Source organism: Pogona vitticeps, chromosome 2 (assembly GCF_051106095.1).
Source record: "Pogona vitticeps strain Pit_001003342236 chromosome 2, PviZW2.1, whole genome shotgun sequence".
Classification (NCBI taxonomy): Eukaryota; Metazoa; Chordata; class Lepidosauria; order Squamata; family Agamidae; genus Pogona; species Pogona vitticeps.
Window position 1 is genome coordinate 168082921 of NC_135784.1, and position 72089 is coordinate 168155009.

Consider the following 72089-nt stretch of genomic DNA (forward strand, 5'->3'; position numbering starts at 1 on the left):
CTCTGGTTCTGCAATCAGATACCTAAACCACTGGGCCATCCAACCAGCTATAAGATACATTAATGGAGGATAAATCTACTAGTGGCCTTGATGCTAATATTTCCAGCTACCAGGTGGAGGCATGATGTTCTCAACTACCATGTGCTATGGAAGAGCAGTTTTAAAAGGTTCTTCCGCATTCCTATCTTGTTTGTTGCTAGAGGCATTAGATTTGCCGCAGTAGAAAGGGGAATACAGGACTGGGTGCCCCTTCGCTTCGATCCAGGTGGATTCTTTCATTATGTGAGATGCTAAGGATTAGTCACGAGACATCCTATTCACCCAAGGATAACTGTTAGTGATCAGGTCATGTAAGCATTTGACAAAAAAAGACAGATGCTTGTTTCACTGTTAAGCAAGTATTTATTTTATTTATCTTTTAATGTATTTATTGCACTTCAATATTAGACCAAAAAATAAACTCTCTTTCTCTCTGTCTCTTCCTTGTCAACATCTTTTGCGAGTCTTCAGGACTCCCAGCAGCAACAGCAAAACAGCAGCAAGTAAAATCCTCTCCATTTTTCCCTTTGCAGCAAATATACTCCAGTTCATGGAGGGAATTTCTTTGTAATAAACATACATATTTTTCTTCTTCCTCTAGATTTCTAAGAAAAGTGCAATGCTTGGTTTTTTTTTTTTTAATTTAAAAGCAGTGTTGAACAGCAGCAGCAACAGTAGCAAGAGTGTCCCTCCCACCTTGCAAAGAACACTAACAATATTCCCCACATCATGCACACAGGAGAGTGATCGAAACGTGCTATGAGAGCTCCTGTTAATGGGATGGAAAAACCTGATATGTACCAATGCAGAGAACAGGGCAGGGCTGACCACAGCCAAGTGGGAACACTGGGGAATCCTACTGGGGAGAAGAGGGAGCCCAGCACCCCCTCCTTTTGGGGTACATCTCTTCCAGGCTCTCCTTCCCTAAGGCTTGGCTCCTTCTTTTCAATCTCTATAGGGTCTGATATAGGAAACTTGAAAAACCAGTTCCTGGGATCTCTGGATCGACAGAGCCAAAGCCACACACAATCCTATGCTTCAACAAAAGCGTTTGGGATCAGATACACAATTCAGCAACCTGCAACTCCCAGCTTTTAATTTGTTCTGACTCTTTTAAAAAAAAAAAAAAAAGAATGGAAAAGAAGGTGTCTAGCCTTTTCGGGCAGGGAGAAAAATCTTGAAAATGTTGGGCTTTGCCTAGTGAAACTGGAGGCCCAAACTTAACAGGAAAGTGGCAGAGCTTTGTCCACTTCTTCAATGTTGTGCCACTGCCTAAGTATAACGGGAAGGGCCACTGAAACAGGACATCCTAAGAGAAAAATTAACTACTGCTCTTCCTCTACAGCATGTTATCTTCCCCTCCATAGCTCTTTCCCTCCAGGCACTGTTTTCTCAGCCGGTAACAGAAGGAATTGTTAGAGGACGGGGTGGGTTGGGTTGTGGTGGGGGTGGAAAAGAAAGGTGGGGGTAAGAGTAGAAAATGGGGGAGGGGTCAGCTGTTCCCCCACCCTAGCATACAGACCCATGTGCTTCTAAACTACACATGTAAACTTTACACAGGGGGTCTGCCACCATCGAGTGGCGACTCGTTGTCAGAAACCCAGGAACTGGCTAGGCAGAAGTTCCAAAGATCTGCAGGTGCACGTTTCCTTGTCCCTGCGTAGCTTTCTTGTGCCTCTCTAACCCCCGCCCCCGCCCCAACCAGGACTACCAGAAGCAGAATAAATTGTGCAGAAGGAACAAACACAACATTTGTTTCAATTCTGCAGAATCTACCCAGGTCACAGACTTAGGCATTTCATGGCACAAAAATCTGGTTGCTTTCTAAAAAATATTATTCTTATTAAAATTATTACTTAAAGTGCACAGAACACACAGCTGCAAGCAGAGCGAGTGGGGAAAGAGTTTGGCAGTACCCCTCCCCACGTTGCTTTCTGCCACCTGAGGAAGGCAGCCGTCTACTATTTATGGGGAGGCAGCAGTGAGCCCAAAGTCTAGCCTTACATTGGGGAATGTGGAATAGAGGTGGGGTTAAATATAACAAAGGCAGCTTGGAGACTGCCAGGACTCAGGGGGTTGATGCCCTGCCCTGGAAGGGGAGTGATAGCTAGAGTCCGGAAGGCTGGGTGTCAGAATTCAGGGACAGCATAATCACAGCTTCATCCTTCAGAAAGAAAAAAAGCACCACTGCCCAGTAAGGAACCAGTAAGATCAAGCAGAACCTGTATTAGGAGTGTTTGCTTTGCCTAGCCCTTTCTTCTCAATGGCTAATCCAAACTTTGCTTGTTTCTCTAAACCTTACTTGGCATAGAAGGGCACTGGATAATTCAAGGTGACGTGGACGCCCCCCCCCTCCAACTCTTGAAATGTCCAAATGAATTCCTGCTCTTTCCATTTGCTCCTTCTAATAAATTCCCTCCCCCCCTCGCCCTGTCCGCCTAGGATCACCACAGTTTTCCTTTGCTCACGGCCTCCCTTGTACGCCTTGGTCCCTCCTGGAAGAGCTGAGTTGCAACTCTACCTACCAACTGGTGGAAGCCCCTTGGAGTGTTTGCTTATTTGAAACATATACAAAATATACATCTAGCTAGCCAGCTATACTATATAGATACAGACACACCCACAGCAGACAAGACGAAAGAGCATAGTGGCCCCACTTGCTCGGTTGCAGGGGTGAAGTGGCAAACTGGCCCGACTTGGGCAGTTCTACCGTATGCAGAAAGATAACAGCTAACCTGCAACATCTGTAGTCTATAGCAAACATCTTAAGATAGCATAGCACCTAGCCCCATGTGCTCTGTCAGGAGACAGCAGCAAAGGAACGGAGGCTTAAAAAACCAAAAGAAAAGTCAGAGACGTAGTGCTAACGGTAGCATGCAAGTTAAGGAAGGAAGCTAAGGTTGCAATAACAGCTTGGATTTTCCTGTCCTTAAGAGCTACCAATCATTATTATTGTTATTATTATTATGTACAATGTGCCCACTGTCTTTATATATTGAACAAGACAACATCATTAAGGACAGAAAGATACACACATACGCGCACACATGCACACACCCACCCAGGCACACACCCACACATGTGTATGTATATATATATATACTGGAGAGATATATATACATATATCTATGTGCATGTAGAAACAACACAGTACAATGTTGTGTCCAATTCATTTGCTTGATCTCATCTAGCAAATAAATGATCTTCAATCCGCGCAGCGCAGCGGAGAGTGCTGTCTGGGAAACACAAATCCTCCCTTCTGTATCTAATCTCCTCCTTGCTAGGAAGGGATCTGCTCTAGCAGATCCCAGCTGCGATGGGCTACGGGCTCCCCGCCTTGCCGGATCCCTTCTGCTCTTCTTCTTTCATCATCGCTGGCTTCCTGTTCCTCTTTTACTTCTTCTTCCAAGAGCAAAATTTAGTCCCGATGCCTTAAATTTGCTGGATGATTGATTCTCATTTCTTTTCCCCATGAAACACTCATGGTTTTAGAAGATGGTCCAGGAGGAACTAAGGGTTGATCCGGAAGGCAAGGAGTTTCTCTGAATGTTGGTTGTTGAGGGTTCTCAGGTCTGGGAGACGGAGGAGGAGCTTGGGGAAAAGAGTGGAGTCGTCCGGGTGCTTCTTAGTTACTAGAGTTCTCAGGGCCCGGATTAAAGTCTCCTGGAGAAGTTCAACAGCATCCACATCAGAGATGCCAGAGCGATCTGAAAACCCAAGCAAACCTGTTAAAATTGAGAAGAACCAGAAAAAAAAAGGACTTTGCTCATGGGGGCTATTCCACAGAAAAAAGGAATTTGGACACGTGGGGAATTAAAGAAGAGCAAAGCTTACACTATTGCAAGAATCAAACATTATTGTGCAGATACAAAAGACAATTAAATACATTTTTTTAAAAAAATTCATTCTCAAGGTGACTGAAATTTTATATCAAGAGAAGCTGGGCTGTACAGCCTGTCTATATGATACTGTACAAAGTTAAGCAAATCTTTATGATTTAATTGTGGGTGCTTTCTTCTATGGTTTTTACTATTCTGCAAACCATTTATTCAGCTTCTTCTAGGAGTAAGAAGGGAAAGAGTAGAGAACTCTCAGTAACTCACAGATATTAAGCAAACCTTCTGAATATCTGAAATTTGATATTTTCCCACAGTATCAAATTCACTCTCATATGGACTTAAAATTTGTTGTTTTCTAAAAATGGGATTCTGAGCAAAGGGAATGTTGTGTCCTGTATCAGAATAACAGCATGAACACATTCCTACTGAATGGTTAATTTGTAAATGGAGAGGCCATTAAAAGCACAATCTGCCTGGGGGGGGGGGGGGGAGGGGTTCTGCTTCCTGATGCTTGGTGAAGTTTGGCTGTGGTAGCTCAGTCCTGAAGGGAATGCTCTCTGTATAAGTTCAGAGGCAATGAATGAGTTATAAATTAAAAACATATATATTCCTCCTTCTCTAAATAAAAACAACGAAAAAAGTCCATGAACACAAGTAGAACTACTGAGATAAAAATAAAACTAAAAAGAAGAAAAATAAAGATAAGGTAAATAGTGACTGCTGGAAATATGGGCACCCTTCGATCAGACCCCTTCTAATTCTTCCAGATGTTCCCAATCCGAGCCACGGCTTAATCTGAGATTTCTCTTGCCAGTGAGTGCTCCAAGAATTCTACGTTAAACATAACTCTTCAGGCAGGCTTCTAAGCAGTAAGTTATCTCAGAAATGCTAGTTTTTAGCTTACAGATTATTATTATTTTTTTAAAAAATGTTTTTGAAATGTTTTTAAACTTGATTTTTAATATTAATAATGCTAAATTGTTTTTTTAAAAAATATATTTGTGTGGTGTATTTGAATGTGTTGTTTTATCTGTTGTGAGCTGGCTTGGGCTCCCCTATGGGGAGAAAGGCAGCATATAAATAATGTAAATAAGTAAACAAACAAACAAACAGGGCTGGCTCTGGTGCTCTGAGGCACCAGCCAATTCCCCACATTTTCCCTCATTCCCAAAACTGCAGGGACAGGGAAAACTTTTAAAAAGAAAGGGCATAGAAGCTCCTACCCGGTATAGGATATATTTTACTCTCACCTCCCCATAATCCTTGTTTGCCCAGTTATACCAGCAGGATAAAGCCCACACTGACCTGCCGAGACAAGGACGACAGCCATGAAGAGGGCCATTTCCTGTGCATCTAAAGCCAGGGAGCTGAGTTTCTCGCTGAATTCAAACATGGCATCCAGCAGGGACCCCATGCCCATAGTTCGCAGGCTGCAGAGGGAGTACGTTTCCCCACTCAGGAAGGTCACCACTTTCTCTTTGGGGCTGAACAGGGAGGAGAAGCGCACCATCAACACCTGAGGAGGAGGAGGAGGAAAAGAAGAAGAGGGAAAGGATGAAGCATGACTAGTTTAAGCCAAAGCAGCACCACTGTGACCAAAGATCCAGCCAACGAAGAAAAGAGGAGGCAAGCTCCATACATGCCAAGCCAAGACTAAGCTAGCACAGAGTTCTCTCTCTCTCTCTCCCAAGTCAGGAGTGGGGAAGCTGTAGAAGTTTTCAAGGGCAGCTCCTATAATGCTTTACCACTGGCAACACTGGTTGGGGTGGAAGTCCAAAATATCTGAAGGGCCAAAGACAAGCGTTCTCCTGGTTGCCTGTGTGTGAGTCTCCCCACTGAGACTCTGCCAACATGGCTGGACCTCCTCCCATCGTGGTGCACATTTTGATTTTAAGGGGGGGGGATAGTCTTATTTTTGTGGAAGGAATGCAACCCCCCTTTACACACACACACACACACACACTCAGCCTCTGTCCTCACCAGTTGCCAGCCACTTCCCCCCAAATACTATTAACCTCTGGATGAATGCAACCTTGATCTGCAATCCAGTGCCATGAAAAACAGGGGTGCAGATTAGCTTGACCTGCACAAGCTGTTCCTTGCAGAGGAGCTGGGTCGCCAAACCAAATGCGTGCCCAGCCCTACCTGGGCGGAACATGCAGCGAGAGGAACTGACCTGGAAAGTGCCCGCTTTGAGAAGCATCACTTGGTCCTGCTGGCAGAGCGACTGGAAGCCTGGGATGCTCTTGGCAAACTCCACCACCTCCTTGACGGCTGGAGTGAAGCACTGTGAAAACTCTTCCCACACCTGCTGGCTGGTCTTGCCGTTGCTACAGTAGGGGGTGGCATTCAGAGGACAGGCCTGCGTGGAAGAATTAGAGAAGAGCAAGGGCAGGTGAGCTTGGTCGAATCATAGCCTTACTTAGAAGACCTGTTTTGGCAGATTATTCATCCTCCTGGTGGTCTATTCATTTACAGAACATCCCATTCCGCACCTCTCTGCAGAAAGAGTGACTTGCAAAAAACACACAATGTGTGTAGATGTAAGGGGGAGGATCTGCGCAGTCTTTCATTTGCTGTTCTCACACACATAGAACTACCGGTACTTTGTTATTTCTTCCTGACCCTGCCCCATTCTACTGAGGGTTACATCTGGGCAAAACATTCCACTTTTAATTTTTAAAAACTGTTTTAGCTGGTGGAAGTGTGTGTAAAGGAGGGTGGTGGTGGTGTTTCCTGGTCAGCCCTCTCCTCCCTCTTCCTTCACTCCAAATCCCTGTCTGGCCAGGTTGTATGGTTTGGAAACAGCCTTCATTATGTGCAAGGACCTGCTCTCAGGACACCTGCTTTTTACGCATGTGTTTGGAAAGTTGCCATAGAAAGTTTTAAAACAAGGCAAAAATCTCAAAGCACAGTTTAAAACTATTTAGAAAAACCATCTATTTCTAAACAATGTGTGTGTGGGGGGGGAACAAAACACACCCCAAACTGTTTGGGGACAAAACAGTTGCTCATTTTGGGGAAAAGCAATGTTCCTTGTGAGTGTGAGTTTGGACTTCCCACTTTACTAGGACCCAAACTGCTTGTACTGAGCCAGCTGGAGCGACGTTGTTCTAGGGGTAGCAGCTCCTGTTGACCCTCTATAAGCACACAGTGGACCTAAGTTGCACAGCTTCCTTAAAGCAAGCTGGCCAGCTATTGGGAAGTCCTGCCCTGTGACAGGAAGCAGGAATCGGTCATGCAAACAGCAGCAGAGTTAAAAGGGAGTGGAGGGAGCACTGGGCCAATGATGAGTGGGTAAAAATCTTGTTTGCACAGGCATAATGTAAAGTTACACCCAGGTAAAGGTGCTTGATGTTATACCCACATAGTCAATTGTGTGATCCTCACAACCATTGTTGCACAATGCACTGGTGGAAATGTTTTGTGGATAGCACTTCCACCTGGTACTTCTACAGTGACTGCAGGTGTAACATGGAGTTGCACCCACATACTTAAGTGACAGTGTTTTGCCCGCTGAGATTAACTTCAGAAATGCTTAGGAAGTACCGTATTTTTTTCCATGTACAGTAAAAGACGACTCAATGTATAAGACAACCCCCCACTTTTCTAAACTTTTCAAATTAGAAAATTTGACCACTGCTTTCCCCCTCCACTTCCTAAGCCCCACGAAAGCAGGATCAAAGGGCTGCGGAAGTAGAAAGCAGCGATCTTAGGAAGTGGAGGGGGAAAGCAGTGATCAAAGGGCTGCAGGATCTCAGCCCTTTGAACATGCAGCCCTTTCATGGCTGCTTTCCCCACTGCTTCATAAGCCACGGGGCTTATGAAATGGTAGGGAAAGCGGCCATGAAAGGGCTGCAGGATGAAAGAACTGTGATCCTGCACCCCTTTCATCGCTGGTTTCCCCTTCCACTTCCTAAGCACTATGGGGCTTAGGAAGTGGAGGGGGAAACCAGCGATCCAAGGGTTGCAGGATAAAGGGGCTGCGATCCTGCAGCCCTTCCATCCCTTCCCCCTTACTTCCGTGTATAAGATGACCCTCAATTTTATTCTAAAGATTTTAGATAAAAGTATTGTCTTATACATGGAAAAATACGGTATGTCTGAATCTTATCTTGGCAGCAGGATTATGTGGCAATAAGATGACTGTGTATTGTAAGAGAGGAAAGAGGATTGCATTACTTCAGACTGCAGTGACCAAACACATTTTTCACTGCATAAGAGAACAAAATCTCCCTGTAGGTATAGAAAACTAGTATAGCAGGAAAGGGACAGTTGGACTAGAATCTTTTGCCTGGATTAAAAAAAAAAGATAAGAAAGCCAGTAAAATGTTTCTTCCTCCATCTGCAATATTGCATGAAACATTTTAGTTACTGTCATCAGAGCTGGATAATTTTATTTTGTTTTATTCAAAGATCCAGCCAGAGGGTTTTTTTGGATGAGGAAGTGATAATCACACAGAGGGTACAGGATAACATTTGGATATCAAGGCAAGGACAGTGAAATATCAGAGACATGCAAAATAAAGTGTAGTGTGTATAAATGTCTCAGAATGATGTTGCCCTGACTCAAAATCAGGGAGTGGGGTATAGTATCTAAAAAGAAAGTTGCTATAACTTGGTTACCTGCAAGCCCTTGTTCATGCCTGTTTATGTATTAAATTTACCAGGAGCTGTGTGGACTTTTGACATGCTCACCAACATAACAGCTCAATGTTTAGGTCCCTGACTGTGCAGCCAGATGTTGGGAGTTCCGTTTTCCCACTGTGCCCCCTTGATAGGGGCTGGACTCGATAATCCATAGGATACCTTCCAGCTCTGCAGTTCTAAGATGATGATGATGATTAAATTCAGTGCTAGCCAAATGTTACTATCACTGCAGTGCACACCATTTTACAGCAGAGGGAGTTGAAGTGAACAAGATTGCTGTGCTTGATTTTTGTGATCTGCAGGCCTTCTCCAGCTGCAGTTCAATCAGCCCTTAGTTTCTAATGCAAGATGTGCTGGGCTTCAAGCGAACCCGGAACACAGGCAGCCACCGCCTTTCCCTGCACCAGCCCAGTGCTCCATATACTATCAGCCAGTGTTAGTCATGACCACTGCAGAACCATCATTTTATAGCAGAAGAAACACCGTGGTTTGGAAACCAGCGTTTCTCCCTTGAGGCCCTGCAGCAAAGTGAGCCGGACAGTTGTACCGCTACACGCTGCCTGTCAGTGTTGATGATATTGGGCTAAACAGATTAATGGTCTGATTCCAGTTTAAGGCAGCTTCCTATGCTTCCACAGAAGCCACATCATGTCCCTCCGAGGTTCCTATCCACAAGTGGACCACCAACTATCATGTCTCAAGATTAACCAACTCCCATTCCCTGGAAGGGGGTTGAGGAGCAGGGCTAGGTAGAGGAACCCAGTCCTCACTGCCTGTGGGGGGGGGAAGGGGAAGGATACTGCTTCTGAACCCAGAGATCATCCCATTCTTAGAAATTACAGTTCACGGCCCCTTGATCACCCACCTTCATGAATACATCTGATCCCTTTTTATAAATGGCCTGCAAGTTAGCAGCTAGAGTAACATCCCACAGCAAGGAATACTCCCTAAAATGACTAGGTACTTACAATGCCTCTGCTGGTTGTCCCCCGCCAGGGGCAGCCCCTCTGGGGATTTGCCTCAGGGTAGCCATATTCAAAGGCCGGGTAACGTCCAGCATTTTGCAGGTAGCTGGCCTGCTGGGCCTGGAAGATCTCGTTGCCAAAGCACCGGGGGCCGTTATCCACGTAGCTGGGTGGCGGCTCCTGGGGACTGTAGCTGGAGATGCGATGGTTGGTGGACTCGTACGGTTGCCCGTAGCTGTAAGAGCCGTTCAGCTGCTGTTCGTTGTAGTTGGTCGCCGGGCAGGCCTCGCCCCTCCTTGGGGAGCCCTCAGGCTTGCCCAGCCGGTCCTGCCCATTCACGAAGATGTCATGGTAAGCCCTGGAGATGGCGCTAATGGCCTCCTCTTCCTGGGCATTAGGACTGGGCGGGGCGTCCGCCTCTGGGCTCAGGCCAACGTCCATCGGGGCCTCGTTCAGGCTGTTCATGTAGCTCTGCATCTCGTCCAGCAGGCGCTGCTTCTCCCGCTTGGGAATGCGCCCAAAGCGCACAGCTGTGGCCAGGAGAAAACAGCAGGAAAAATGAGCGCCGCTAGGAAAGACTCCACAAGGCAACCTGTTAAGCCTCATCCGCCCCCAGAGGATTTCAGCCGGCCTCACTCACTCTTCCCATTGCTCCTTTTACTGTTGTAGAAGCAGCTGAAAGCCATTCTTACATGAAACCAGGCAGCAATGGGGCAGGTGAAGGAAGGAGGGCAGAGGCAATACCATCTCGCCTCTTTCAACCCCATTGCAAGTGTGACTAAAAGAGTGCAGATGAGACGAGGAGCAGTCAGATCAGGGACACTGTCTTATAGCGAAAAAAACATTTTTAGGAGGGTACCATGCTTGAGAGAGAGTGGCCCCAGCCCCTAGTAAGAAAGGACAGGGAAGGCCAGACCCAAGCCTGCAGCCAAATCCGCAACACCCCTACAAAGCCAAAATTAGCAACCACTTTCTCAGGCTTCTTCTGGGTACATCATCTATCATGTCCTCAAGGAGAGCTGTTATGGGCATTAATCAAAGAATGCTTGCTCGCTCTCCAGGCTTGAGTGGCTCCTCCCACACATACCTCTGCGGTTGCTTTGGAAATCCTGGCTCAGAAGTATAAATCAGCCCAACAGTTCCATTTATCAACGGAGGATTTGCTGACATACTCCCCCCTCTCCGGAGAGCAGCAGCAGCAACTCGTCAACTCTCTCTCTGCCTTAAGGCTGTCCACCGCAGGGTATCCATGACGGATAAAGCATAATAGGCCAGGTAAGAGCCTAGCTCTGTCCCAAACCCTCCTCCAAATTCCCAGCTGTTTAAGAGGACGCCATCAGGCTTACCATTCCTTTAGGGAGTGTATGTTACAGTGTAGGCAAGTCAAACTATTTTACATTTGGTTTTAGTCTGCATTGCTGCAGATGATTTTATCTAGCTTCTTTTATGATCCTCTTATTGCTCATTTTATTACGGTCTCGATTTGTACACTTCCCATAGAATTGCGGTTAGGGAGTTGTCTGAAAATAGAACCAGGCAAACAAACAAACAAAAAACCTCACTCTGCCAATGAGTTATTTAAAAATAATAATAAAACCACTGCGCTTCAAGGTACTTTAATGCTCCCAATTAATTCTAAGTCCCTCAAAGGAAAGACACAGGAAAGCCTGTTATCAACATATACCTATAACTCTGGATTGTCATACCAAGGAACGCACCACAGTTGCCATAAGACCTATCATCTACCTAAACCATGGTCTGTCGCTGCCCTAATGCTCACCATCTCTCGACATGCCCACCGCCAGGCACTTCTTGAAGCGGCAGTGCTGACAACGGTTACGGTTCATTCGCATGATCATGCAGTTTTCATTTTTCACACACATTTTGTAGTTAATGTTCTGTTGTATGCTGCGGCGGAAGAATCCCTGGTTAGGCAGAAACAGATCGAGATGGAGTTAGCAAACAGAAGCCAATACACACACACAAACAAATATGCAAACACATTCATGCTGATGCTGGATTTTTTTTAAAAAAACTCTGCTTTTAGAATCGGGTTTAAAATGAGAAAGCCTGACTGCCCTTTGTTTTCAAAGATGGGCTATACATTCCAAACTGCAAGCTGAGGAGGGGCTTGAAACCACCCCCTTCTCCCCCCAATAAGCCATTTGCAGACTGCAGTGGTCCCCAACTAAGAAGCTAACTTGGCCTCTACACACCATCAGCCATGTGACTTTTCGACTTTATTAACAGCATATAATTTTGGAACTACTCAGAAGAACTTGGGCACAGCCTTGAGGAAGATGATTTATCATTGAAAGTTTGTTGTTTGTTTTGTTTTATATTCTTAATATTTAAATAAAAGTATTACTTGTTCCTGCATTTACATTGATCAGGTGGTTTTTTACTGCTTCTTCATACTCTTGAAAGGATATACTGTACATCCCTTTCTAAAAATTTGGTTGAAGGCATCATAATTACTGTATTTTTCCGTGTATAAAATGACACTTTTTCCTTAAATAATTTGAGAAAAAATTGAGGTCATTTTATACACGGAAGGCAGGTCTTTACCACTGCCTTTTGCGAAGGCACGAGGCTTTAGCAAAAAAGGAAGGGGAGGCATTGCTCCCTTCCTTTTGCTAAGCTCCGTGGCCTTATCAAAAGGCAAGGAAAAGCAGCAGTCATTTTGACAGCCGCTTTCCTTGCCTTTTGCCAAGGCACAGGGCTCAGCAGAAAGGGAGCCCTTTGATCCCTGCTTTTTCTAATTTGGGGGTTTAAAAAGGTGGGGTTGTCTTATACTTTGGGTTGTCTTATAAACGGAAAAATATGGTACTTCTACAAACGTAAGACGAGTTTGCTCTCCCCTGAGGTCTTGAGGTCCAGCTGAAATTTCAGCTAATACAACAGGCACCAATTACTTTTTGTCAGAAAATAACGTACTGTATAGTAGGAAGCCCTGCTTTTCATTCTCTAGTCTATATATGACTGTACTGGCAGGACAGCTCATTATCTTGATCACTTTTGGTGTCATTTGATTTACGGTGTACACAAGTGCTTTGACATTTTTTCAGAGCTGACCTGCTCCTTTTTGGCACAGTGCTATGGGCTTCTGGGGGTTTCTGATGCAATTTGGAGTGCTCTGGATTATCCTGTTCTGTAGCCTGTGTGGATGGTTAGTTCACATTAGAACAGAGCAGTGTGTGGTGTTATCTGAGGTGACAACCTTGTGATGTATTTGGTGGGTGGTGACACTGAAAAGAAAAATGGAGAATCTCCCTTCTCTATTTTCATCTACTCTACCATTTAAAATTTTTTTAGAATTTTTTTGATGCAGCACTATTCTAGATAAACGAGAGACATTGGTGGTATTATGTGTACAATGCTAGATAGATGCATCGCTGTTTCACTGCATCACTTCATTTAACCAGAAAAAGTGAAGAATGTTACTGTGCCCCACTGAATGATAAGCAGAGGAAAAAACAGGGAAGGGGGCAGAAAGGGGAGTGTCATTAACTGAAGTGGTGATAAATTAGGGTGATCCAAAGACCTGTCTGCACCCTTCTTGTGGGAGAAAAAAACTCTGATCAGTGTGAATGGAAGGATCGCTCAAATGACAGATAAAACAGATAAGAAGATAAGAACTAAGATAAGAAGAAGTGAATATAAGAACTTTTTAACCGGGAACCAGACCACTCCAGCCTCCCCATCCGGACAGGCTGGTCCTATGTTTATGACACTCACAATCTTGCAGTTCTTTGCTAGAAGGCGTATCAACGGTACAGCACTGCTGCATTCAGTGTAAATTAGGTGACAGGTAGAAAATGCATCAAGACTGAATATTTCTGAGGCGCAGAAGCCAAGTAATTAATGCTGGCTTAACACAGGAGAAGACTACTTTTGCAGCATCCAGAAACATATGCAAAAAGCACTCAAGAATCAGAGGTTAACGTCGCCGCCATGCTTTTAATTCACTTTCCGAATGAAGAATTTGATGTCAGGTGCCAAATTCAGTGCCCTAAGCACCTCAGCTTTGAGATATACCAGTATATATTTTAAACAAACAGTTTCTAGTCCTCATTATTCTTGATTTAAAACAAACAAGCAAGGGTGGGGGAGAGGGGCAGGCCTCACCTTACATCCTTCACAAGCATGGACGCCGTAGTGAAAGCCTGAGGCGATGTCACCGCAAACCTTGCAGAGCAGCACCATCCCGCCAGTCTCTGTGGAGGGAGGGCAAAAATGTGGGTTAATCCTCTTGCCAGGCCCACTGCCCTCCTTGCACACTAGTCAAAAAGCTTACAGCAGCCTTCCCCAAACAAGGCAGCCACCTTCTCCATGTGCAAAACTACAATTTAGGCCAGTGTTGGCTGGGGATTATAGGAGCTAAACGCAGGGAAGGTTTAACTAAAAGCTTGGGACTCACGGAAGCTGAGGACTATATTCCAACAGGATCAAAGTTTTGCTAGCAGTGGCTTTGGCAAAATAAACTAATTCCCCTGCCCCCTGCCAATATATTTTAAATGAAAGCAAACGCTCTACTGGCTAAGGCTAATGGGAGCTGCTGTCCCAACAACACCTAGAAGGCCACACATTGTGTGCCTCTGTCTTAAATAAAACAATAAAAGAAATAAACACCAGAGGGGGGGGGAGAGACAAAAATGGATTTGGCTTGTCAAAGGCCGCACAGAAAGCCTGTTTGTGGCTGAGGTGAAATCCTGGCTTCACAGCAGGCAATCCTTCACCCAGACAGTAACCCACTGTTCCCCCATGATGTTTGCTTTTGCAACAAATGGAAGGAAGGACGGGAAGGTTTTCCTTTCTCTCTTCCACTCTGCTTCTGGCCCTCTTTTATAGTGATCAGGGGAAAGCTGCTTGGAGTGGAATTACGATTTCCGGAATCCCAGCACTCTCTTGTGGGCGGTGGGATTCTGGAACTTTTCCTACTTCTGTTCTTTTGCCTCTGTTTGCTGCCCGAGTTCCACTGAACAGAGAAGAGAGCAGAAAGAGGGGCAACTTACTTGTGAAGGTGCCAGTGGCTCCATTCTGTTTGGCCGCAGAGACTCTGCTCGGTGCTGGGGGGGACTGGCCCTTGCTGGGATAGCGAATACCTTCAGGGAACTGGAAGGCGACCTTGGGCGAGGAAGGGGAGCTGGCCCGTGGTGGCTTGATGGCCCCAATCTCAGTAAGGGTCAGTTCTTCCAATGAGGATGGCAGTGAGTGTTGAGGTGAAGGCACCAAGTATCCAGTGGGAGGGCTGCCCGGAGTAGGGCTGGAGCCAGCTGTTGAACCCACGTAAAGGATCACACCGCCTGGAAGAGAAGAAGGTGTAAGAGGGAAGATGAACATAAGAACCCAGTGAAAAAAAAAACTGGGCAGCCCTCCTGGTTGGCCACAGCACCATAGAGTCAATTAAAATAACACCAAGTGCACAAATATTTCCAATGGTCTCCGCTGTAATTTGGCTGTGGCAAAAGAAAATGGTTTGGGTCAGTGAGGAGGAAGCAGAGACTAAAGGGAACAGGAAATAGCCAACTGCCCTCTCCAGTTGGAAATGGTCCACGCATGCACAGTGTTTCCCGAAAAACCTCCCAGGAAGGTGATTCTGCAAATTTACCCAGGCGGCAGGTTTCTTTCCTAGATCATCTTTTGACAAAGATAAGCGTGCTATCTTGTGTAAGCAGCAAGCAGCACGCTTTTGCTTTGCTTTTGTGTGAAAAGCAAGCGTGAAAAACTCCCACAGTTCAAAGGAACCCACAAATCCAATACAGAAAATTGCAGAGAGATGTCCTATGAGATGCATAAATAAACAAGTACGCAAAGAGATCTCTCCTGAGCAAATCAACAATACAGGAATTATGAACATTTAAAAAAACTTAAACTGAAGCTCAATTCTGTCAAAGTCTTTATGAGAAGAATGTATGCCATTAACACACTAATTTTCTTTGTGAAACATTTGTTAAAATGCATGAAAAGTTGTAAGAGAAAGAGATGCGTTGTCGATGTTGTTCTAATTTCCAGGACTCCCGCTAAGGCTAAATTGTACTTCCAGCATTTCTCCAGTACTGTATTTCTCTTTCTGAGATTTAAAGCATGCATTTGTCATCCGAGTAGATAATGGGAGCAATCATTTCCCCTTTCCATCCAACTTTTGTGTCAATTTTGTGACCTGCCAAACTTTGCGAATTGAGGTCAGAGAAGAGGGAGATGGGGAAATGTTGCCACCAACAGACTCACTGCCCTTGGAAGCCGCTGTCCATCTTTGCCCCTTACACTCACATAGAGACCTGCAAGACCGTTCTGCCAGGGTGTTGATCATCACAACAGCTGCATCCCTAGGGGAAAAGCCAGCACGACCCGGCCAAAGGCATGCAACCTCTGTGCAGCTTCACAATAAAGCCAGGGGAAACAGCAGGGACTGTGGCCGGAGAGACACGTGCTGGAGAAAACTAGGGCAAACGGATGGCACAAATACACAGGCACAAAGCCTGAGTGGTCATCTGAAATCCATTCCAGGAGGTGGCGGTAGCCTTGCAATTCAACAAGCACACACACCCCTCCCCGGATGCCACTGCAAATGCCAAACCAGAAATCCTTTGGGGTCAGGAGAGAGCTTCTCAGGCAACACACAGCAGACTTCCCCCCAGGATACATTCAGACAAAAAGAGAGAGAGAGAGAAAGAGTTGTGCTCGGTTAATTACCTCTTCATATTTTTATATAACTGTTAGCCCATAAGGTCATAGCAGGTCCTGAACTCAGAACAGAGGATTTACCAGGAGGGGGGCTTGGGCTGCACATTCAAGCTTCACCAAAACAAATAAAAAAAGCAAAGGGAGACCACAGAAGGAACTTTTTCACAAAAATAGGCCAAGTTGGGTGACACTGGGTGGTAAAAGGCTTTTGGGTCAAGCTTGCCTGCCAGTTTCGGGCCATGACAATCTCACTGTGACCTGCTTCTCTTGCTGACGATAATGGAAGCCGGACAGAGTATTGGCAGGACTTAGGAAAATTAACCTTTTTGGTTACATTCCCAGGGGCTCCACCCACACCCACCCTGGGAGCAAGGCCACTGGCTGAGAGATTGTGGGAGTTGTAGTCCAAAATGGAACACTGCCCAGCCCTGGGTGGTTTTCCATTTGGCACAGACAATCCTCCGGGGGCTCAGGCAAAAAGCAAAAAAAGGGGGGAGGAGGGTGAAAAGTGCGGGGGCCCTTTGATTTCATCTGCTCCTTGATTCTTCCTTACTTGGTGATGCCAGATCCTCAACCCAGGTCTTGTGTACACAGAGCTGGCTCTGTACAGTATTCCTGAGCTAAAGTCCCTTCCTGAAGGACTATTCTCAGTCTTAAATATCTCCTCCACGTTTCTGATCTCCCCTAGTTGGACACTGCCACATCCTTTAACTGCCCCCGTATGTGCCTCCGACCCTCCGAGAAAGGAATGTGCTGTACCATGTGAAATTTTGGAAATATTGGACTGCACTGGAGCAGAGTAGGAGTCACCCTCCCGCCTCCCCATACGGCACTTTTTCCCCCCTTGTATGGCTGAACTTGCACACCACATTCACATCCGCATGTGACCTACATCAGAAAGAGAGATGTACTTTCCAAGCAAACATCTCTGCACTCTTGTTCTCTCTGTCTTTCAGTGACAGAATGAGTTTAATTTGCCGCAAGGACCAATCATCGTCACTCAGCTCTGTCCTGCAAAAACCCCTGGCTTGGAAAAACATGTGCCCAAAATAAACCTGCCTTGCTTTTATATTTTTGTGGACACTGCTAGGCTTTAAGACAGGCAACAACAGCTTGTTCCAGCTGAAAGCACTGCCAGCCTTAAAACCAACTTTGGCCCTGGGAAAGCCGTTTGTATCCAAGCGAGGAACAAGTTTCAAATCTTTTGCCAGGCAAGGCCATCTGACTTAAAGGGGTGCTCTGGGGATTCGTGCTCTGGAACAAACAACATTTGATCTTTGGCCTAGAATCAAAGGGAGTGCAAACTTTTGCACCGTTGGCTCTTCCAAAGCAAGAAAACAACTTCCCAAACAATTGAGAAACGAAGGTTGCACACTTTAGCTCCTGTCCTCAGCAAGCAGTTCAAGAAGGCATGCATAGGGGCGGCTTATATACTTCCACGTGTCAGCTTTTGATTGTAATGCACAGTCCCTTTCTGACAAACGTAAACACCTGTCCTCAACAGTGTGAGACCACTACACATAGTCAAGATGCTGGTCCAACAGGACAAGCATCTCCTCCCCCCATCACTAACCAGCACTTCTGGCATATGATCTGAAGGAGAGGTGCGTATGCTCTGTTCTCCTGTAACAGTACACTGTAAATCCCACCACATTCACATGACATAGCTCAGCAGCAGAACGCCTAGTTTGCATTCAGGAGCTGGAAATCTGATCTCAACACATCCAACAAAAGGACAATCTTTAGCAAGGCTGGGACTGGATTCTTTTGGCAAAGACCCAATTATTGGGAGGGGGGAGGGGAGGGGAGGGAGAGAGGGAAATCCTTACTGGAATCCACAATCACAGCCAGCAGGATGATTGTGGGATTTTGTACACCCTAAACAATAAGGCCTTGGAGAGCAGCTGGCAGCCAGGCCAGTCAAGACTTGGCTAGACTGAAGATCACGCAAAGGGTAGAAATAGCTCTCCTAGATCTCAGGATGATGTGCAATAGATGGTAAGTGATGTCCAACTACTGACTGTTTTAATACAGAAGTAAAAAAAGCGGTTCCTCCCACTTCTGTAATTATACTATAATTATACTGCTGATATGACGGAAGCCTGAGGTTACCATGAGTACATTTATTTCCACGTAGATGTGCTGTGAGCTTCATTCAATTCTGGTGTTCACAATAACTCTTTGGGCTCAGAATTCTTTCATTCTCAATATTCTGTCTTTGCACAAGGCCTGGTTGGCAGACCTAAAAATTTATGATGGTGATGATCATTATGTTTTGTGGGCATGTGTTTTGTGACAAGGCTCGTCTCTCGGGGTCTCGATCCTCCCGGGGTCCTCCCTGTAACGTGACCGCAGAAACTGTCTTTGGACAAAACACTGGCTCTATGGCTTGGAGATGGGGATGAGCAACGTGCCCTAGAGTCGGACATAACTGGACTAAATGTCAAGGGGAACCTAAGCAGAGATCATGGGGATGGAAGCTGAATCATGCCCTAGCTACTTTCAAGGAATCTTTTAAATTGAAAACATATAAAATGAGATTGCTAGTATATTGCCTCTTAGCATAAATTTCATTTAATTATTCCCCCCCACAAAAAACCCATAAAATATCTGAGGTCAAAGTCAAGAACTTAAGTCCCATTGGAGCTAAAGAGGGAACTGAGTACAGTACATGCTACGGAAATCAATGGTGCTTCCATCATCCTGGCTATCTGTGTATAAAACAGAAGTATTTTGCAATTTGGGTCAGCACAGAATTTATCTACAGCCTGTCAGGAGTGTTTACGGATGTCGAGGAGATTTATATTTCCATCCCTAACCTCTGTACAGTATTTGGATGCAATCCTCAGAGCAGCACACTCTCTTTGGAAAGAATGAAAGGGCACAGGTCTGTCCTCCACTTGCTGGGTGCCACATAATCCTCAACAATAACTCTGTGAAGAGCCTCAGGAAGACTGAGGAGAACGGCCCCAAGTCACCCAATGGTCAGAGACTGGGGACTTGAAGTTGGGTCTCCCTACTGACCTCACTGTATTAAACGTCAAAACAAAATCCCAAATTCATCAGCCCGTCCCAACATTCCTCGGCAGTTCTGAAGAGCGCCTCTGACAACAAACAAAAAAAAAACACCCCGAAGCAACTTTGCTTTCAACCTTCTGCGTGAAGGTTTTCCCGCCACCACGGCCCTGCCCGCCAAAACGATTGCTGAGGCTTAACCTGTCCTTTTTTTTTTTTTTTTTTTTAACGAAAGGGCAGGAGAAGTCTGGGTGGCCCCGGGCGGAAAAATACCCAGAACGATCCCATTGTTGTTGAGGGGAATCTGTGCCAAGCAGCACCAGCTCTCGCGCTCGCTCTCTCTCTTTTTTGTGTGTGCGGTTGTTTTGTTATTTTTAGCGCCTGCCAATAGCTGGAGGAGAAAAGATCGAGGCGGGGGGGGGGAAGGAGGAGGAGGAGGAGGAGGAAGCGGGCGGTGGAAGACGAGCGCTCCGGTTCCCAGCAGCTCCGCTTCGCCTCCAATCGGGTCAACGCCTCACGTGTCCGCCTCTAGCTGCGAGTGTCAGGAACAAGCAACGTGCTGGAGCCCAGCCAAAGCGGGCTAGGGAGACACCTGACTCGCCGCTCACATGGCCCGCGCGGCACAGATAATCGTTCCGACGGCAGGCCGCGGCGCTTGCACGCGAACGGGCCGGGCCAGGCGAGGCACGGCACGGCACTGCATGTCTGCATGCATGCCTGCAACCGCGGAGGGGGGGTGGGGTGGGGAGAGGGAGATAAGCGAGAGATGCGGTCAGGGGAATGTGGGGGGGGGGAAGCGAGGGAGGAGAGAGAGCTCGGTTGAAATTCAGTCAGGTTAGCCTGTTGCAAAAAAGGGAGCCACTATCGCTGCCAGCCTTGGAAGATTTTGGAACCATAAGACCACTAACTAAATAAATAAAAATAGGATACATCTCTGAGCATGTGCAGAGTGGCCGCCGCTTGGGCAACGAACACGCTGTTTTCTCACAAGCATCAACCTGTATGTTCCCTCGCCCCATCTGCCTTCCAGTCAATATTACTCTGAACATGCTGGTCAGATTTCAAAGATAAGCAGGGTCGGCCCTGATGATTAGAATTAGAGGGAGGACCATAGAAGAACGTGAGGACGGGCGAGGAAAGAGTATTGCGCCCGAAACTCTGGAGAGCGCCCTTGCTGCCAGTCAGAATTAATCCTGGGCTAGAAGTACCAAGGAGCTGACTCCAAATAAGGCTACTTTGCATGTAGGTGCCTAGTCAGGAAACACCTGTTTGGGGCTTCCAGGAATCCTTATATTAAAAGAGGAAAGGCTCCAGGTTGCTTACACCTGTCTGTTTATCTTCCTTAAGTGCTTAAGGTCTTGGTTGTAATTACTCAAAACAGGAGAGGCTCTGCATACGAACAAGGGGTGTGTTCTTGCTTGTTCAAAAGCCAAGGGCAGTTCCACACCTTCAGCCAAGTGACAAAAAGCTTGGTTAAACTGGGTAAGTTGTGTGATGTGTCTCAACAGCACCTTTTCACATCTTAATGAAACCCAGGAAAGGGGGCTTTCCTTGTCTGCCAAAGCTTTGTTTGCGGCTCTGTTAGATGCCAACGCTAAAGGCACTTCAGCTCTAATGCCGGACTGTCTCCATCAATAGGGATTGATCCTGAGTGCATGCAAACCACAGGCCATCCTCTTTCCCCTGTGGAGCATAACTGTATGAAACACATTTGCTGTGTTCACAGGTTACAGCTACTTTCAGCAGATGCATTCGTTTGTTGTTTAGTCGTTAAGTCATGCCTGGCTCTTTGTGGCCCCATGCCTCCTTTAGAAACAGGTATATGCTACACTCAAAAAACTTAAATATGTAAAGCAACTTAAATTTTGCTTTGAAATTAGGTGGCCACATGAAATGGAGGACAGGGCTCCTGTACCTTTCATAGCTGGGTAACCAAGGAAACTTCAGCAGGGCTAGCCTGTACGACAAGCTACCCCTACAGAAGTTTTCAACTTCTTCACAACTAAAAATGGAACCGGAGCCCCCTGACCTCCATTTCATGTGGCCACCCTAATCTCAATACTTAGCAGCAATTATTTTAAGTGGGCACTGGAGGCGGGACACATAACTAAATCTGGACAGCATGTCTGCTTCCCTTTGACTGTAGCTATGGAAGTCTTACTGATTCGGGGTGGGTGGTGGGTGGGAAGACTTTGTAGCACAATCAAACATGGAAAATCACTGAGAACAAGATGGTTTGCGAGTACTTGTCACATTGCTACACTGGAAGAGGTGCCCGTTTGTAGAATATATGTCGGCTAAAGTCTGTGGAAGTGTAGACTTCCAAAGCTTCATAACTTCAAGGCTGGTGGGGAAATGGCTTGCTTTCAAATACCACCCAAGACTGATTGTCTCATACAAGGAAAAGAGTGAAAAAGGTAGGATGTCATATACTGTACATGTATCTCAAAATAGCTAAGCTAAACTACAGACCTGCCAGCTCCTGGATTTCAGGACTCTTGAAGCTGGGTATGAAAGCATTGTTTCTCTAAGTCCCTCCTTCAGATTCCCTCCCCCCCAAATGGGGACCACAGTGTTAATGGGACAGTAAAACCATAGTCTTGGTGTCTTGTCAATCCATGACCTCCTCTGCAACATATCATAGCCTCTACCTCATTTTGTGCCTTATACTCTATTAAGTCTTGGCTTCTGGCATTATGTGGGGCAGGAATTGTTTCCTTCTCTATAAAGGCTGGTACCTCATTAAACATGGAGCATTTTACGTTTGTTTGTTGTTGTTTTTTCACCCCAGCCAATGATTTGCCAAACTGCATTCACTGCCTCTGTTTTCTTTCATGTAAAACATAAGCTTTCAAACTAAAGTTCAGAGAAACCCGGTCTTGCAGATCAGGAGGAGTTCCTCAGAGGGGTCAGACCACATGTTAAAATATTGATTATGTAGTGTGCAATTCCCTTTCTTGCCTTTCTTTACTCTAAAATAAACACAGGGGCCTCAATCCATAGGGGGGAACCCTTGCATGTAGGAAAAGAGGTATTTTTAATCCTCCCTTTGCTAGCCATTCCATCCATTCCCTTTTCTCTGCAGTTTCCCAGGAAAAAAGAGCAAGACACTTCCCTGGGGCAGTTCAGAGCAGCTATGGCTGGGCAGCTGCTCACCAATTAGTGCTCTTCTCCTGTAAGGTGCATTTGCAGGGGAAGTGCTGATTAGAGCATATTCATCGTTTAAGCAGGAGTAATTAGGCCTCAGTTAGGGTGTGCCGCACATGACACAGGCGAAATGTGTGCACCATCTCTGTGACAGAGACTCCTCAACAAATTAGTTGATATGGAAAGCACTTCCTGAAGCTACATTGGAAATCACTGGTTTAAAACATGGTTGAACCGTGCTATGCAGCCGCGATACCCCAAGTGAAAGCAGCAAGACAAGTGTGTGGCGCACCTTGGTTGAAGCAGGAGGGAGGGACTTGGATTCCGCTGGGAGGTGCCGCCTGCCTCAGCAGTTCATACAAACAAAACCACACCAAAGCAGAGTAAAATGATCAACTGGCACTGCCTCCTGCCCTGAATTCAACTTGTGAGCTGTTTTACAGAACCTGCAAACTTCCTCTGATTAACTTCCAGAATCATTCAGCCAACATGGCTGGCGGTCCAAAATGTAACATTTTAAAGGTCTTTTTTCAAAAGTTTGCTTAGTTGTCTTTATCACCTACAATTAAGGCTCCTACAATTTCAGGGTGGCAGGTTGCCATCAGTTTGTTTGTTTGTTTGTTTGCAGCTATATGGAAACGTGCTCATTTTAGCTTAATCTACCATTTTCTCGCTGTATGTTGGGCCCCCTCCCCTCAAGTCCCTTGACACTGTCTTGCCCCCAGAACTTCCACAAATCACAGAGGTAGTCCTGTAATTTTCTTCCCCCACCCTTTGTCATTATGATTACAAAGCTCTTTCCAGAGTCCTTTTGCGGTTTTGCAAGCCAGCAGAATTAAATTATTGTAGTGATAAGGATCTAAAGCTGGGTGTCTACAAATGCAGGGTGATCATGAAATGATCTTTTCGATGCAAAGAGAAGGATGCATGCACAAGAAGCATGCAACAACAATAAACAAATCAGTAGAAGGATTGGACACCTATGGGTGTCAGATCCATTGGTTCTAATGAGAGATGGGAATCCCTGGGGGGGGGGAACCACCAGAAAAATTATAGGAAAATGTGTATTTCCCATTTTTTTTCCAAATCTGTTTTTTATTTGCGGAGAAACTGAAAAAATACGGAGTGTGGAATATGTTCTTTTACAATGGTAAACAATATTTCTATGACATGGTATTCAAACTATATAACATAAAGACCTTAGTGAAAGAAATTTTCTGTATTTAAGTTCTCTGGAGTTAACTTCTCAGTGAAAGGCAAGAGTTTTTTCCATGGTAAAAGAAGTTCTGAAAGCTTGAAAAAGGGACCTTAGTTCAGCAGCATAACATAAACTTTGCATGTAGTCCCAGGGTCCCATCCTTGTTATCTTCAGTTTCTCTTGTGTTTTTTTAAGGTAACATAGAAGAGGTGAAGACAAAAGCTCTCTCTCTCTCTCTGCCTCAGATGCTGTAGAGAGCCACTACCAGTAAGAGCAGAGGTGATACTGGCTGAAATGGATTTAAAAGCCTCACCAGGTGTAGGGCAGCATCAACAGCTTCCAATAAAGCAGCCTGAGCAGCTTGGATAACTTTTTTTTTCTTTGCTAGATTGCAATCTTAGTTGCTAGCACAGCAATCTTTACCCAATTTTAAAGCACTTCAGCTTACATTAGCATCCTTCCCTCCCAATCCTGCATATGCTGTGGGATGCTGGAAATTATCACTGATTGCAAAGGCTGGGCCGCAACAATCTCAATCACCTCACAATACTTGCAGTTTCCAGGATCCGTGGGTGGGTTAGGGAAGGGGCAAAGGCAGTGTGTGCTGTAAGGGAGTAGTGATGGTGGGGACATGGCCCTCCAGATGTTTTAACTACAACTCCCACCATCCGTCACATCATTTGCACTCCAACATCTGGAGCAACACATCTTCCCCTATTTTTGGTGAAAGGACTTTTAAAAAAAAAGGATGATGCCAAAACAGTTCGGAGCCTCTTTCATGCCATGTATGGAGAGGGAAGAGGTCACCTCCATGTGTTTAGATTCTTTACATAGGGCAAAAGGTAGAGCAGTGCCATTTTATAATCAAAGGTGATAGCCCAAGGTAAGTCTTCCATCCACGCTGCCTGCTTGGGAAATGTAGAAACGCTTTTTTTCCTGTCGTTCATACCATTGCTTATTTGCTACATTGGGTAAGGAAGCTGAGGACCAGGGAGGTAAATTAATGTTGTATATCAGTGGCAGAGAGGTGGTAACACGAATCACCTCTCCTATACTTTCACGGGGACCAGCACCTTCCTTTGCCCCTCCACAACCCTCCCATGAGAATCTTCAGTTGGGACCTTTATCTTATGGCAGCCAGATTCACACAATTTCCAGCAGCAAAAGCAGTCACCTCCGCCCCGTTCCCACCACCACCACCACCACCAAGCTTCCCCTGAAGTGGCATTGGGGTGACTGCATTGTATGCTGCCTCATCCATCAGCACTGTCACAGCATCCATGCTGCTGACACTGCAGTTGGTTTCTCTCTGCAGCAGGGCAGGCGGAGGCTGGAAGGAGAGGCTGCCTCATCGTGGCCACACCGGCGATCCTCGAACCTCTCACAAGCGGGGAGTGGCTTTCAGGCGTGCCACTCGACATGCGGTTTGCAGGAGCCTTGAAAAGAACTGCTGCTGTCTGCATTTCCCAGGCACTGCTGCTGAAATCAATCCCAAAGCGCCCTCCAGAACCACTGAGACGAAGACAGCTCCTGGCATTGCTTGTACCTGGTGACCTGAATTCACCTGACAAAGGCAAATTCAGCAACTCTTCCTTGGCTCTCTTGCGCATGTTTATAAGGCACCCTGCTGCCTTTGAAGAAGTCAATAGCTGGGGGGGGGGGGAGTCCTGATGTACTGTATTTCTGAATCTAGGCCAGGAAGCTGCTGCCCTCCCACGCAAACCTCCCCACCTTTTTTTTTGTTAAGCGGTAAAGCCTTATTTTCCCTCTCTCTGTGCAGATGCTAGCAGTGACCCTATTTCCAGCAAGCTTTCCAGAATCACTGTGAAGCTGACCTTCACATAAGTTTCTTCTACTCTCTGTCCATTGATCTAACCAAAAATTGCAGCTAAAGATTTTTTTTTTGGGGGGGGGGGGAGAGAGAAAAGAAGTGTACATTCAGATTTGGCTTTCATAGCCAGTCAATAGGAAAGGCAGCCCCAGACAGCTGCTACGAAGGAAATGCCAAGTTCCAAATTTAAAGTTCTAAGTGCAAACTTAAAAGTTCTCAAGCTGTGTTCATACATTCCGTCGACAGAATGAAACAGTACCATGTTTTCCTTTTGTGGGCTGGGATTAGCAACTATTTGTAACCCACATTTCTCCCAAGTAAAAATTGAGAATTAAAATGCCCTATCACAGAAGGATGAGCTTGATGGCAGGCAGGATTAAAAATGGTGGACAGATAGATCAGATGGAAACTTAGACTACTAAAATGGGGAGAACGTTCACAATGTATGTATTTTGTGTATTGTCATAGACAATATTGAGCTAATTCTTGGGCCACAGCTGACTATGATGTCATTATAATATAAAAATCATATCCATCTCTTCTTCTCATAGTATGCTTCACATGTTTGGATCTGCTCCCAGAAAAGGGTATTCCCTTTCCTGTAAAAGTAGGTTCCATGTTTATTAATACCGTGTTTCCCCAAAAATAAGACAGGGTCTTATATTAATTTTTGCTCCAAATAACGCATTAGGGCTTATTTTCAGGGGATTTTTTTTTTCATGTACAACAATCTACATTTATTCAAACAGTCCTGTCATCTTCTTCTGGTTGCTGCACAATGGTGGAGGGCGGGGTTTCACTTAAATGGGGCTTATTTGGGGGGTAAGGCTTATATTACGAACACCTTGAAAAATCATATGAGGGCTTATTTTCAGGTTAGGTCTTATTTTAGGGCAAAGAGAGTAATTAATTAATTAATTAATTAATACATAGCAAAGGGTCTTAAATGCAAAGCGTTCTACATCTGTACTCTCTCAAACGACATCCACCCATTCTGCCTTTGCTGAGATACCATGGGGTTTTCTCTACTAAAGACAAGCTTCTTGGCATGGGTGGTGCAAGAGGGCACAGCAGCAAATAGTGACCCCCTCTAACTCATTCCAGAAAGGCACTGAGTACCTAAAGTCAAGCAAGTAAGTTTAGCAAAGAGGGCACAACAGCCCACAGGCAGTGCTCCTTCTCCTCAGCAGTAAATATAAATGATAACCAAGTATGTAACCAACCATTTGTTGTATTTTTAAGGCACCCAAATCCTCACTTTGCCTAAAGGAAGAGTCGGCCCTAACTCTTTGTACCAAATGAAGCTTTACACATCCTGCCTCATGGCCATCACCTGTGATGCACCTGCTGTAAACCTTCAGATCTCTCCATGTGGGTCCTGACAAAAACACCTACCAACCCCACGAGGACATATAGATTACCTTTTACAAGCCACTTGGCAAGCCCTTTGCATGGAATCACAGGAACCCCTTTCAAAGCAAATGTTGAAGAGATGAATCTTCTCTACAACCTGGGAGAGGAAGAAAAGGGATGAAGAAACCCACCTATGTTGGGCCAAACTTGTAATTTGTGCTTTTCCACTCGCAAAGCAAAAACTCAGCATGGAAGTTCCTGTATTGAGCATCCTTGCTCGTCCTCATTTAGTTGTGAGTCAACCATGTACGAACAGAACCAGCCCAAAGAAATCGGTCCCCAATACTGCTTCCCCCAATCCCTGCTTTAGAAGCATCATCTCGCGGCTCAAGGTGATGTTTGCCTAAATGGGGAGAGGGGGAGGCGTTATTGATGCCTCCCCTGCAACATGAGAATGTGCCAATAAATAAGATTACCCAGAAACGGTGCACGAGTATAGCTAAGGGTCTTAGCTGAAGCCTGCCAGGAGACACTAGCTACTCGTGCAGGCTTTAATCTGCCTGCACGTTCCTTCATCAGTGGAACAGGGCGGGAGGGGCTGGAGAGGAAAGAGCAGCTCTGTTTTGGGGCTTTAAGTAGGTTAAACAAATCAGAGTGTATCCGTGGGCTTGCTGGAACTGCAGCAGCGGCACTCTCGGAATAAGCAAAGAGCCTGGGAAATGATGATGCTCCATGTGATCGCCCAGATAGGTTTGCTTCACTGAGAGCCGGCAGGCAGTGTCGGGATGGGTGGGAACAGGATGGGTGCAGGCACAGAACAGAAACAGGGCCAACCCCCCCCCCCCTTTCCCGATGACACATTTAGAAATATCTAGGTTCCCAGGGGATTAGAGGATTGTTTTATTCCAAAGGTTAGAAAAGAGTTTCAAAAAACAAGGATTGCCTCCACTCAGTTCACAGCTGGGAAAAGGTCCTTATTTGGACTCAACATCCCCGAACGTGCCAGCCTGGCTCTGGCATTCTGGGAGTTGTAGCCCAAACAAGAAGAAAAACTTCTCCAGCTCTGCCCCAGATCTGCCCAATGTTGTGTTGATTTGCAACAGTAACTCTTAATTCTGGAAATGCTAAAGGGATACCGTCCTTGAACTGCTTAAAAAAAAAAAGCAAACGAATTGCAAGCTTTTGTGGGTAAAATCTCAGTCCCTCAGTCTGGGCACCACCCTTTCCTTCATGAATAGTGCAGAAAAGTGCAGGTAAGAATCCCAAATGTTCATGGCAGATGTCCATGACAAGTCTGCTTGTATGAGGTGAATTCAGCGGTAAATTCCTTCTTCATTCTGGGGCATTCCAGAATTATGAGTTACAAATGAATCTGTTTTATACTGAGGGTGCCGTCAAGACGATTACTGTATTTAGATCACATTTTGGATCTGACAGCATGGTTTGGTTGGCTCTATTAGCCAGCAACCAGACAAATGTAGTGTTTTTGGGGGATATAGTACCCTTTACTGGCAGTGTCCCTTCAGGGTTTTAGAGGAGTATCTTCCTCAGCCCTGTCCAGCGATGTTAGGGATTACATGTCTGTGTCCTTCCACATGTACATAATGCATTCTACCTTGGCCCATGATATGAAGTCATGAGAACAAGACCCCCCCTGATATAAACATGAAATCAAATTGATCACAGGCACTGGGAAGAGCAGAAACACTTCTGGTTTGAAGTGGGCTATGGCTAATCTCTTTTCTGACTAGCCCCGTGACACACTATGTGGAATTTCAACCCACAGCTCATCACAAGTTCACTGGCAAACTCAGCTTGTGGTAAACCATCCGCGCAACCAGTGCATTTGAATCAGGGTGACTTGTTTTGTGGTCGTCCTTGATTCCATTCACCTGATCTCAGAACGAGTTTAAAAACGGGCCAAATGTATTGGCCCTTTAGTGTGGTTTACACTGAGGGAGAGATGTAAGCCCTGAGAGGCTTGTGGTCCAGGTTTTGACCTCTTTGAGCGTACAAATGTAATATGCAGTTTGACTCTCAAAGAGTAGTAAGCCCAGAGCTAAACATTTCATGTGAGCCTCTATAAGAAAATCCTGACAGCTGCTGCTTTTTCAAGGCCAACGTTAGGGATTTCCAAAGTCTTCAGAACTGGGTGGGCCACAACTAGCGTGCATGGCCAATGGCAAGGATGATGGGAGTTGCGATCCGACAACAGCTGGTGGGCCAGACATTCCCTAGTTGTGATCTACACAAAGCAGACTCAGGAGGCAGTGATTTGCAATGAAGATACAGCAGGGATATTTAACCTTTTCCCTGCTACTGCTTTTGTGATAAAAAAAAAATCCCCCTGAACTACTTATGCCTCCTCCCTGTTGGCAAGACAGAGAAAAGGAAAGGGAGGAGAGGTTTGAAGCAGAAAGCACACAATGCAAGAGAAAGCTTGTGCAGTGTTTGTCCTGCTCTTCTCCATGGCGTATTTTTCCTTTCCCAAAGCTACTCTACTTAAAGGAAGCACCCTTTAGAGTTGTACAAAACATCCCCTGAAAACAAGCCCTAATGCATTTTTGGGAGCAAAATTTAATATAAGACCCTGTCTTGTTTTCGGGGAAACACGGTACATCCAGTCTGTAGATGTATATTGTTAGCTCTAACGAATGTGCCCAACATTTGAGTCACTGAAGTTACTCAGTCTCATCTAATCTTAGATCTGCAGAGCCTGGGGAATTTGCTTTTTTGAATGGCAACTTCCAGAATTCCAGCATGGCCCTTCTTGACAGGGGCTGGCCTGGATGAGCCACAGGGTCCCTACCAGCTCCGCAGTTCTAAGATTATTGTTGCATTTGTAAACCCTGATGAGACACTCCGTAGGAGGCCCCTCACTGCTTCTGTGCCAGGTTTGAGAAGCAGAGTTTTGAACTCCTGGCAACCTTAAACCTTTGTCAGGCAATGCCTTTTGTTCAACAGGTAACAGGGATCAAAAGGGAAAGCCTGCTTACCCATCATCACTCCCTTTCCTGACATCACCACCACCACCACCATCCAAAGGAAGGTATTCTGATGCCGGAATGCTGCCTGGCAAAGATCAAGAAGGGCAGAATCTGCCCTGCAATCAAAGCATCTCTGAGTCTTGTTTTTTGCTCCTAGGCCAGCATATCTGACTTGCTGCTGCAATGTATCTTAGCTTTGATCTCAGCCTCTCTGGCACCTGAGAAAGTGCCACAGACAACGCCTTCAGACAGCAAAGTAGGTCAAAGTCACTGCAACAAGAGAAAGGGCAGGAAGGGGGTTGCACCGCAGTTTTTGAGTAGGCGGGGGGAGTTCTGTTCTTCTCTTTCTGCAGAAGAAACTACCCATTCTTTAGCTCCACAACTTGCTTTCTCATTTTTGTTTGAGACAGACAGAAGGTTGCCTGCCTTTCCTCCACGGTTTTGCCCCTCCGCTTCTCATTTTTAATCTATCATTGCAGACTGATCTAATGACTGGCTGATATAAATACGTGCAATAAGATTTGGGGGCTAACACCAAAAAACATGTATGGCAGCTGACCCTATTTATCACAGACATGCCCTATTTCCAGATGCCAGTTATGATACCACACTTCAGGGCAGTGTTTAGGGTGTTCCCCCCAAATCTTTTTTTTTTTGTGCAGGTCTGCGCTAGAATTGGTCCGCTTCAATCCGGGGTGCCATAAGGGTAGGACATTGAGAATGATGTCTAGGGCCCCCAAATTTAGCAAAGCACATTTTGAACTAAACGAGGCAATACAGAATGCCATCTATAAGGGAGAACCTTGGTTAAATACTATTCTGTGCTGGATATAAAATTCCCAGACTGTGCCCCCATTCTAGCCTCATCTAATCAGCGTCCAGGTACTAAGTAATGAGAATGTGACAGAGAAATGGGAAGGAAAGAGATGAGATAGCAGGAACAGCTGCTTGTAGAGGTTCACCAAATGCAACTGCATTACTATCTTCTTCCCACATCCCAATCCGCAATTCCTCTTCCTGGTCATAAAAACCGCTGGATGTCCTTTGAGCTGCAGTTGTTCCTCTGTTCACCCTGAGAGGTGTTTTGAGGTTAAACACTCCTAACTTTAAAACTGTGACAATAACAATACATTCTTTCTCAGGCAAGGCAGGACAGGCGGACGGCTGGCTTAATAGTTCCCTGCATACAGTAAATGGAGAAAAAGAGGGGGAGCCTCAGTTTGGATGTGTGGTGTGGGAACAGGCATGAAAAATCCCAGAGTTTGGCAAATGTTACTTTTTTGTTGGAAGGTGTGACCTAATCATTGAAGAGGGAAAGAGAAAGACACAAATACCTCTAGAATTAGTCTAGTTTAAGAGTAATTCCTTTTCTCTCTCTGTGACCTTTAGTTTTTGTGACAGGGGCTAGAGTGGAGGCCCAATGCCAGCTAGGACATCTGGGAGTTGTAGTCCAATAACAAATGGGGCTCCACGTTTGGGAACCACTGGACTGGAGGGCTTTCTCTGTGCCCCCAGCAAACTACAGTTCTTAGGGCCCTCTGAAGGCTTGCCATGACAGTGACCGGCCAAGACCAGAGCATGTCTGTAGCAGACAGGAAAAAGAACACACACTGCGACTTCTTTCCTTTCCTGCTATTTGTCTATAAAAATTTTGATCCTACCCATACCCTCCTGATTAAGCAACCATGTTATGCTAATCTGTAGTACAGGAAGCAGGTACTGTAATGGGTTCATAGAACAATGCCACTGTAAGGCTCCTGCTGCAAGAGAGGCATCACTCTAGAGACACAGAAGGACAAGTTCCAGGGAGCAGCGATCGGCTGGAGCTCTCCGACCCATGCTTGGCTCTTTTATTTGTAACACTAGCTTCTTCTTCCTATGTTGCAAGTGTTTATTTACTATTTTTCCCCCAGTACTAGCTGCTGGAGAACAAGAGTGAGAGGGAGCTTGCCCTCTGTTGTCCTGTTCGTGGGGCTCCCTATGGCTGCCCTGCAAACAGAGTGCAGGACAAGGTCAATAGGCTGTTGGCCTGACCCAGCATGGCTCTTCCAGTGCTCTGCCTCTGGGAGGCATAAGCTTCTTCCACCAGTGCTGAACCACGGCAAGTACCAGTGTTTGGGCAACCGCATGCAGTCCTTGCCTTTGTGCTAGCAGACCCCTTGCTTTTCATGCTCCTGATGCTCAGAGATCACATCTGTGTTTCACAAAGACCAGCCCTTAAGAAGGGGAAAGGAAATGCAGAGTAAGTTCCACCTCCGCTCCTTGAGTGGGATCAGGCTCACTAGATCCCTGGAACCCTGGGTAAACACGAACAGGAACAAAGATTTTTGGGTAGACTGCAAGGGACGTACAGACAACGAAGTGGATTGCCCTTGTTTTCCCACTCATTTCTTGTACAAAAGGAACTGTTTAGAATTGGTAGCAATTTTCAACTGGAGTTATACGTAAGGGTACCAGATAGGTACATGCAATACTTATTCCTTACACTGATCATTTTATCAGTTAACATGTCTAGCTAGTCATTCTTCCAGTGAGCTTAACACAGCATACATGGGCAATGTGGCAGTCCTTCTCATCACTTGGTCCTCTTAACAATCCTATAAGGTAGGCCAGAAGCTGGAACAGGAATGAGCCTGACTGGAGTCATCCAGTGAGTTTCATGGCTCAGTGGTGAAATGATCCTTGCCCTATCAAGCCCCAGTCTGAGATTCTGACCCACTACATGGCACTAGCTGGCAACAGAGTAATGCAAGAAGCCTAATATTTATAACATCACACAGCATGAGAGGAAACTTGTTATGGATGGTCAAGTTGCTTCTGACTTAGGGCAACCTTAACAGGGTGGTCTGTCAAGGGATGTGAGACATTTAAGGAGTGGTTTATCATGACCTTCCCCCAGCACCCAGCGAGTCTCCATGGTAAAGCAGGGACTGAAACTCACATCTCCTGGTTCCTTGTTCAACATACCATCCACTAAGGTACACTGGCTCAGGAGATGGATGGCTTTTGTTCTCCAAATGCCTTCTTCAATGCAAACAGAGAGAGTGCCGGAGCTTCACCAACTACTGTAGTGCCTCGGCTCACCCTAATCACTGCAGTACCAGCACCAACTGTAATATTAGTCAACCATAGGGGAAAAAAAGCATTTCATTCAAAGGAGTGTTGGAAACTTAGATCCCTCTACATCCTTGTCCACATATATTCTGTAATTCACAGAGAAGCCAAATTATATCTGCAAACAAAAATAAGACACACTTTCAAAAAATATTTACTGCACAAGTATACAATATTTGCTGCCTTTCACTAGCTGGAGCCAACTAGCAGCTTCGTGTGCATGTATTATCCTGAGCACGCAGGGTGATCAGGAGTCTATGGGCAAAGGGCCAGACACCGGCTAATTTCCATCACAAGTGCTGTGTACAGAGACCACTGATGATTGCAACCTGGATATCTCTAAGTGGACAAGGATGTGCAAACACAGCAGTAGGTCACTGGCAGTCTGCCTACAATAACACAGTGTAACGAGACAGGTTTTCAAACACTAGTAAAATGCAAAAGATTTAAAAAAACAAACAACCTACAAAGCTTTGGACACACGTAGGGCATATCTACCACATCCAGAATCTGATTCAGAGCCCCATGACTCAAGTGAGTGTCTCCATTAATTGCAGTGGCAGTTCTGTACACACAAACGCTGTAAAGTACACAGAAGCTTGGCCACAAAGGGGAGCATGAAGAAAGACTAAAAGAACTGGGCATGTTTAATGTTGAAAGAAAAGAAGACTTGAGAGCAGATATGACAACACTTTTCAAATACTTGAAAGGCTGTCATACAGAGGAGTGGCAGGATCTGTTCTCGATCATCCCCAAGTGCAGGACATGCAACAATGGGCTCAAGTTATAAGAAGCCACATTTCAGTTCAATATCAAGAAAAATGTCCTAACTGTTAAAGCAATACAACAATGGAACCAAATACTTCCGGGGTGGTGAGTGCTCCAACATTGGAGGCATTCAGGAGAAATGTAGACAATCACCTGGCAGATATCTTTTGATCTGGATACCTGTGTTGAGCAGGGGGTTGGACTCATTGGCATTATAGGCCCCTTCCAACTTCATGATTCTATGATAATCTGTATCTGTAATAGTCTGTTATACTGTTTCAGCCCACCCCTCCCTCCAAAAAGTTGATCCACTTCTACTAACCATCTTTGTTAGTATTAAAGAGAAAGGAAAGTCAAAAGTACTAAACAGGACTGCAATTTACAGCCACAGAAAGCAGCAAATGAGGAAGAGGCAAGGATGTGGGGTGTCTTGACTCACTTTCCCATGTGTTTTGCCCTGTCTAGCAGATCCATCTGGTTGCCAGCTGCCACACCAAAGCTTTTCATGTTTGTCTTGACATACACTCTGTTGTGCCTCTCAAGAAAGCGACTCCAAACTAAGGAGGACAAGGCAGGAGGCAACCTGGCAGACCTCTCCATTCCCAGCGACCTGCTCTCTTTCCCTGGCAGGGGGCAGAGCTGTCAATTTTTCCAGTAGTGCTAACATACCTCATGCTGCTTGTCAGAGCATAGGCGGCTGATTGATTTCGGGAAGGTTCGAAGCATACAAGCCTGCAGGGAATTGCGCAAAGAGATACAAAAGAGAAGCCAGACTCTATATGCTTAAGCTTCTATGTATAAACACCACAAACTAACTCTGTGTCTGTGTGTGCATGCCACTACATGACACTTGGAAATCAAGCAGCGATAGACAAAAAACTACCTGTTATCTTCTGCACCTTTAAATTACACCACAGCTTCTGTAAATAAAATGATCATCATCAGCTTTTACCCTGGACAACTGGAATACATAAGATGAGTTTTGCAAGATCTGAGATGCTAAATAAAAATCAGAGGTTCCATGCAAGAGCTCTGTTCCTCTGCAACTGAACAAACGATGCCATATTTTGCTCTTAGTTTGGTTGGTCAGAGAAGAGGCTCCTTCCATGGTCTTGTAGCATTCCCTCTTCTTTGCTGTAGCAATACCGCCCGGTATACCACACACATAAAGGAGAAATAGATGAGAAAAAAGAGGTACCGGTATTTGGGGAATGAGTGGGGAATATTCACAGCTGTCTTTCCTTTGCTCATTCAAAGCTTCTGCTTTGGTTTAGCGGCTCACTTCTTGCAAAGCTTATCTTGCTTATTCCAAATTTCAGTGACCTCGTTTGAAAAACTTAAGTGAAGTACAGTAATAAATAGCAGTTTATGTATCTTGCAGCAGTTTCTTGCTGGCAACTATCAAGATTCTGCTTGGATCTTCAGGTGCACAGTAAGCCAGGAGGCATTTAAAAATCCAAGCAGGGAACCATTAATTAGTACTGAAAAGCTGAAGTGAGTTATGCTGCCTGCCTTCCAAATTTCTAAGTGTACAACAGGATTTTGGCTCCTACGTTAAGTTGCCAAGGAAATGAGAGGAGCAAAACCAAATCAGGTGATCTCTAAAAGTCCAAATAAATATTAGCTTTCTGGGATCCTTACAACAATCCAGAAAGTGAGGAGGTATTATCCTCAACATCCTATTTCAAATGAGAGAGAGGTGAGGCCACGGCAGAGATTAGATCTGAACTCAGGGCTTTGTGATTCATAGGTGGGTCTTCCAAGCACTAAGGCGCATCCCTCCTATTTCCAGTGTTTTAGGCTCAGCAGCCTGCAATGGTGGAAAACAGCATAGGAGCCCCACCCCAAGCCAGCCAAAGTCGAATGGGATCCAGGCAACATGCCTTGAACTTCACATGAACCAGAGGAGAAGGGAAACTTCAGCCTTCGAAATGGAATACCTCTCAGACTGTTGGGTAAGCGAGGCGCTTCTATCCCCGCTGGCCAGCGTTCAAAAAAGCACAGCTGGGAGCGGCATGCAGGGGCCTCCTCCTCCTCCTCCTCAGCCTCTGAGTCACCTGGCAACCTCCTTCAACCACCGATTAGCTGGAAAGTAAACCCACAGGTATGTGCCATCCTCATCGTAAGAGCCGCAGCGCTCATGGCAGAGAATGCACCGTCAGGTTAGCATCATGCAAGAAATGTTCACGTGCAGACATGCCCGGGATGATCTCAGCAAGGAACCTGACAGGGATGTCACTCCCATCAGAAGGATTAGCAAGATGGAAGCGGGTCCATGTGGCCAGCAGAAGGCGTGAGCCAAAGTCTGGCAGCAGGGATAACCTTGAATGCCTTTTAGTGGGAATGACTGACTGGTGGGCTACAGGTGACAATGGCCAACTCTCCAAGCAAAAGAAAGGCTTTTTTAAAAACGGTATTAAAAGCAGGATGAAGGTTGCCCATAATCATAAAGCTGGAGGAATATATTCACACTGTAAGAAGAAATACAGATCCTTACCTTTTTAACGGTTCACCAATCTTTGAGTTTTCTACGTAAACCCACCGAAAGCTATGCCTGTGTGCATTTAATTAACTGGCAAGTTGATATGATTTAAAGTAGGCACTTATAGCCCACCTTTCTAAGCACTGGTGCCAATTTGAGTTTCTTAACAAAAACAAAACAAAAACTTTAAAACCCATTATAATGATACAATCTGAAAATATGGCAAAGCACTCTATTCTGTCCAGTAACTGTGACGTTTTTCCTCTAGGGATGGGTGGCCTTCCAGGTGTATTTATCACCAGTGCCAGCCAGCATACCCAACAGTGAAGGATTATGGGAGTTGTAGTTCTGTAACATCTGAAAGGCTGCTTATTCCCAACCAGCCTAACCACCACTCTGATGGTGCCAGTTTTATTACAGGATCTACTCACTCACCAGGAGGCCATTTTGGGTGGCTAACGTATACCAGCTTAGTGACTGGAGAACAGGGTGCCCCAAACGGCATGGAAACAGGCAATCAGCTTTCATTCAGCCCACAGCAAGTATTGCTCCAAGACTGGTCCCCAGAGAACACCAGCATCTCCAGGGGTACCAATACTGAGTCGCATCCCTTCTGCTGCACACATTCAAACACTACTTTAGGCATCAGAGAAGACTTTCATATTGCTATCATTAGAATTTAAATGCCATGTCAACACACAAAAACACAACAGTGATGTCTCTGAGGCACAGCACTACATCAGGGTGCAAAGCCAAGGTATGGTCGTGCATTATCACCTGAGGGTGACCAAGAGAGACACAAGTTCGTGGTGAGGCCAGAATATAGCTGCTGCAGGAGAGACCTGTTTCTGCCCTCTGTGCCGCTATGATTGAAATGGCATAGCATCTCCTTCTCCAAACATCTGGATGACAGCTTGGGGCCCTGAAGTCTGACAGTGGAATCATGACAGGAATTTGCACATGGTTGTTGCATGATCTTTCATACTGCCTTCAAACCCCAGAATGGTGGCATCTGTTAATCAGAGCTCAGGGAAACCATTAAAAAAAAAAAAAAACCCACAGCTGCAGCATGCTGGCTGGGGGATTCTGGAAGCTGTAGTCCGAGCAGCTTTGCTGTTCTAGGCTTTGCTTCTAATAGTACCATTCCATTATGAAAAGGACACATAATGATGATCTTATCGCTTCAAAGGTTAAAGGGGTAATAGACATTAAAATTTCATGTACTATAGTTACCTATGTGGGAATCTGTAATTGTATGTAAATGCAAGAAACACTGTTTAGTTATCCTTCTAAGAAGATAAGAGCAAGGATTGGTTGCTCAACTGACCCTCACGATAGCCCTGCAAGGTAGGCTGGGGGGGTAAACAGAGTGTAACTTTCACAACACTACTGTATTTTATTTCTTTCATTATTTTTATTCCTTTCATGCTGGTCCAGCTCTTAGCTGAGATCATGCCCAGGTTCTCAACTACACCAGGGAATTTTTTTTGGGGGGGGGGATTAAACAGGAAGCTTATGGTCTATGCTACAGAAGCTTTCCCCCCTACACTATACTCCAAAAGCTTCTTACAGATGCTTTAGCAAGAAAAAGAAAAACTCCAGGAACCCAAGCTTGGCACCTCCCTCCAGTCAGGATCACAGGGTCCCCTTGTGAGCCTAAGGCCTCCCACGCAAGTTCTCTTTTATGTCCCAAAGATTTGTTGCCGCCCTGAGAAATCTTTGCTCTGTTGTGGTTGATCTCCTTACATGGAAATATGGATCATACGCCACAGTCAGGTTTGTATGTGATCTGCACTGAGCAATCCTCAAATGAAGAAAAAGTAAACAAATGAAGGTAGAATGAATAAATAAAATTCTACAGAAGATGAGGTAATTTAAAACCTGGGCCAGGAAAGCTCATCATCATCATCATCATCACAGTCATCATCATTAGCATGTGCCATCAAGGCAATCTGACATATGGGAACCCTTTCCCCAGATATGTGCAGTCCTCAGAAACGGTGAGTATTCCCTTCTGGGGGTGCCCTGGGACTGTGCAGCTTACTCAAAGCTACACAGGCGGAATCTTCTGGGATGCTCAGTGGGGGATCTCAACTCCTGACATCTGGCTCCACAGCCAGACGCCCAACCCACTGAGCTATCCAGTCACATTCAGTCGTCTTAACTAAGACATTAAGAATACAATCTAGGACTTCCTTGATGGAATGCATTTTTGCTATGTTATAGGTGCAGAACTGCATTTATTTCACTGCTGCATCACACAACACATACCCATCTATTTGCGTTGGCATAGCTGCAGGTCCCCGAAATCCCACCTCTTGGTCTCTGGGAATCTTGTCTAGATTCCCTGCCCCCCTCCCGGGTTCTAATATTTCCACAAACATTGCCCATTAACCATCAAGCCAATCTTCATTGCCCGTAAACTTGACTTTAAACCAACCAAACAGCAGATGCTCTCAGAAAGCTGAGCTGTGTGCTGGGTATCATTTTTCTGCACTTGTGTGTGATGCAGCGGTGAAATAGATGCAGCTCTGCACCTATAACACAGCAGAGCAAAGGAATTCCATCAAGGAAGTCCTAGGTTGTATCCTATCTTTACCCTCGGAATGTCCATCTCTCACATTTTGAAAGGTGGCTCTCTGCACTGACTCCCCCCTCCTGGACCAACCTGAGCACAGTGGCTTGGCTGTTCCCATAAGTGCCCCTTTGATTTTCTGCATGCTCACTCAAACGCCCAAGTTCCACATAGGAAATCAGTCCCTATCATCTTCTCCCACACTCCACAACACCATGCAACCTATTGGGATCTCCTGACCCCACCTAACCTCACAGTCATGCTTCCCTCCCCCCCAAAAAACACACTACATTCGTTTTCTTTTGTACCAGTTACATGAGGACAGAACAAAATTATGCCCATTTTCCATGATCATCTCAAATCCTGCTGTTGTTTACTGGTGTGTACAAATCCAGAGGCATCCCTGTGATTCAAGCCCTGTATCTATCTATCAAAAACTCATTGTGACCCTGCTCAATTCCAAAACAGTAATAGTTATTTTAAGCATTCCCGGCTGCACCCAGTTTGCCTGGGAAAATATCTGCAGCCTCGCCTAACGATATGCAAAATTTCACCCACATTTTCACCTCTCTTCCCTGGCACGTTCATGCATACATTTCAAGCTGGCTTTGTCAACTTAAAGAGAGTGTACCAGCATCAAAAGAAACCACCTCTGAATATTTCTTCTCCTTCATTCTTTTACTCCTCATGCAAAGGACCAGCAATCACTGCCTCCTTCTCAAATCCGGTCCAAAACCAGGAACGTATGCTTGGAGGAGAATACCAACCCTCTAAAAATAACGCAAGAGGGATTTCTTTCTGTTTTCTTTTGACTTTGGGGAGGGGAGGGTAAAGGAATGAATGAATTAAATCTCTAGACTTTTGCACGCCTCCCGGGGATGGGATCTATAGCAGAAGCAATCGGAGAGGAAGGGAGGGGAGGAATCCATCCTAGCTGGAGCATAAGGGAAGAAGCTGAGACGAAAGGCGAAAATGAATGGCTGGGGGGGGGACGGGAGGGACCCGGCTATGATCAATAGGAGGCAATGCAAAGAAATTTCGAAATCACTGCGAGCTCCCTGACCGCATCTCCCTTCCTTCCTTCCTCTCCCCCCCCCCGCCTTTCGTTCCCCTTTTCGCGCCCATCATGCCTTCCCGTCCAGAGACCCGAGGCATCTCCGATCAAGGTAAAATCCTACAGTGAAGGAAACCCGAAAGAGCGGCGCTTACCCGAATTGTTATCCATGCTGACTCTTTTTGCTCGAGTCGCCTTGCTTCCGTTGTGAACGTCACCCGCTGCTCAGGTTGCAAAGGGACCCCCCTATCCGAGGCTGGCGCGTTTGCTAGCCTCTGTGTGTGTATGTATGTATGTATGCGTACGTGTGTGGTGTGTGTGTGCTCGTACGCTCGTATATAAATGAAGAGCTTGCGCTCCCTTCTAAAACAAGCCAAAAATCAAGAAAGCCAAAGGACCGTTCTGGAGCACGGAGGGAACTCCCTGCGGCTTTCCCCCTTCGCGCTCTCTCTCTCTCTCTCGCTTTCTCTGGGCTTGCTCGCCTGCTGGTGTGCGCGCCCGCTCGCCCCAGAGCCGTGCAAAAACGGGTTTGAGGTTCCAGCAGGCAGCGAGTTGTTGCAATCGACGGCGACTTCCACGTGCTTTCGAGCAAAAAAAAAAAAGAGGCTCGGGCCAAAGAAGAGCGGGAGATTTCCCCCTCGCCCCCCACACACACTCCCTCCTTCCTTCCCTTGATTGGTGTGCGTGTGTCAGATCTCTCCGTGGGTGAGGGCTTGCTGCTCCTGCCGCCGCCGCCGCCGCCGCTTTTTTGCTGGTTCAACTCGGGGGGGATTAGCCGCTCCTGTTCGCTAGCCAGGAGGGAGCGCGGGGGAGCTGCTCGGCGCTGGCATGCCTCCGCGGCTGGCTCATGTGTAGCCTGCATGTGACAGAATCAAAGGCATGCCCCACTGACACACATTTCAGGCAGCCTGGCCGATGACATCAGCGCCGCGGCCGCACACGGGCGAGAGAGGCGGGGAACGAGGGCGGGCCCGGCGAGAGCGAGCGAGCGAGCGAGGGAAGCGGGCCTTCTGCCGGGCGGGCTTTGCCATATTGCAGCGTCGAGCGGGAGGAGGAAGGAGAGAGAGAAAGAGAGAGAGAGACATAAAGCCCCCTCCCTCCCTTCACCAGTATCAAACCCCCCCCTCCGCCGCCGCCTTTGGCACGGTCCCACGTGGGATATAGGCGGGCGGCAACTTCCCAGGCTATTGTCAACAGAGGAAAGCGCGCTCGCGCCCTCCATCTGCGTTCCCGAGCCCGGGCGGCTCGACAGCTCAGGGATCCCGTAGCATTGGGGCCGCTCCTCAGCAGAAACCTCTTCTACGATTCCACCCCCCACATACACACACACACACCCGTATCAATTCGGGGTTGCCGCAGCTTTTCCCCCCGCCCACCTACTGGCTTGTAGGTGAGGAGCCCAGGGATTCTGTCCTCTTTCTCTCCCGCCTTTTGGGCAGCGCCATGGCAAGGAAAGCTACACTTGTTGAACAGCTGCCTCAGAGGCCCGTCTTTAGGGTTAATGCGAGAGGAAGCACTTTTCTCCATTGCAACACTTCGGTCTGTGGACACGACCCAGCTAAGGAGTGTGGCCTGCTACTGATTTCAAAGGGCCCCAGAAGCCATGCAGCTAAAAAGAGCTTAACTTGAGCTGGATCGTGGCCACTTTAGTCTCAATCAAATCTTGGCGCTGGCAAAAGGAAGCCAAGTTTTTTGTCCATCTGGCATTTTTTGCCAATTGTTGTTTAGTCGTTAATTCGTGTCCGACACTTCGTGACCCCATGGACCAGAGCACGCCAGGCCCTCCGTCTTCCACTGGCTCCCGGAGTTGAGTCAAATTCATGTTGGTAGCTTCGATGACACTGTCCAGCCATCTCGTCACCTGTCGTCCCCTTCTCCTGCCTTCACACTTTCTTAACATCAGTGTCTTTTCCAGAGAATCTTCTCTTCTCATGAGATGGTCAAAGTATTGGAGCCTCAGCTTCAGGATCTGTCCTTCCAGTGAGCACTCAGGGTTGATTTCTTTCAGAATGGATAGGTTTGTTCTCCGTGCAGTCCAGGGGACTCTCAAGAGCCTCCTCACGCACCACAATTCAAAAGCATCAATTCTTCAGTGGTCAGCTTTTATGGTCCAGCTCTCACTTCCATACATCACTACTGGAGAAACCATAACTGGAAAAACCATAACTTTGACTATAACTTTGTCGGCAAGGTGATGTCTCTGCTTTTTAAAATGCTGTCTAGGTTTGTCAGTGCTTTCCTCCCAAGAAGCAAGTGTCTTTTAATTTCATGGCTGCTGTCTCTCTATCTGCAGTGATCATGGAGCCCAAGAAAGTAAAATCTGCCACTGCCTCCATATCTTCCCCTTCTATTTGCCAGAAGGTGATGGGACCAGTGGTCATGATCTTGGGGGGGGGGGGTTATGTTGAGCTTCAGACCATTTTTGGCACTCTGCTCTTTCACCCTCATTAATTTTATTTATTGATTGATTTGATTTGATTTGATTTGATTTGTACCCCGCCTATCTGGACTACCAGATCACTCTAGGCGGCTTCCAATACAAAATAAAGCTATAAAATACAATAAAAATACAAAAATGTGCATAATCATCGAATAACAAGGTTCTTTAATTCCCCCTCACTTTCTGCCATCAGAGTGGTATCATCTGCATATCTGAGGTTGCTGATATTTCTTCCGGCAGTCTTAATTCCGGCTTGGGATTTCTCCAGTCCAGCCTTTCGCCTGATGTATTCTGCATAGACGGTAAATATGTAGGGAGACAATATACAGCCTTGTCGTACTCCTTTCCCAATTTTGAACCAATCAGTTTTCCATATCCAGTTCTAACTGGCTTCCTGTCCCACATATAGATTTCTCAGTAGATAGATAAGGTGGTCAGGCACTCCCATTTCTTTAAGAACTTGCCATAGTTTGTTGTGGTCAGCACAGTCAAAGGCTTTGGTGGTAGTCAATGAAGCAGAAGTAGATGGTTTTGGTTTTCTCCATAAGCCCGCCCGGCAGAAGAAACCAAGTTTGGCGGCGGACGAGATTGGCAACTACAGGCCCGTCGCCAATGTTTCTTTCCTAAGTAAGGTGGTGGAGAGGGTGGTGGCTGACCAGCTTCAGGCGCACCTGGATGAAACAGATGCCCTGGATCCATTTCAGTCGGGCTTCAGGCCGCGCCACGGTACAGAAACAGCATTGGTCGCCCTGTGTGATGACCTATTGAGGGAGGCTGACAGGGGCAAAGTGTCCCTGCTGGTCCTCCTCGACATCTCAGCGGCCTTTGATACCATCGACCATGGTATCCTCCTGGGGAGGCTCTCCGAGCTGGGTATAGGGGGCCTTGCATTGGCCTGGCTCCGCTCCTTCTTGGAGGACCGCCCCCAGAGAGTGCAGCTTGGGGAGAGCGTCTCGGCCCCATGGAATCTCAATTGTGGGGTTCCGCAGGGGTTGATTGTCTCCCCAATGCTGTTTAACATCTATATGAGGCTGCTGGGTGGGGTCATCAGGGGGTGTGTAGCCCGGTGTCATCAGTACGCTGATGATACCCAGCTCTACATCTCCTTTCCACCAACCGCAGATGATGCCGTTCTGTCCCTTCAGCGCTGCCTGGGGACCGTATTGCAATGGATGCAGGAGAACGGGCTGAGGCTGAACCCGGACAAGATGGAGGTACAGTCGGGGGCTTGGGAAACTCCCTCTCCTTTGGGGGGGTGACCCTGCCAAGGATGGGGTCCGCAGCTTGGGGATCCATCTCGACCCGGCGCTCACTATGGAATCCCAGGTGGCATCGGTGGTCCGAACCGCCTTTTACCACCTCAGGCAGGTAGCCCAGCTGCGGCCCTATCTTGATGTTGGGGCGCTCACCACTTCGGTGCATGCGCTCGTAATCTCAAGATTAGACTACTGTAATGCGCTCTACGTGGGGCTGCCTTTGAGGTTGCTGCGGAAACTTCAGATGGTGCAGAACGCGGCAGCCAGACTCCTTAGTGGGGTGAAGAAATTCCAACACATCTCACCCACTCTGGCCGCTTTGCACTGGCTGCCCATCCGATTCCGCATCGACTTCAAAGTGTTGATGCTCACATACAAAGCCCTAAACGGCTTAGGGCCTCGATATCTGGTGGAACGCCTTCTGCCACCAAGATCTACCCGTATCACTCGTGCGAGCCAGGAGGTGAGGCTGAGGAGCCTAACGCCGAGGGAGGCCCGGAAGGAAAAGACAAGAAATCGGGCCTTCTCGGCAGTGGCTCCTCGCCTCTGGAACAACCTTCCTCCTGATATTCGCGCGGCTCCCTCGCTGGGTATTTTCAAAAAACAACTAAAAACATTGCTGTTCCGGCAGGCCTTCCCCCCCCAGCCAATTTCTGATTCCTCTCTTTTTTCCCTCCTTGCATTCGATCTAATTGTTGAATATGTTTTTATATAAGTTGCCTTAGCTATTGTTTTATCCCTGTTGTAAGCCGCCTAGAGTGGTCCGTTGATCAGATAGGCGGGATATAAATAAAATAAATAAAATAAAATAAAATAAAATAAAATAAAATAAATAAATAATAATAATAATAATAATAATAATAATAATAATAATAATAATAATAATAATAATAATAATAATAATAATAATAATAATAATAATAATAATAATAATAATAATAATAATAATAATCCAGTGCATGTTAGCAATTTGGTCTGTAATTCCTCTTCCCATTCGAAATCTAGCTTGTACTTCTGGGAGTTCTTGGTCCACATACTGCTGAAGCCTACCTTGTAGGATTTTGAGCATAACCTTGCTAGCGTGTGAAATGACGCGGGTGGCAACTTCCCAGGCTATTGTCAACAGAGGAATGTCCTCCCTCTTTTTTTTTTTTTTTTTTTGGCCAATAGGTACATGTAATAACATCTGCATATACAGGCTGCTTGTTTTTATGCCTGCTGCAGTTAACTTCCAGACAGAAAGAGGATTAGTTAGGTTGCATTTATACACTCATTTCTCTGGGAAGAAACTCCATTAAATGTTTGGATAGCTAGGTGGTTTACTACCGTAGTCAATGTTAAATTAAGATTTGGGAGATCCAGTCTCAAGTCTTCAGTGAATCCCCAGTAAACTGACTGGGCAGGCCTAATCTACCTCACAGGGATGATGTGAAAGAGGAAGAGTGTCACATACTATATGCTGGCTTGAGCTCACTGGAAGAAAGACAGACTTTTTAAAAATGTAATTAATGTGCAATGTACAGTATACAATTTCAGCCTTCAGCAAGCTTGGTTTTATCAAGTTGGGAGTTCAAAGACTGAAATAATTTATGCAATTTGTATTTTTCCATTTCTCAAGAGCTCAGGGTAGGTAACAACAGGCACATAATGAAACATGCACTTAGATGCATCCATTCGGACTTAATGCAACCCTTTCCGGTACAGTATTTTCAAGGCACAGAGTACCCAGAAGCGGTTTGCTATCCCCTTCTACTGGGGCACGTTTGGGACTGTGCAGCTTGGCCAAGGCTACACAGGCTGTCTCTTCTCCACAGAGGCACAGTGGGGATGGAGCTCTCATACCTGCGTAGCTCACTGATCTATTCAGCCATCATTCAGATACATTACAGAAGATGAAACTGCCCTGCCCTTGCTGGTTCTTGGTGTGTCAATGCCAAGAGGCTTGCGAAGTGCTTCCACGACGTATCCCTCATGGAGGCCTTTGTTAAGGGAAGAGAGATTCAGAACCAGGCCATTTTCAGTTGTCCCAATTCCTGTGAATGCTTTATTTTGGGAGCTGAATGTAGAGCACAAAGACTGCAGTTCACATAAATCCCAGGGGAATAAAATACATTTCTTTTTCTTACCCCTCCACCCCCAAACACAAGAACCTAAAAGCAGTCCACCTCAGTCAAGCCAAAGGGCTGTCTTCGGTGTCATCACCCTGTTTCTGGCGGAGGCCTGCTTGTGAACACACCTGCTTTTGTTCTCTGGCCACTGGTGCCCAGTGGCACAGATGACCTCTTAAGGTGCAGAGTCATGACTAACAGCTCAACAGATCTATACACGCCTTTGGATGCTTCCAGATGAGGCTCTCACTATGCTACTCCCTTCACAGGGCATCCAGACATTATCATCTTCCACTGATAACCCCTAACACACTTTTATCTTTTCTCTCATTAAGCAGAGAAAGAGCTCCCATTTCTTTTGACCTTCAGCCCTTCATGTGGAAACATCCTCTCTTTCATTCCCAGCCATTGTTCACATCCTAATGCTCAAACACAATACATGTTCTCTTTAAACGAAGAAACCGTTCGTTGTTTCCCCTCACCTCCTTTTTTCCCCTCCTCACCTACGGATGGAATAGTTAAAACTAAGAAATGTGTGCAAGCCGGGAGTTTATCCGCCACCAGGGCGCAGAGAAAGGCCCTGCTCAATATGAAACTGGGACAGCAGCTATTAATAGGACTACATTTGTACTTTGAGAAACTGGGACAGTGCAGTGCACCATTAACATACTGCCAAGACAAAAGTTTAAAGAGAGAGACAGAAGGTGGCATCTGGGGCTATTGCCCACAGTGGGGGAGTTGGACGCTGGCCATTCATTTCCGTTGCCCAAGTCCAATCCTCCTTAAAGATCTTCTGCACGAGAAACAAAGCATCAGATTGTGTGTCGGGCACTGACACAGTGCACGGGAACATTTGGTCCAGAGTTGTGCCAGAGGAGCATCAATCATCAGCAGTGCAGGAGAAAAAGCCTCTACATGGCCCAGTAGAAGAACATTAAAGGGCTTAGCCGATAAGGCCATACAATAGCTGGGGAAGCAGGAATGGTCCTATGGTAGGGATAATGAAACCTCAGTACTTCAAACATTTTGCCCTGGAACTCCCACCAGTCTCAGCAAGACCGAAAACTGCGGATTCTGTGAAGTGGTAGCCCAAAATATTTGGCAGGGTTGTGGCTCAATACTCAAAAGTTTCTTCTTTAAATACTGGATCAAATTATGCCATCTTTCAATCAGTTTCTATTATGGGCAACAATTCTGTTTCTGCACTATGTGTGATGAGAGCATCCAGTCATTCCCGTGGTAAAACTCAGCAAAATTACGGGGTCTTCACAGAAAACTATGCTGGCTAGATAGCTCAGTGAGTTAGGTATCTGGCTGCGGAGTCAGAGATGAGGAGTTCAATTCCCCACTGTGCCTCCAGGGAAAATAGCCAGCCCATGTGTGTGGCCTTAGATAAACTGCACAGTCCCAGGATGCCCCCAGAAGAAGAGAATGATAAACCACATCTGATTACTTTCTACCTGGAAAAAATACCGGAGAGGGTTGCTATAAGTCAGAATTGATTTGATGGCTCATGATTATTATCCCAGAAGCCTCTGTTGTTGTTGTTTCTCTGCAGAAGTTGTTGGTCTGAGTGAATCTCCTTTCAACCAAGAGCCGTCGCTTAAAGAACAGAGAGAAATTTCTTTTTATACTTTCTTGTTTGTCCCTCTAGCTAGCCCAATATAATGTCCTCTGTTGACTGCCCTCTTGGGTCTCACCAGACAGCTTTCTTTTTGTGTGCTCTCTGTGTCGAAGAGACTTAAACATATGAAAAGAAAACCTGGGCGTGTGCCGTATAAATTTATTAGCTTTATATTTCACTTTCCTCTAGTAGTGGAAGATAGCGTATTTAGTTCTCTTCTCCAATTTATCCCCATAAGAATCCTGTGAGGTAAGTCAGGTTGAGAAAGCTTGACAGGCTCAGGATTAACCAGGGAGTTTCATGACTGAATGTGGATCCCCCAAATCCCAATGCAGCAATCTGAGGGTTCCTCGGTGACTCAATCATACTTTTATAAATAAGCTCCCCAAAGCCTGTAAAAGCTAACCATGCCACTAGTTTTAATTCTGAAGCGATCTGCAATTTGGAAACCTGGCCTACAGAAGCTTGCATGTTGTTCCAAAAGTCACACCAAAGGGATGCCAACTCTTTAGGCTTCGCCTGGTTGCCTCACCTTTTGATGGCAAGGCTGTTCCCACAACCCAGCATGGTCTCTATCCCCAGTGTTACTTGTTTCAGTCAGCCTGCAGTTCATCGCCCACAAAGGAATTCTGGCTTCTTGGAAGAAAACTCATTGCTTGGAAGACTCCCAGGAAAGAAAAGATTTAAATGTTAATAAGGTTAACCTCATGTGAACCAAGTCCCTTTGCTGGGTGTCTGTTGCTGGGTGCAGAAAGGCAATGTGAAGACATGTGGTCCAGAAATCCTGTGCTTACTCTGTCTTCTCCCTGCTCTCTCGCCAGGTGACCCAGATTTGTGCACGTAACTATTACTTGTTCTGAACACACTAACATTGAAGAATCATCAAGTCCTTTTGGATATAAACAAAAGGGATGAGGTATTTGTGACCTGGCTCCGTAAATGTGCAAAACCAAACTAAACCAAACCGGACAGAGTAAGGGCCTCCTCCGATGTTCTGCTACAGGCAAATGTTAAGATGAATATTGACATTTTATTGCAGAAGAGGGGGAACTATCTATGACTCCCCTTCATTTGCCAAAAAAGTCAAAGCTGCAAGAAACTTTTCTCGCCCATACCTGCCGGAGGGAGGGAGGGGAGAAAGTCCTCTTCCTTTCCAACTGGCTAAACTGACAAAGCCTGATAGGAACTGGAATCCAGTAATGGGGGTGTGTGAATGTGCATTTACAGGCTCCCTGGTCTTGAAATGCAGAGATGGAAGAGCCACCCTATCATCAGGATCCTGCCCTCCCAAATCATGGTGTTCAAACAGGAGTCAAAGTTAACGGCTGTGCTTAGCTGATGTTCTTGTCTGTCGTATTTATGGCTCAGCTCTTGAACGTTATGAATGTAATTACCAAATTCATTTACTAGGCATTAATGGAGTACACATGGGTATCTGGCAAGCCATCTGTCTGTGCCACCATGTTCAAAAGATTGGGGGAGTTCCACCTTCTCCTAGTTGGCATGGCCATGTTAGAGGCTGGGAGATGGGAATGGGGGTTAAAGTTATAGTGGGGGGGAGATGTTTCTTAAGCTCTGGGCTGGGTTAAGAGCTACATCAGACATCAGGTACAGCTAGTCTTTTGTACCCAGGTGATATCTTGGGAGCTGTGCTGATTTATCTCAATTGGAACAAAAGCCAATAAAGAGCAAACAAACATCCACTCACCAAGTGAAAACAATATTGCTGCTTTGAGCCATGCTGTATCTACTGTCCAGCCAAGTGATATGAAACAAATATTCCCACTCTTCTGCTCTTGTAACTTTCTGATCAGATGCTCGGGTTAACAAATTTCCTTTTTGCTATCTGGCTGTCTTCCTTCCTTTTTCCATCTGGCTATCACCAAATGGCAGTATCAGGACTGGAGAAATTCTGCAGCCCTTCAAAATGCCATTTGAATTCCATATCCCATCAGCCCGAATGGACAGTTGGAAAAGGAGTTACTCAACAGCTGGAGAGCCACAGGAATTATATAAAAAGAATTACTGTATATGAATGTCATAGAAAGTTACCAGCACAAACAGCTGCCTCTTTTTCCTACAAACTGTGAGACAACTGCTTCCATCCGCATGCCTTGCATTTCCAAAGCTTTGAGTATTTCTGGGCATGTGCAGACTGCCCTTCGTAACAGCTGGAAATTACTAGGGCTTAATATTACATTTTGCTGTATTCTTTCAAAGAAACACCAGAGTTGATTTTTGAGACTATGGGAAGAAACGGGCTCTGAACATGAACAGAATGCTTTCCTTTAACCGCAAACAACCTGTCTGCCACTCTGCCCTTGCAGATGTTATGCTGATTAATAATACTTGACCATCTGTCAGGGGGATCAGATAATAAAGAAGACAGGGTTGCTGCCATACCTTTAACGGGTGTGTGTAGGAGGAAATTTCAGCAGGCATAGCTTGCCTTAAAAACTCTACCTGCTAAACGTGCCTCGTTTAAACAGCCAGTGAAGGCACAGGCGCCGTCTCCCTACCACCAGTGCACCCGGGAATAGCAGGCAAGAGGGGCAGAAATATACACTAAATAAATAATTGAGCAGAGTAGATTTTCGTGAAGAAACAGACACACACACACTCTCTCACACACACACAAAAAAAACCCCTGCCAGGTACAGGGGACACAGTATTCAGCTCGCTTTGCGCCCCAGCATCTTATCGACTCAAGACACACGTTTTCAAAAGACCACCCCGCCTACAAAACAAGGGCGAAAGTAACGGTCTGGAGCCCCGTGGCCTCCTTGTTCCTTCTTTCGCCACCATTCTCCCTCCCCCGAAGGTGCCAGTCGCCCTGAAATCTGACGAGTGCGGACCACGCTTAATGTGTGTGTGTGGGGGGCCCCTCGTTTTCGTGACTTAAGGGCGGGGGCGGGCGATTAATCCTCTTTTTTCCTCTCTTGAGCTCCCTTGAGCAGGAAGCCCGACCTGCGATTAGCTGCAGCGGCACGTGAGGCGAGGAAAGCCCCATCCACGAAGCTCCAGGGCGGCGGCGGCGGCGGCGGCTCCTGGTGGTGGTGGTGGTGGTGCTGCCGCAGCTTCCGGGCTCGCCTGGCCCCGGGAAGGGCGGGTCAGGATCGGCCTCGCCCCCCTCCGGGCTGTCCCTGCCCCCTGGGCCAACCCCAGGTAGGGCCCGGGCGGGATGGCGCTGATACAGTAATTCCTCCAGGCGCTTGCCTGCACCGATCCATCGCCCGGGCGGCGCAGGATTAACGGGGCGAAGCCATGTGCCGAACGGGGAAGGGGGGGGGGCGCAGCGTGACTTGGCCGCCGCACATGGGCCGGGGCAGCGTGAGGACACGGAAGGAACGGGAACAGCCGGCCCGGCCTTCCTCCTTCCTTCCCGGAGATCCCGACCTCGTAACTCGGGGCGGCCCCTGTGGGAGGCTGGCCGGGGAAAGGAACCGAGCGTGCCTTTTGGAGAGCCGTTTCTTGCTGTGCCTTCTGTGCTTCTGAGGCCGGAGGGAACGGAAGGCAGTTTTCGTCCTCTCCGCGTTTCCCTATGGGCGCCTCTCACCTGTTGGATTTCTGCCTGTTAATAACTATAACACGGAACGCTTCCGGTCTGCGTGCGTTCCGGGGGAACTGGGAGACATTAAACCAAGATGATGATTACCCTCATTAATGGTCTTGTTTCCGCACTGAGGTTTCGAGTCATGATTTTTGCCTTGCGGTTGTGCTTTTTGCAGACATGCAAGAGGCAGAAGTAAAACAGTTGGAATGCTGTTGATTATTTTTGCGTTGCCCCAGGCAGGCATAACAGTGGGTAACCCTTTGATTTTCAGCGCTGTTGACTTACGAGTAGTCCGTCCTACAGGATAGAAAACATCCTTTTTCCATTATATCTTGGCATCCCTCAACCTTTCTACCTTATTTATATCCTTAATCTAATGGCTTTATTATAAGCTTTTGTTTTCGGAAGCTAAGGTATCAATCTTTCTCACATACACATGCAGTCGTTTCTAACCAACCTTACCCGATGAGAAACCACTGAAGGCAGCATCTCCAGCTTCCACCAGGAAGGAAGTGGTGAGAAGGCAAGAGATTCCAATTCATCCCACGAAAACCATCCTAAGAAGACAAGCTTCATGGGAAAAGACAATAATGCTAGGAAAAGTAGAAGACAGCAGGAACAGAAAAAGATTGCACATGAGAAGTTATGAATTTAGAAGGTCACTAATTCATAGGGTCTCTAGAAAAGACAATAATGCTGGGAAAGGTGGAAGGCAGCAGGAAACGAGGAAGACCAAATATGAGATGGACTGACTCCCTAAAGGAATCACAGGATTGAGTTTACAAGAGCTGAGCAGGGCTGTTGATGAGGACAGGAGGTTTTGGAGATTGCTTATTCATAGGGTCACCATAAGTCAGAAGTGACTGGACAGCACAGCACATAACTACAAATCATACGGTTGTGGAAAATCAGAAGTGACTTGACAGCATGGCACGTAACGTTTAGTCGTACTAAGATCCTTACTTACTTGCAGAGGAGGGCAAGGGTAAATGCCTGCTCTAAACAAAAGTAAATGTAACATTTATGTATATAAAAAAGAAGGGTCTTTCAAACACACGTTTTTGTAGGTCAGGCCAAGCATTCTTTGGTCGTTAGTTACACTTGTCTTTCCAGTGAATTCAAGGTGGCATACATAGTTCTCCTTCCACTTCTAGTTTTACAATAATTCCATATGGCAATCACAGTGGGGACTGAAAGTAGCCTAACCGCCTTCCCCAGGTGTGTTTCATGGCTCTGGGAGGTCTCCCTCCTGGTTCCTTCATGTTCCAGTATACCATTCAAGCCACTACTCTATTTTCTTCTCTACAGAGGACCACCTGATGTTCTTAACCTTGAGGGTCAGAACCTCCCCACTCAGTACCTCTATTTGTACTTCAGCATGTGGCCTTTAGCAGTATCCTGCCTCTGTATATGGAGGAATGTAAAAGAGTTGGGGTCCCTCTTTTTCATAAATTCATGTACCGTAACCCTTTTGTAGATTTCTGCCCTGTACATACCTACCTGGGAGGAAGTCCCACTGAACTCAACGGGGTTTACTTCTGAGTCCAGATGTTGAGGACTGCAATGTTAAAAGCCATCTAGTGGCCATTACTAGATCTGCTGGCAGAGTGATTTTTTAAATCTTATTTACAATGAAGGCCAGAATATTATTGGTTAGTTACACTAGTGTTAAGTATAGTGGCATAAACTGCAGCGGCACATTGCTGCTAGCTAACATGTGGCAGGGCCACTATAAGTTGCTTGCAACATGATGTCATATAACATGTCATATAAGTTGGAAGCAACTTATAGTGGCCCTGACAGGATTTTTAAGAAATGTACGTGAGATATTTAAGGAGTGGATTTCCACACACTACCTAGCAAGTTTCCATGGCTGAACCCCGATCTCCTAAGTCTTAGTCCATCACTTTATCCCCTTCAGGTACTAGCTCACCTTCACCTGGGTGAAAATACCAGTATATTCAGTGTTTACTCCCAGGTATTATTACAACCTTTGCTACAATGGCCAGAATCCAATTGCAGAAACAGATTTTTGGCCATCTTTCACACGCCTTGGTGTGCAACTAAATTCACAGCCTGTATTATGTGCCAGCAAGTGGTAGCCAACCAGAATGATGACATGCACCAGTTACACAGTTTGTGCTTTACAATGATACAATTCCTGGTTTGTATGTATGTATGCATGTGCCTAGAAAATTGCACTGAAATCCTTAAAATAGTAATGGATTGTGGCATCAAGCTTAAACTGAAGAAAGTAGGAAAAACCACTGGGCTAGTCAGGTATAATCTAAACCAAATCCCTTATGAATACACAGTGGAAGTAAAGAACAGATTTAAGGAACTTGATTTGGTGGACAGAGTGCCTGAAGAACTTTGGATAGAGGCTCGTAACATTATACAGGAGGCAGCAACAAAAACCATCCCAAAGAAAAGGAAATGCAAGAAAGCAAAGTGGCTGTCCAACGAGGCCTTAGAAATAGCAGAGAGGAGAAGGGAAACGAAATGCAAGGGAGATAGGGAAAGTTACAGAAAATTGAATGCAGACTTCCAAAGAATAGCAAGGAGAGACAAGAGGGCCTTCTTAAATGAACAGTGCAAAGAAACAGAGGAAAAGAATAGAAAGCGAAAAAACAGATCTGTTCAAGAAAAGAGAGATATTAAAGGAACATTTTGTGCAAAGATGGACATGATAAAGTACAAAAATGGTAGGGACCTAACAGAAGCAGAAGACATCAAGAAGAGGTGGCAAGAATACACACAGGAATTACTGTATACCAGAAAGATCTGGACAACCCAGATAGTGTGGTTCCCGACCTTGAGCTAGACATCTTAGAGAGGGAAGTCAAGTGGGCCTTATAAAGCATGGCTAACAACAAGGCCAGTGGAGGTGATGGCATTCCAGTTGAACTATTTAAAATCTTAAAAGATGACACTGTTAAGGTGCTACATTCAATATGCCAGCAAGTTTGGAAAACTCAGCCATGGCCAGAGGACTGGAAAAGATCAGTCTACATCCCAATCCCAAAGAAGGGCAGTGCCAAAGAATGCTCCAACGACCGTACAATTGCACTCATTTTACACGCTAGCAAGGTTATGCTCAAAATCCTCCAAAGTAGGCTTCAGCAATATGTGGACCGAGAACTCCCAGAAGTACAAGCTGGATTTCGAAGGGGCAGAGGAACTAGAGACCAAATTGCTGACATGCACTGGATTATGGAGAAAGCCAGAGAGTTCCAGAAAAACATCTACTTCTGCTTCATTGACTATGCAAAAGCCTTTGACTGTATGGACCACAACATACTATTGCGAGTTCTTAAAGAAATGGGAGTGCCTGACCAACTTATCCATCACCTGAGAAATCTATATGTGGGACAGGAAGCAACAGTTAGAACTGGATATGGAACAACTGTTTGGTTCAAAATTGGGAAAGGAGTACGACAAGGCGTGCTTTGGTCCATGGGGTCACAAAGAGTCAGACACGACTTAACAACTAAACAACAGTTACTGCACCTACTGGAGGTCTTACTTACAAATTAAGTTTCAGGACCAGGGACAGGAAATTTTGTTGGTTTTGTTGGATTACAATTCCCATCAACCCTCACCAGTGGCTGGACTGATGAGAGTTGTACTCTGGCAATGCGGTGTAGTCTATCTCATGTCTAAATAAATGATCTGTAATTGGTGAAAATTCATAGCAAAACAAGTGTGTAAGTCTTACAGACAACATCATCTGGGTTATTGTTTCTTATTTAAGACCACACATTGCACCGTCCTCATCTAGTTGACCTACAACTCAGGCGCTATTTTGGCCTTTTTACAAGTACATTTCTGTGCTCTTCCAAACTACTGTGTCCTCAGGGACCTGAATACTCTTCATCCACACAATTCAAGTCAGGTCTCTTCCATGCCAGTTTGTGCCAGCTTCCTTTCTGTTGCTGGCTGAAATCTCCTTTCCTGGGGCCTCACACACATCGCTCACTGCTCCAGAAGCCCCCTCCCCTACTCTAATGGATGCAATTGCTTCCCTACTGATATAAGTTCCTTAAGCAACCATTCTGCTTAGTCATATAACTCCAGTCCCCACTAGAACTAATTTAGCAAATGCCCTGTCTTTCTGAGATTATGTCTTCCAGAGCAATCAGTGTACCTAACATGTAGGAGGGCCTGCTGGGCACTCCTGTTGGGAAGCTCACGGGCGTTTGCTGCTCCAGAACTGTCAGTTAAAGGAGAATTCCTGTTGAGTGGGAGAGGGCTTTGTGAATGGTACCAATCTTCTGCTTGTTAGGAGGAGCCATTTTATTTTAATTTTTTTCTTTGTACGTGGGATGAAAGACCTGCAAGGCTCTAGTGTTTGCTCATGGATTCTGTCCACCAAAGGCAAAAAAACCCGAGGCTGCTCGTAATTCTGTCCTCTCCTCTGTAAACAACAAGAGGGACTTTAGTAGAAATTACCAGAGAGGGAGCTCTGTTAGTTCCATAGCAGCAAAACCAACAGAGAGCCTTTGAGGCATTCAATTGTATTCTGTACAAATCTTTCATGGAATGCAGCCCATGTTGTCTTCAGAGGCAGAGGACAGAAGGGGTGGGCTGCAGCCCATAAGCGCTTGTGCCCAATAAAAACGTGTTAGTTTTTCAAGCCTCACAAGACTGGGTTGAGCAGCAAAGGTCTTCACAAATGTTTCAGGAGCAGAGGGCTCCCCTTTCTATGTATTTCTCCCCTTTACTTCCCCTCAAAAGCCGAGATAACAAAAGAAATTTAGGGTTTCCCTCACGTGGAAGAGGAAACTGAGAAGACTCCTTGAGCCTTGGCTCATTGATGTGGAAGAAAGACTTTGAGAAGCATAACAAAGGGAGCTTTTGAGGTTGGGGGAGCAACGCAAATGAGTCAAGAGGCTGGATTAGAGCCTCCCAGTCTTTTTCTTCCACACCGCCCGACCTTTATCAGCACTTTTCAAGGGTTCTCTTGTTGTTATGTGCCCTCAAGTCAGAACTGAGTCACAGATACCCTAATATGGTCTTCAAGGTAAGTGAGGTATTTAAGGAGTGCTTTTACCCATTCCACCACCACCACCTCAGTGAATTTCCGTGGCACAGCCAGGGAATCGAGCCCAACTCTCCAGAGTCCCAGTCCATCACTCTATACACTGGAGATCTCAGGGAGTTACTATCTGGGGAGACTGCAGCAAGGAAGTCCCAGGAGAAAGAACACTTGTGAAGTGGAACATCAACTCCAAAAACAAACAAACAAAAAAACACTCCCTTCCTGCATCATCTGAATCAACCTCACTCCAACCCATCAAGCAAGCAAGCAACCAACCAAACAGAATCCTCCTCTGCTCGCTTCGCCCATTCGCCTTCTTATCAAAGGCAGCAAAGCATGCTGGGATGTGAGTGGGCTGTACTGGGAGCTAACCGATTATCTCGTGGAAAAGAGGGCTACTTACTGTAACTTGGACGTGGTGGTAGCTGAAGGGGGCCTCTCTTCCCAGGCCTGGGCTTTTGGGGTTTGAAGGACAGAGGCATCCAGAAGCATCAGACGCCTCACTTGGTATTGAGGCGGGTCCCTGGCCTCCGGCAAGCGGCACAAGGAGGAGCACAATGGCGGGAAGGGGGTCGGCAGCCTGGGCAAGGTGGAAGAGGGCAGCAGCCGAAGCCAGGCCAGGAGGGGCGAGGGTGGCAGCAAGGGGCAGGAGGGTGGCAGCCACCACCGGTGGGGCAGCAGCCTGACCGGCAACAGGCAGGAGGGCAGTAGCAGCAGGAAGGGCGGCAACAGAGGGGGCAGCAGGCGGGCGGGTAGCAAGCAGGGCAGGGGGAGCGAAAACAGCTGGGGCAACAGATGGGGCAGGGTGCGGGGCAGCAGCCTATGCTACACATGAGCAACAAAGGTTAGGGGGGGAGGGGTGACCCTCCCAGAGCAAGGACGGGAAGCAGGACAGGGAGCAGGTATCCCAGTCGCTCTCCTCTCGGTGCTGCAGGCAGGAGAAAACACACCTAGCTAGAAAGCTGCCCCATGGCTCCAGAGAGCCTTTCTTTCCTGCTCAGGGAGAATTCTAGGACATGCCCAGGGCCAGCAGGCCCACGGGACAGAGCTGCCCTGACAGTATTTATAGCTCCCTAAGGCCAAGAGTACTCGTTCTTAAAGCTGTCTGAGCCAGCACGCGGACAAGGCTCACCAGGATGCTTAACACAGGCAAGAGGAACCGGAGGCCAAGTAGAACTCCTTCCGTTTTCTTTCCAACAGATGGCAGCTGGGCTAGCAGAAACTCCGGTGGATCTCGCAACTTTTAATTGTCTGTTTAAAGGACAGCATTTATGGGGTCTAACAATTAGATGGTGTGGTGTAGGGGACAGAGTGTTGGATTGGGACTTGGAAGATCTAGATTCTAGCCCCTCCTAAGCCCTGAAACTCACAGGGAAATTTTGGAACAGGCTTTCTCATTATGATCCATCTTGCAGATTTGTTGTGAGGATAGCTATATGTGCTGCCTCGTGCTCACTGAACAAAAGGTGACATACAAACGTAACTAACAAATAAATAAAACAGCTACAGAAGCCAACAAGTGGGACCTTCCTCAGTGTAAAGATGCAGTTCAGCAGCCTGTTTCACCCTCGGATTATTTTAAGTGTTTCTCAACAACAAACACACTAAGCCCTGTATTACCCTGCTTGGAGCCTATGGGGTAGAATAGGGTACTGTTGGATTACAACTCCTATCATCCTTCACCACCAGTTATGCTATCTAGTGCTCATGGGAATGACAGTGCCACTTGCTGGCTTTACATGTGGGTGAAAGAAGGGAACCATAAGGCTCCAAGAGGACAAGCGAGGACATCTTCCAAACACTGTGAGCAGGTCAACTCGTCTGCCTAGGATACATCAAGGGGTTGCTGCCAGCCTTTTGATGACAAGTCCGCAGTACTCCCAGCACTTGCTCACAAGTACTCTTAACTATTCCTCTTTACATGTAGATTCAGGAAGCACTGGCATCTCAAAAATATTATTATTAATACTGTATCAGAGCTCTGGCTCTGCACAGAAAGTGGCGCTCCAGTTTCCTTCCGAGCCCTGGTACGAGGGTCAGCCAACACTAGCCATGCAAGAGAATGTCTGTACCGTCCTTGCCCTGACACCTCAGCCACCACTGTGGACACTGCAGGATTGGAGCCTTGTGCATGCCTGTCATGTCACCCTCTCCAGGAGGATTCTAAATATATCTGGGCCACAGGATAAAAGTGGGTCAGCCCTCAGCGCTGGAGGCTGCAGCAGAAAACAAGCTGTGGTTGTAGAACCGAGCAACCTCACCTAACCCCTTCCTTCCTTCTGCTTCTAGCAGCTTCCAAAGACCCGGGCACATATTGTGCCCAAGCTGCTTGCACAAGCTTCCGGATCCCTCTTCAAAAGCTTCTGTTTGACTGCCTCATTCAATACTACCAGCCAGCTGCCTGGTACAGGATGTACAGAATGCAGAAAGGATCTGGCCTCCGCCCAGGACATTTTTAGACCAATGTTCCCCAAGCCAGCACCTTTCAGATGTGGTTCACTAGAATGCCGCCTAGAGTAGTCCACCACGACTAGATAGGCGGGATATAAATTAAATAAATAAATAAATAAATAAACACCCATTGTCTGCAAATGGCAGTGTTAAGAGTTGTAGTCCAGCATAGGTTTGAGACCAGAAGGCTGGCAAAAGCTGTATTAGATGAGCGAGGCAGTCAAAAGAGAAGCTAAAGAAAATGCACAAGATCAAATCCCACATTTTTGTTAAGATCAACATTCATAATGCAGTATTGCTCATGTTCAGGTTTCAAATAACTCTTCTTCATATATTTCCTTTTTCTTAAAAAATCAAGTTTATTAAAAAAAAATCCAACAATAAAATATATTAAAACATATAGTTTTAATACAGTTAGAAACTAACAAATCTGTAACAATATTTAAAGGTGTTGAAACAAGTAATGTGAAATTAATAAAGTGAAAAGGGCTTATTAAAACCTTTATAAACATCATTCCAAAGTGGAGCATGGGAATCAGGAGGTTTGTACGTACATTTATCATTATTTGAATAATTAATGAATGGATACTGTTTACCAAAAAAACGGATCATGTGGCTTGGGTTTCTTAGATTCTGGATCTGGCAAGATAATTTCTCCATGAGGGCTAGATCCTATAATCTGGTTTTCTACCACTCTAAAGGAAGATTCCTACCGATTTTCCAGTTTGAAGATAGAACCAGTCTAGCAGCAAATGCTATTATCAAATGCTTGTGATTCAAATTACAGTTATTATCCATAAATAGGGGAAGGAGGCCAAGTGAGGAGAACGCTTGGATTACCTCCTTAGCTATCTTCTCCATTTCCTTAAAGAGAGATCAGCAAGAGGGGAATAGTTGAATAAGACCACCACATATGGATACATGTCCCCAACTCCTTACAATCTCTCCAACATCATCAACTGAAACCTTTATACATATGACTTATTTTTAGTGGAGTTAAATACTAATAATACAATAATTATTAGTATTTAATGTGGTGCTGGAGGAGGCTCTTGAGAGTCCCCTGGACTGCAAGGAGAACAAACCTATCAATTCTAAAGGAAATCAACCCTGAGTGCTCACTGGAAGGACAGATCCTGAAGCTGAGGCTCCAGTACTTTGGCCATCTCATGAGATGAGAAGAGAAGACTCCCTGGAAAAGACCTTGGTGTTAGGAAAGTGTGAAGGCAAGAGGAGAAGGGGACGACAGAGGACAAGATGGCTGGACAGTGTCATCAAAGCGACCAACATGAATTTAGCCCAACTCCGGGAGGCAGTGGATGATAGGAGGGCCTGGCATGCTCTGGTCCATGGGGTCACGAAGAGTCGGACATGACTAAACAACGATGAATACAATAACCGTGTGCCCTCAAATCAATTCTGGGTTTTCTAGGTAGAGAGTACTCAGAATTGGTTTACCAGTCCCTTCTTAGGGGTTTCCTGGGACTGTGCAGCTTGCCCAAGGCCACACAGGTTGGCTGTATTCACAGGAGGAATCCTAAGACCATATTAATGCTGTGCTAGTCCATGTATTTGCAAGTAAACCATATCATATTACTGTTTCTGAGTGGAGGCTAGGAGGTTTAAACGTATTTATTTATTTATTTATTTATTTATTTATTTATTTATTTATTTATTTATTTAATAACTTGGGATAGGGTATGGGATACAGAAGGTAAAGGGGAATGTAAGGGGGGGAGGAAAGGGTGGAGGAGAAGCACAAAATATGCTGACATCCAGTCTATTCATATTGCAATATCAAAATTCATACTTTCCGCTTTTCTACTATTCTCTGCCTTCCAGATTTTAGTTCAGGTTTATGGATGTTTAAACTCTTATTTGATTATTGTTTCAGTCTGAAGCAGTTAACAGAAGATTTTCATCTCCACTCAAATGTAACTGCCTTGTTTATCCAAAAGCTTAAGGAGAAGAACACCCTACCAATATCTCTTATCTATAGCATTTATACCAGTAAAGGAGCATAGGCACAAATACAGATAGCCACAAACTGCCAGTTTTTTCCTGGCAAGTAACTAAAGTTAATTGTGTGGCAAGCAAAAATGAGAAAAGGCTGTCAAGAGCCAACAGCGTCACCTATTGAATTTCTGCCTGTCAGACAGCCTATTAAAGGCACAAGATCCTGTCAGAAAAGAATTTTTTAAGCAATCTTACACAAGTATAAAGGAAGAAAAAAAAGTAGCTCAGGATGGGAGGTTAAAATATTAGTGGTGAGAATTAGGGCTGCCCTTTTGCTTTTAATCACAGGATTTTTATCTTTACTCAACAGGAAGAAATGTTTGCAAATGGGGATTTCTCCACTATGAAGACATAGTAACAAGGAAAGCTACATATGTTGGATTTCTGCTGGCTAGGGAGGCATTGGGTACCCAGTGTGTAGTGGATAACAGACAAGACTCAGGAGACTTGGGTCTGAATCTCCACTCAGCCATGGAAACTCACTGGAAGAGTGAAACTGGTAAAACCACTTCTTAAATGCCTCGTTTATCTTAAAAGCCTTGTTAGGGTTACTCTAAGACAAGTTTTTGGCTTGACAGTATGTAACAACAAAGTAGTTGCTAGAAGCATATTTGCCAGGCAAAATCTGACAGCCTTTTTATATCTGAGGCATAGCATTTACTGGATTTTCACATTAGTATGAGTTTTAGGTCAAATAAAAATGACATAAGAAAGGGGCAACTAACTATATCCACATTAGTTGCAGACAATGAATGCCAAGGTGGATTTAGCACAGTACAAATGAGTCAGAAGTGTATTTAATGGGCTTCAGATCAACAATGACTCCCAAGTACAGAGATGATATAGCCAAGGCCAAGAGAGTTATATAGCCTCTCTGTCCCAGTACACTTTTCACCTCACATGTACAAACCACATGGCAATCTCACAAATTTGTCCTAGTTTATTTGGTTATGCATTTCCTGCCCTCTAGTGGAAAGACACAGAACTGGAATACATATTTAAAACAACAAGGCTTGCTTTGAATGGAAACCATTCAATCCATTATTATCAAAAAGCATTTGATGGCACCATTAAAAATAGAAGATTCATTTTAGCACCATCTACCACAGATTAGAATTCCTAACCTATGAAATTCATTGTATTGATACCACAGAAATGTGTATGTGTGTGTGTGTGTGTGTTTTGTCCAGAAAGGTCTCAGACACAACAAGCTTACATTTCAACTGAAAAGGCTGGGCAAAGCTGGATACATTTCCTATTACTGCTAAACATATCTGTTAGCTTTAAAAGTGCCTTCCTCATTTAAAAATTATTGATAGACAAACTTACATGGCGGCCTCTTAAAAAAACCCCACAAGTCATGGTCTTTCTACTGTGACAACTGGTGAAATCACCGCACGTTGCAGACTTTCTAATGAGAAACTACATTCCTTTTGTATGCTGAGTGATTGTAATATGTCAGGGTGTCACATGCGGGTTTTTGACCTTTATGTCATGTTGTGCCCTGGCACCAATAGTTGTTCCTCTAACACTAGAATGCTCAGAGCCCTGCACTCCACGTAGGTCACGTCAGTAACTGTTTTGGCTTCCCCTGTAAAGTAGGTCAGTGTTGTTATCCCCGAATCAGAGATGGGATGCTGCGGCTAAGAGGCGAATGACACACTTGAAGACCTTCTAACTCAGAAGGAGGGAACCTCTGGCCCACTGGCCTAATCCACAAAGCAGAGGTTTCCCTGTTTGGCCTGCAGCATCCAGGTGTTACAGTTCCTTCAAAAAAAAACTTTCAGAGGTTGTTTGGGGCCAGGCAACATTCATCCATCTCATTTCCTTTAGGTACCTAACGGGCGGCTTCCCAGCTGGTTCAGCAACTGGGCTGTAGCCGTTTTCTCCTAGCTGCACAGCTCCTCCCTGCCTTTCTGGCTGGGAGGGCAGCTGGAATGGGCAACAGGGCAGGGTTTCTAAAATTTAAAATGATTGTTTAAAAGGGGGAATGTCAGCAGGTGGTGCTGGTCTTGGAAATTACACTTAGTGAAATCCATCTGCACTTCTGCTGAAAGGGTTGCAGCCTTGTCCATCCTGGCTACCCCACTTGCTTGTTTACAAGCTTGTGGCTCTGAGCTTGCTGTTTCTACCATTACAGAAAATGGGATACTAGGTCACAGTTGTGTGCTACGCGCCTTGGAGTTGCATCCAACTTGTGGCAATCCTAGTAGGGTTCTGGGGGTGCATGAGAGGTTCAAGGAGTGGTTTTACCATTGCCACTCCTCCAGGGAGTTTCCATGGCTGAGCAGGGATCCCAACCTATGTCTCTTGCTTCTTCTATCCACTACACCCAACTGTCTCTCATAGATCATAGCTAGGTCTCTTTCAGTTGCTCCGCTGTGTTAGGGCCGAAAAGCCACCCAGCATGAACCATTTTTGCAAGTTGGCATTTTCATAATACTAGTAGCTGGTAGAAATTTGCATGCTCTATTTTTAAAGGTTGGGAACAACTGATATAGGGAGAGAGAAGCAGTATATTGCAGTGGTACACAGTAAACCTGCAAAATTATGCTTCTATCTCACCATGCAACTTTGCCCTGGAAAAAATTCTGTAACACCCTTGAACACAAGAAGGAATAAGCTGGACAACAGGAACTTTTCTTTTCTGAATGCTAGTTTTCTGTATGCCAAGATTTAGCATCATCATCATCATTTTACATTGTATTCATTAATTTTTATTCCCTATATGTATGCTTAGGTGTTTTTTAGACTTTCCTGGAATGTATGTATGAATGAATGTATGTATCCTGTTTCCCTGAAAATAAGTCCTAACCTGAAAATAAGCCTTAGTATGATTTTTCACTTCGCCATGGAAACTCTTTGGGAGAGTGATAAAACTAATCCTTAAATATCTCACTTACCTTTAAAGCTCTATTAGGGCCACTACAAGTCATTTCCAACTTGAATTGTTTTTGCCTAATATGTATTGACACAGGTATTAGACATTCAAAATGTTGATGACATGAACATCCAGGCAATAGGAAGATGCAAATGATTTGAGTCTTCATGACTAGAGTTTCAGGAAGTGTAGATTGTCTTTGATCTTTTGTGGACCACTCAGAGCGTACTGCACAGTGATGTAAATATATAGATCACAGTCTGTAACTATTCCACAATTTAAATTTGAATTTGAACTTCATAAGACAGACTTCTGTCTGGATTTGCCTTACTTTTCTGGATATCTGAGAGTCATCAGCTAGAACCTGGCAGAGCAGGTCAAGAAGGTGGACAACGAATTTCAGAAGGTGCGTCTGACCACATATTTAGCTCAAGAATTTGTTTTCAATACCAGAACTGATTTTATAATCTTTATACTTACACAAAATCCACTGCTAGTATGTCCTTCTTCTCACCCCATTGCTGTTTTATGTCTACAGTCTAATTTAGAAGAGAGAGCAAAAGGTTTTTTGTTGTTGTTAAAGAGCATAGAACCAGAAAGTTATCCAGATCTATCGCAAACCACCTGTTCATGATTTACCAGTTCCAGTAGAACATGATTTATTTTCTGCCCACCCACTCAGGATATTATCTGTATATGCCAAGTTTGTGCTTTCATTATAAAGAGCTCAATACTGACTCTTATAACTTGGCTGGAAGCATATCACCAATGTGCATACAGAAGAGAAGTCAGCCAGACAAAGTGCTAGGCTGCAACCTCTGTCCCCAATGTTATCCGTTTTCTGTTCGCAGTGAGCTTGGCAAACGGAGAACCAGCACACCTGTCTTGTCGTGGTATGGTTAAACCAGCATTTGTTCCCTGAGATTCTGGAAAGACTTACTAAAAGAACAGCTGCAAGACATCACAGCTGTAGCTGATAAGAGACATTGTATATAAGGCAAAAACGCCAGTACTTGGTGTGGGTTAATGTTGGTGAAGAGTTACGTGTGTAGGAGTGTTCGTTTGCTGTTAACTACTGTATATCTACTGTTATTTTCTACTACTACTGCTTATCATCTCAAGTAAAATACCTCTAAAGAAGGACTGACTTCGTTCATTGTGCTTCTTTCTGCTGGACATCTGCTAAATTCTTCAAACAAAACACAACAGGTTATGGAATCCAGCCTGCGCTTCTGAGAGCAGCAAAGCTTGAGAGCAGTGAGTAGCATTGAAGATAAAACAGCGACAGAGAATGTCGGACACAGATGAAGGACCAGGAATGTCTGGAGGAGCGGCAGCTATAACTCAACAGATAACTCCCTATCCTATATGTCGTTTAAATGAGACAAATTATGCAGCATGGTCTCATAAGATGCAACTGCTACTGAAAAGGGAGTCATTATGGTCCGTAGTAGAAGCAACACCCACCCCCTTGACTGGAGAAAATCTACAAAAGGATGAGAGGGCACAAGCTCATATTGGCTTGAGCATGGACGATGAATTGCTTGTGCACATACGAGGCTTGAACACAGCTAAACAATGTTGGGATGCACTTAAAGAAATCTACACACGCCAGTCTGTGGCCTCGAAAATAAGCCTGTCCAGACGCTTATACAATACAAAATTGGAGCCTGGAGGTGACTTACGAGCTCATCTTCGTCTCATGAAGAAAACGCTCAAAGATTTAGAGGACGTAGGAGTGAACATTCCAGAGCTACAGAAAGTACTAATTGTGCTAGGCTCATTAGATAGCAGCTGGGACGTATTTGCTCTGACCTTGGAGGCGATTCCGGAGAGCACATTAACCCTTCCATATATCACCAGCCGACTGCTGGAAGAGGAGGAGAAACGGCGAGAGCACACACAGGAAAGGAGGAGGGAAAGAACCCATCCATCTACAGCAAAGACAACAGAGAAGGAAGAGGCACCACACGTGTATGCAGCACGAAGATGCTACTGTTGTGGTTCAACATCTCACATTCAGCGCTACTGCAAGTCAAAAGAGTCAAGACGACGTGGGAAGACTGCAGGACAAGGCAAAGTAGCTGTGGTGAGAACACAAGATCCAGAGGAAGGACAATGGCTGATCGATAGTGGCGCCAGCTGTCACATTTGCTGTGACCCAACAAGGTACAAGAACTTGAAACCCTCCGAAAGGACTCAAGTAAGCTTAGCCAATGGAGCATCTGCAAAAGTTGAAGGGACTGGTAAAGTATATGTACCTGGGTTGCATGATGTAATATCTAACGTTTTATGTGTACCCTCACTCAAACAAAGCTTGTTAAGCGTATCATGCTTATTGCTAGAGGGATTCACAGTACAATTTAAAGGAAAAACATGCAATATTACAAAAGGGGACAAGTGTATAAAGGTGCCAATGAGAGATAATCTCTTTATCCTAGAAGCCACTCCTAAGGCTGAGGTGGCAAGAGCATTGTGCACAAACAAAGAAACCCATAAAGAATGTGCACATCTATGGCATAATCGCCTAGCTCACATAAATTACAAATATATACAAAAAACAGCTGAATTGGCTCGTGGTATAAACGTGCAAGAATGTAATAAATATGTGGATTGTCACACCTGTAAGCAAGTAAAATCACGAAAAGCCCCTGTAAACAAGAAGAGTGACAGACAATCACAAAAACCTTTTGAATTGGTTCATGCAGATATAGTGGGACCATTCAAAGCCACGGTGGGAGGAGCGAAATATTTTCTACTAATAGTTGATGATTACTCTCGATTTACATTCTGTTACCTACTGAAAGAAAAGAGGGAAGCATTTCAAAAATTTAGAGATTGGGTTCATATGATAGAGCGCAGATTCAACCACAAGGTGGCGCAATTACAAACAGATAGAGGGGGAGAATTCATGAGCAATGCCATGAAATCCTGGCTTGAAAAGACAGGAATCCAACATAGGACTACTAACCCGTACTCACCAGCTGAAAATTCAGTTGCAGAAAGAAAGGCAGGAGTACTACAGATCATGAAAGATGCTTTACTAAATCAATCAAAGCTAAGTCAAGTATTCTGGGGGGAAGCACTGCAATGTGCTACACATTTGGTTAATAGGGTATATAGTAGATCTGTAGATAACATTCCATATAACTTGCTGTATGGGAAGGCACCAGATCTATCCTATATCAGAAGTTTTGGTGCTTATGCTTTTGTACATCTGCCAAAATCCCAAAGAAAGAAGGGAGCCTCTAAAACTCAAAAACTCATATGTGTTGGATATTCACCTTTCACAAAAGGGTATAGATTTCTAACTAAAGATAAGCGAAATATAGTGATTTCCAGATCAGCTAATTTCTGTGAACAGGAACTATTACCCCAAAGAGAGGAGAATTATTTTCCTACATCAGACATACCCCTCATATTGCAGGAAAGAGAAAATGAGTTGACAAAGCAACATACACCAGCAAAAACAGATAGTGAGGATGAGGAGCATAAACCTTTAACTCCTTCCATAACTCCAAAAGCTATAAAACAAGAAACAACACCGCCTATAGAGTGCAGCCCTATAGTACAGAGAAGAGAACTTCCACCAAGAACAACAAGGGGAGTACCACCCCAAAGGTTCGTTGTAGGAGAAGCTGTAGCATATAATGTACAACTTGAACCCCAAAAATATGAGGACATTCTCGAATTACCAACAAGTGAAAGGAAAAAGTGGTTTGAAGCAATGCATCAAGAGATGCAAGCCATGAAAACACTCGGTGTCTTCACCACTTGTAATTTACCACCAGGAAAGCAAGCTATAGGTTGCAGGTGGGTATATAGAATCAAACCCCAGGAGGGAGCAGATCCCATATATAGGGCACGTTTAGTAGCAAAAGGATTCTCACAAAAGAAAGATATAGATTATGGGGAAATATTTTCACCTACGGTAGCAGCTCAGACCATTAGATATGTCTTAGCACTAGCAGCTCAAAGACAGTGGCATGTGCATCACTATGATGTACAGACAGCTTACCTGAATGCCACACTTGAGGAAACATTGTATATGGAACAAGCACCAGGTTTCGAGCTACCAGAAATAGGCAAAGAGCAAAAGGTATACCAATTGAATCGCTCTATATACGGCCTAAAACAATCTGCTAGAAGATGGGCTCTACATCTAAAGGAAAAATTGGAAAGCTTGGGCTTTAAAGCCACAAAAGCTGATGCATGTTTATTCATAAAAGGTACAGGTACTAAACAAATAATAGTGATATGTTATGTTGATGACCTACTGATAATGAGTGCTGATATGAAGCAAATAGAACACACAGCAATAAACCTAAAGAAAGAATTTACTCTAAAAGCACTAGGACCAGTAAAGCAATACCTAGGAGTAGAAATAGAAATAATACCGAAGGGTTTTGCACTGCATCAAAATCAGAAAATTAAACAACTCCTAGAAACATGGAGGATGTCAGATTGTAAACCGGCTAGAACTCCTATGACTGTAGGAAGCCAAATTGCAGAAGAAAATACTGAACAATATCCTCATGTAGAACAATACAAATCATTGTTAGGAAGTTTGCAACACATAGCCTTATGGACAAGGCCTGACATATGTAATGCAATTAACATTCTAAGTAGATATTCAAATAATCCAAGCCACAAAAACTGGACAGATCTAAAAAGAGTGTTAAGATATCTAAAAGGCACAACAGATCTGAAACTTAACATTACACCAGTGGGTGAACTAACAATTAAATGTTATGTGGATAGTGACTGGGCAAATGATGCAGAAGATAGAAAGTCCACATCAGGTAATGCCATAATATTTGGAAACACTTTGGTAGATTGGTCAGTAAAGAAACAAGCATACCTAGCATTATCAACCTGCGAATCAGAATTTGCATCAATTTCACAACTATGTACAAGTCTGGTATGGATTAAACAATTAATGAAAGATTTGGGAATAGACCAAAATGATCCAATTACTGTATATGAAGATAATATGGCATGTATAAAATTAGCCAACTCTGAAAAGGTTAAAACAAGAAGCAAACATGTGGACATCAGATATCACAATGTGAGGCAAGCGGTACAAGAAGGGATAATTACCCTAAATTATTGCCCAACAGAAGAAAATCTGGCAGATATACTGACGAAGCCTCTGTCAGAACCAAAATTCATTAAAGGTGTACAAATGATGGGAATGAAATGAATATGTAATATGTATATGCCTAACAAATATGTAAAATGTACACTGTATAAATGAAATGTATATGTACAGTATACAATAACCAAATGAAGGTCTGTATACATGTAAAATTAAACTGTAAAACAATATATATATATAAATAAGAACCAGAAACTCAGAGACAAATGGGAGGAGTGTCGTGGTATGGTTAAACCGGCATTTGTTCCCTGAGATTCTGGAAAGACTTACTAAAAGAACAGCTGCAAGACATCACAGCTGTAGCTGATAAGAGACATTGTATATAAGGCAAAAACGCCAGTGCTTGGTGTGGGTTAATGTTGGTGAAGAGTTACGTGTGTAGGAGTGTTCGTTTGCTGTTAACTACTGTATATCTACTGTTATTTTCTACTACTACTGCTTATCATCTCAAGTAAAATACCTCTAAAGAAGGACTGACTTCGTTCATTGTGCTTCTTTCTGCTGGACATCTGCTAAATTCTTCAAACAAAACACAACATGTCTGACAGTCCAAAATTGGTACTGTGAATTCTACCATGATATTCTACAACAAGGGTGTGATGTTCTCCTTCGTGCCCCTTGCCTGACCGTCCTGACACAGAGCACACGAAGGAAAACAATCCCCTCGTTTACACTGCTGCCACCAGGTGATCACTAAATCACCATTACTTCAGGAAGATAAAGATTCAGGTCCACACTTCAAAGTCTTTTAAACAGAACTTTTGTTTATTGATTACAGAAATTGAAATTGATTCATGAATATCTTCTTTAGGTCAATTTATTATTAACAACAACCTTCTATTTGGTAACACACTCCTACTCTAATCACACCTCAGAATTCCCCAAACTCCACATTCTATCTCCTTCTCCCTTCCTCTCACTCTGCCCTCACCTTTCTGACTCACTCTGCGTGATCTCTGACTCCGCCTCTTATAGCATCTCTCTCAGCTCCACCTCTCAACAACATGAATATGCATGAACAATTACATAACAAAACATGAACCATTGACCTAATAAAGGGAAACACACTACAGACCTCCCCCCTTAAATATGTTTGTTTGTGAGGGGAAACACATTTTTCTCTTAAACAAACAGGCACAATTGCATTTAACTTTACTTACCATATAACACATTTAACATAACAATTACTATACCTTATACTCTAACATTTCATTACTATTCAACAATATACTTTACCTTATTATTTACATTTAACATTTTCAACCATACAGAAATCACAAACATGAAACTTTTACATAAATAATTAAACTGTGAATTATAGTCCATTTCAGTTTATAATAAAAGTCCTGGTATCATTCGTCACATCTCTGTCCATGGATATTCAATTTTTCATCACATTTACAAATGTCTACCCCCACCCCCAATCAGTCATTTGGCTTCTGAGGCACATTCCTAGTCTCTTTTGCAAAGCCCAACTTTGACATACTCCTGTGGTCATCTGCTTGGCATCGCACCTCTCCAAGTCCATAGCTCGAAGCATCTGTAAAGAGGGTGGATTCAAAGTTGTAATCAGGTGCGCTGATGACTAGTCTGGTTGTTACCGCCTCCTTCAGCTGGACACATGACTGCTGGCACTCAGGAGTCCCTCTGTTGACCACTGGCTCCTTCCTCTGCAACCTTTTCCATTGACTGGCAGTCATCGGCCACTTGGTTGTCCACAGGATGTCGTCTGCTGGTCGTTTTATAGTGATGTCAGCTTTAAGCCTGGCTCGGGGCTTCACTTTCTCAGCTAGGGAGAGGATAGGCAGTTCCCTCTCTTTCTCACTCATGTACAGTATTCGCCCACAGGTACTTTTATCACCAGGTTTTCCCTATGTGGGGGACCACTATCAAGGGTCTCTTTAAGCTTCTCAAGTGAGGGTCTTTTAAGTGCAATTTTAAACGATTGGTTGGTTTTAGATGCACTACACGTGTTATGTGATTCTATTCCTTCATTCAGTGATATACTAGATAAGGGTTTGCTTTGCAAGGTTTTAGTATCTACTTGTTCCACCTCTGCCGAAAGCAATTTTCTCCCCTCTATAGTTCTCAGTTCTACTACTAGGTCCTCAGGACAGACTGCTCTTTCCCAGGCCTCATACAAGCTCTTCTCTTTTCCAGGAGTGCTTCCCAAGCTCGGCTCTGCCACCTCTAAGGACTTTCTTTATATAAAAGCTCCTTATCCAGGCAAGACCTTTCAGGGTATTCAGGAGACAAAAAAGTGGTTGTACTGGTGTCTGCTCCAAAGTAATCTACCCAAATAATGTCCTCCTCCTGCTCCAAACTATTTTTGAGGTTTTCAAAAGCATGAGATCAGCTTCAGCACCACTCTTAAGCTGGGTATCCAAGGAATCCTCTCCCTCCAGGCTCCCCTGTGCTACAGTATCCAATTCTACTGCAGTAGGAGATTCCTGGCCCCCTGGGGAAAGTGTAAGTGTAAAAGAACTCTTAACATGCTCTATCGACTGCAACCCATCTCCATATATCAGGTCTTTATCAGTCATAGCCCTCTCTGGCTATTCAGGGGTTAGTGTAGTACAATATATGTACTATCTTCCCTCTGTTCCTTAATCCGGGAAGGATCATTAGGGTTTTCCAAAATACCCTCATCAGCCATTTTGGTTACCTCATGGTCCTTTTCTAAACTGGGGCATCCCTGAATAGAATCAGAAGTTAGGGAATCAGTTTTTCCCTCAGGGATTGTTAACTGCTCCCTCATGGAGCATGTTACTTCAAAAGCCCCAACCAAGTAGAAAAGCTGCTGGTATTTCATCTGAAATGGCTACTTGCCACTTTCCAGACCAATTCCTATAGCCTATTTGAATCTCAGCCACTTTTAACTCCATGGTTTCCTTCCCAATCCCCTTAAGGGTCATTGTTGTTTGGAATTACAGTGGTGCCCCATTAGACGCTTACCTCGGTAAACAACGAAATCGCTTGTCAATGACTTTTTTGCGATAGGAAAACGATGGTTCCTATGGGGGAAACCCGCTTTATGTTGATTAGGTCCCTGCTTCGTGAACTGTTTGTTCGCTAAACGATGATTTTTCTGGTTCCGCAAAATGGCTTCCCTTCGCAAAATGGCTTCTCTCCCTTTGCAAAATGGCTGTTTTCCAGACAGAAGCTTCGGAAGACAACAATTTTAAACAGCTGATCGGAGGTTCACTATGGGTGATCTTCACTGGACGATGAGGTATTTCCCCATTGGAACGCATTAACCGCTTTTCAATGCATTCCAATGGGGATCTTTTTTCACATGACAACGATTTTGCTGTACAGCGATTTTCCTGGAACGGATTATCGTCGTCATCCTGGGCTATCAGATCAGAATTTACTATAGAAATTTAAGATCCTGTGACCCTTCTAGCAATGTATTTCTTTTTACTCACTAATATCTCTTAACCAGCGTTTTTGAGAAGAGTATTGTCATTTTTGAGATAAAAACACTGGACTATAGCGGCTACAGGAATGTCTTCTTGCTCAGTTGCTGTAGTTGCCATGGAGATGGAACCTTGGCCCTCAGAGGCCTCCACAGTTCCCAGGCAGCATACTTTCTTGATCTGGCCATTATTCTCCACATTTTTAGGTTTATTTTCTGTACAATTGAATTGTACATGACCAGGCTCGCTGCATTTGCAACACCTATAATTCCTTCTCTCATTCTGAGGAGATTTGGTAAACTTTTCCTCAGAGTTCATTTGGTTCTGAGGACTAGGCTGTACTAATTTAGCTGAGGCACCATCCTGGCCTTCATTTCCTGTTGTTTTGCTGAGGTAAATTTTATTAAAGAGATTCTTATTGTCATCCCAATTCTGCTT

The 72089-nt window shown here is 45.1% G+C and overlaps 1 protein-coding gene across 1 annotated transcript; it reads right to left on the reverse strand.

Annotated features, from left to right (window-relative positions):
* Window positions 1-382: 382 nt before the first annotated feature.
* LOC110070389 (nuclear receptor subfamily 1 group D member 1) lies at window positions 383-40387 on the reverse strand. The gene is made up of 8 exons (XM_020778071.3): window positions 39860-40387; window positions 14509-14799; window positions 13622-13710; window positions 11274-11418; window positions 9497-10023; window positions 6055-6240; window positions 5184-5394; window positions 383-3746 (listed from the first exon to the last, which is right to left on the reverse strand). Exons 1-8 carry the CDS (start codon window positions 39873-39875, stop codon window positions 3550-3552), a joined length of 1662 nt encoding a protein of 553 aa, XP_020633730.2. The 5' UTR covers window positions 39876-40387; the 3' UTR covers window positions 383-3549.
* Window positions 40388-72089: the final 31702 nt, after the last annotated feature.

Coding starts and splice junctions, on each gene's coding strand:
- LOC110070389 (XM_020778071.3), bottom strand. Junction 11,419..13,621: donor ATGCTTGTGAAGGATGTAAG/GTGAGGCCTGCC, acceptor CTGCCTAACCAG/GGATTCTTCCGCCGCAGCAT. Junction 10,024..11,273: donor GGTGGGCATGTCGAGAGATG/GTGAGCATTAGG, acceptor TCCTGGCCACAG/CTGTGCGCTTTGGGCGCATT.